We start from the raw sequence: 53,444 nt of genomic DNA, 5'->3' as shown, positions 1-53,444 counted from the left end.
AGTGTGTTTGAAAAGTAATGTAAGCCTGACAGGTGAGGGCGGTGCTGTGTGACATCGGGGGTAACAAACAGGAAATGCTTTGTAGAACAGACTGTCTTAATTCAGTTCGGCCTTTGCAGTCTATGAAGGCAGGGTCCTCCAAAGGCTACAGCCTACAGAGGCTGCAGCCCCTGAATTGAGTCACAGCCATACTCTGCCTGTTCACACTGTGACACAAACAGTTTCTGAGATCAGGCTTCAAAATATGGAAGAGCATCCAATCACAGTTGAAACTCTTACAGATGACCCCCTACATCAGGGGTCTGCAGCCCATGAAGTGGTTCCCTCTGGCCTTGACAGTAAAGGAAAAAAATAAAATCATTGAGATAAAAAAATAGTTATTTCTCAATGTTATTAACATTTATTCGATTTTGCTTTTTTTGATGCAGAGTTATCTTGGAGATCAAGGTGATACCTTTTTGTCATGCCTTTTTTTATAAGTTGTAATTTGTCAAATGAAGTATGCTTAATGATATGTCATGAGAAATTAGCAAACAACAAAAATGTAATGTTGAGAGACATTACCAGAACAAGCACAAAGCATTTTGCTGAGAAGTACCAAACTGAAGAGGAACAGAGGGGCGATTCGTGAACTGCTGTGGAAAAATGAGATCAGTCACGTCTTACAGCCCTGATAGAGAAGATCACAGCACACTGAAATGGACTGTAGTCACTAATCATCCTATTTTTCCTGTTTACTTTTTATTAAGCTGCTAAACTGCAGCTGTATACTTTATACATTAAAGTGGGGTCATAGTTATTCTATTAATTTTTTTTTTTACAAATATAGAAAGGACTGAAACAGGCCCACATATTTGAATGTTAAATTCATTTCAAAGTAGGCCTATGCACACTACACTTCTGGTTAGAGTTTTCTTATGTTATAAATAGAAGTAAAAGACATGTCATGGACTTATTTCTCAGTGGATGTACAACTAGCATGGTTCCGGCCTGAAGCCAGGTCTGTTTATGGCCTGAAGAGCTAAGAATGTGTCCATGGACAGACATATTTTTACTCACATTGTTAAACACTGGAGGTTCAGCCTGCACTGTCTTATTTAGTGTGTAAAATTTAAGAAGTTTTCTTAAAAAAAAAACAAAAAAAGATACAATCAGAGAACAAGATCTGCAAAAATAAAGGTCTGCATAATCCAGTGAAGCTCGGGGAACACGCCTGTACCTAATAAGGTTAATAATATAGGCGCTCTGACAGGTCTGACACATCCGTTTTGCCTCTGTGGCATCCTCTCTGGGCTGAGATGACCTTTGAAAAGACAAAAAATAACCTCAGAACAAGTTGTTTACAGCTGTTTGAATGTCATGCAGCATGCTACTGGGCTTTCCCCCCGCTCACTGCTGTTAAAGCTTCCTCCTCAAGCATGTATAGGTGAACAATCTGAGGTTGTTGATGCTGAAAATGACTTCGAAGCTGGGTTTACACAGAAAAATACCAGGAAATCATTTCCACGAGGTGTCTAAAACAAAAACAAGACGTTTAGTACAGAAAAGCAACAAAGACAAGGTTCTCTGCAGCAAGCTTCAAAACTCAGATCAGACTGGACTCCGAGCGTGGAGAGGCAGAGCTTTTAATGATGTGGGAGAAATGTGAAGCCCTAAGGTGTCGAGATTTGACTTACTGTAACCGACGAACCAGTCTGTAAACCGAAAGCTGGGCTTGGAATTTACATAAGACAAAATTTAAGCAATGAGAGGAAAGTGAGCAGTGGATGACGAGAAACAGAAGAGAGGCCGTCTGTATTCGCTGGTTTTAAAGGATGGAGGTTGAACTTGCATCAAGTTCTGTTTGTCCTCACAGTGACTACAAACGACACATGTACAGAAGGATTCTTCATTTAGTCTTAGGAATTTTCCAAATTAACCAGTCTCTTTTTAATGAGTACTGGGAATCATTTTCTTTTTATATGAAGTTCATATTGTAGTTTGAAAGTCTTCTGCATAAAGGATTGTATCCTCTGCATAGTGATTGATCGTAATCCCCTTTTTCTGAAATTCTCCTTTAAAAACAGATTCAGCCTCATCTGGACGTTTTTATCCTGGTGAGGGAAGGTAGCTGCTCTTTTAAGACCCTCCATATTAATTCCTTTTTTTTTTCTTTTTATAGCAGAGGCAGACGGTTTTTGCTGACTTTAAACACAACATTAACAGAGCAGACATTGAGCAGCCTCATTTTTACCAGAGCAGAACCAAACTGCTGCTATTGTGGGACTCATTTTCAGAGCTTCTTTAGTTGAAGACAGTATAAGCAGAGAGTTTGAAGACAGACTTAATAGTCTGTGGATTCAGGTTTTGATAGCTGTTGGTGCCAAAAACATTGTGAGTCAACACAGACCCTGATTCTGAAGCCCCATTTCCACCAAGTGGTTCAGTTTGGTTACGTCAGCAGGGCACACATTTTACAGTGTTTCCACTGACCAATCCTGAGACAGACCCCCAAATAACCCAGACCAGCCATCCCACTTTTTGGGACCCTTGTGTAGGGGGGCCAGACTAAACCGACTGATGCCTGAAGGTGAAGCTAGAAACACTGCAGACTGTTGATTGGTGAAAAGAATTGTCACTTCCTGTGTGACAGCGGCTGCTGTATTTCTCCTGGCGGCTCACAGACTTCTCTGAAACAAAGCTTGATTGTTCTTTGTATCAAAGAGCTACATGCCAATCACAAAGAAGACGAAATGCTGCATGTCTTCCATTGTTCCTCTTTGTTTACTGTGTCAGGTTTTTCTTCTTTATTGGATCTATTTGTGGGATACACTGTGACGCACTGCTATGGCATCACAATATTATTATTATATTATTATATTATGTTATTATTTAACAGATGCAGCTATCGGCATTTGGCTTTCACGCTCCCTACCACGGGAGGGCATGATTGGATGTGGAAAAACAAACAGGACTTTATTAATCCAACCTGTACCAAACTGTACTGATCTAAACCTGACTGTTGGTGGAAATGAGGCTTAAGTATGAGGTTAATGTGTGCCATTAGAAACTGAATTTGAATTGAAATATTGAATTTGAAAAAGCATGATGCATAATGGAATTTAATGTTTTGAAATTGAATTAATTTTTTTATTTGAATTTGAAATTGTATTTTACCTATGAAAAGTCAACTTTTTTATGCTTTCAATTAAAAAACACAGAAAAATTCAACTCTGTTTATATTTTAAATTTGAAAACACAGAGTTCAATTTTAATTTACAAAAAGCAGATTCAGTTTTACAATTCAATTTCAATTCAGAGTGGCACGACCATTATGTCATGTTGTGCCCGTTGGGGAGACTAATCGAGCAGATTCACGGACACCCTCTACATGTCCGCTAACTGTGCCAACATACCAGAACTGTTGTGTTAGCTGTTGTTAGCACGCCCTGCGTTTAGTTCACAAATAGCACACGAGGGATGAAAATAACACTGAGGTAGCATTTCCACAAATATACGTTGAACAATACTATGTATACGGCTGATTTAGTGTTACAAACATTTGTCAGAAGTGCTTATGAACTGATTATTACAGGAGCTTGATAACTGTTTAGAATGTGAGGCAGCAATCTTCAATTGTCAACTCGGGGGTGGTGAGGGGCGTGTATGAGGTTTCATTCATTTCTATGCCAGCTATCCCTTCCGGGGTTGCGGGGCGGCTGCAGGAGCCTATCCCAGCTGTCACTGGGTGAGAGGCAGTACCGGTTGCCAGTCAATCGCAGGGTAACATAGTAAACAGACAACCAAGTGTTAGGTGATTTCAAACTTGATTATTCAACCACTGATCTTCAGCCATTGTTGAATTCACGATCGTCCCGCTCAGGGGAGGAGGAGTACAGCTAGACACAACACAGGAGAGTCCGGGGATGTGTAGAGGGTGTCTGTGAATCTGTGCTCGATTGTCCCCAACGGGCACAAGATGACATAATGATCATGCCACTTTGAATTGAAATTGAATTTTAAACCTGAATCTGCTTTTTGTGAATTGATATTGAATTCTGTGTTTTTGAATTTTAAGTAAAAAAAAAGTTGAATTAAAGTATAAAAAGAGTTGAATTTTCATAGGCAAAATACAAATTCAACTTCAATTAAAAAATTAATTCAATTTCAAAACATTAAATTCCATTAAACATCATGCTTTTTGAATTCTATATTTTAATTCAAATTCATTTTGTGATGGCACAAATGTAACCCCATACTTAGAGGGTATAGAGGGGACCACATGTGGTGATGTAAAAATGGCCTCTGTCCTTTTTGTGACCCATGCTACCATTTTAGAGTACGAGTTGAGTCTCTGTTGAAGATGCAATGCACGCAACTTCAACATTCCTTCCTGTCAATGTGCACTTCCATGATGACTTTCAGACCTTTAGGTTAAGACAGTTAGTGACCCCTGCCGTCTTGATCCAGTTGATGTTGCTTCAGACTTTACTCCTCTCAGTGCTGTGTGAAAGGTCATTTGCAAATTTCCCATCCAATTATCAAAACTAACATTTTTATTATCTATTTTTTTCCCTCATAGATCTCCAAACTCAGATTTAAAACCTTCATCTGAGATGAGATTTAGCAGTCTGAAAGCAGAAGAAGAGCAGATCCCTGACTGTGTTCATGCACTTTTAGAGTAACACCACACACTTATAAAACCTGATACCCGGTTTAAAGCACAGATGTGAAACGTGTGTATTGAAAAAGCTGACAGAAAGCATTTTCTTTCAAATCCCGCGTTCAGGACTTTCACCGTAACATGATGTTTTCTCTGCTAAGATTCCATCCTTCACATAAACTACTCTCTAATCTCTGAATGTGCTGAGTAAGCCTCGCGAGGGGAAGTGTGAATCATTTGGCACGCTGTCAATATGAATTTCACTCTGAATCACACACACACACACATTCTACAACCTTCACAGTGCACATGGGACGTCCCAGACCTCTGTCAGCAGGAAACAAAACAGGATCATGTCTCAGCATCGGCAGCATCTGTGCGTGAAACATGCAGAACGTGAGATCAAAAAAAAAGAAAAGAAAAGGTTTTTGCACACTGTTGATAATTCCCACGAGAACACGCACTCAGAGGTGTGTATGTGTGTGTGTGTGTGTGTGTGTGTGTGTGTATGTATATGTGTGTGTGTGTGTGAGCAGTAAAATCAAAGAAATAGAATAATGTTCATCAGCGCATTCTGATCTCTGCCTGAGACTTTCATATCCACATAGAAGCAGGTCTCCTTCCATAGAGGCCACGTGCCGCCAGCCAGCTCGTGCCGCCAGCCAGCCAGCTCGTGCCGCCAGCCAGCCAGCTCGTGCCGCCAGCCAGCTCGTGCCGCCAGCTAGCTCGTGCCGCCAGCCAGTTCGTGCCGCCAGCCAGCTCGTGCCGCCAGCTAGCTCGTGCCGCCAGCCAGCTCGTGCCGCCAGCCAGCTCGTGCCGCCACGTTCCCACAGAAGAGAAGAGGGAACAAAGTAGGAACATTTGTGTTTCTGTATTTAGTGTTTGCTGGAAGATAAAGCAGGTGGTTGTTTTGACCAGTGGAAGATCATACGCAATTATGTATCACAGGAGCTTCTTGTCCCCAGCGAGGCAGTTTTTCAGAGCGGAATCTTTCACACACACTGCCTTAAAGATACAGTAAATACTGTTTTTGACCTGGGAGTTCATTTAAATGTTGAATGCATGGGTGAAAATGATGTTTCCAGCACATATCAGTGTTGACCTACATCTGCCAACCGACAAAACAACCGAAACAGCCAAAACAGCCAAAGAGTTCACTTCATGTAAGGGCCCTTACATAACTGCTTTGTCTCTAGGCGGTGTTTACGGTTTGTCAGATCGTTCAGGAATCGAAGCAAAACAGCCTGAATTTCAGTTTGACGAATGAGAATGTTTGATATGAGCAACCTCTACTCAAAGACTCATAATTCTTCTTTTCAGATTGACTTTCTCCATTTGTCAGACTCTTTCATGTTTCAGACTTTACAATTCATCGTCTCCTCATCCCAGTTTACAGCCCAATCTAAGTAACTTTCTCCCACCAGTGAGAGGAAATCCAAGCCTGAACAATGAGTTTTGTCACCTTGCTACTAAAAAATGACACTTCTGTCACATTCATTACAAAGACTATCAAACAGGTTGTTGAAATAAATATGAACCCCATAACTCCCATTTCAGCATTCTGCGAGGCGTTCAGAGCCACCTGTAGGGCTGGATTATCAGTTACACGTCATATTTGAATACAGACAGACTGAGGAGGACACTGAAATTTAATCTAAGCTCAAAGAACTCAAGTTGAAACATATGAGAGACCCACTGAACACTTTATTCAACCAGGAACTACTTCTAACAAGAGCTGAGGCACAAACAATGGAACATGAGGAGTCTGTCTCATCATCATCATCATCATACAAACTGAGAAGGTCACACTATGAGGACGAAGGAAAGGCAGGGGGGGTGCTTACCAAGTGAACATCATGAACAATTATGCTCCATCACTTTGTTAAGGGACAGTTAAAGGTAGTAGATATTAGGGGGCTGTCAATGACAAGTTATTTTCCAACCTTGCATAGTAGTTTTTTCAGTTGGACTATAGGCCCAATCTAGGGATTTTTGTTATAACAAGGCCAAACATCAAGATTTAAATCATTTCTACAATATCTGAACTTTGACAAAGCTGATGGAGGAAATTACAGAAAAAACTGGAGGCACCTATTACAGAGGAAGAGATTTGAAACACAATAAAATCTGTACACAGCAAACCCCTGGTGTTAAACTTCCAGTGTTAGGTCAGTTTAGAGTTAAGTGTTTAATTCTTGGTGTTGTTTTGAAGTATCTAACTGTGCTGGGAGTTACTTTGCAGTGTTCATGGAAAAAATGCCACACAGAGTTACTTAGAGTTTCATTTAAAATTATAAGTGGGCTCTTTAAAACTTTTAATTCAATCAAAATGAAGCTGAAGTTTTTTGCCATGAACTGCACTGTTTTAAAATCAAGGTGATTTCAATCAAATGATTTGAGTCATGATGAACTTAATAAAGGTTTAAGTAGGTTCAACTTCAGCGCTAAAAGAAGTGACTTAAACTACACTGCACTGTAAAAACAAACTGTTGGTCAACTGAATAAATCTGTTTTAATTTGTAACACACAAACATTTTCTCCAAACAACTGTTTTATGTTGGATTTGCATCATTGGTTTGAGTTTCATGTGCTTCATGATTTGATTCATTTCAATCATCACCTTGTTTCAATTAAACTCAAAACAAGCAAAGCTAAATTTCCATACTTCTCAATTCAATATTCTCTGTAACCAAACTTCAAAAAACTGCTCCTTCACATTTAAAGACTGGTTTAAGAGGAGTCATAGTAAGTGAGAGAGGAGGGACCTCAGTTGATATGAGACCCTGCTGAACACAAGGGCACAAACTGTGTGTGCTCAATGCATTAGACTGCTTGTCTGCGCTCCATAGCACAGGTTGTCTGTGTTCTGCGCATTGAGGACCTAGCACATCATGGACTGGCTGTTTGTGTGCTCCATGCCACACAGTGTCTGTCCACACTAGATGGGCTTCTGGTGTCCCACTCAATACTGTCTCAGTAATGTTGATTCAGTGTTAACTGAAAAGGCTTCACAGTGACATACAGTGCTCAGACTGCTAGTCCACTTCATGGAGCACAGATATCTGGTCTGTGCCATGTAGAGCACAGACAGACATTCTATACCATGTAGAGCACAGACAGCCTTTGCCCCAGATGACCACCTAATGTACAGCAGGATCTTATATGCATTGTGTTCCCCCTCACTCAGTGTTACAACAGAAACAGAACAACACAACTTAGTGTGAAAAATAAACATTTTTGTGATAAAATAACATGGTGCGTGTTAGAATTTTAGCACTTTGAGTCAGTTAAATTATTTAGACTTTCCAAAGTGTAAATTTAACTCTGAGCCTGTGGGAATTATATTAACTCAGGGAAAGTGTTAAATTAAAAAAAAAAAAAAAAAAAAATATATATATATATATATATATATATATATATATATATATATATATATAGATAGATAGATAGATAGATAGATAGATAGATAGATAGATAGATAGATAGATAGATAGATAGATAGATAGATAGATATAGATATAGATACAGATATATAATTATATGATAAAAAAAAAGTATATGAGCAACTTGCCATCCACAGGTCAGTCAGAATCCCACAGGTGTAAAGACCTCTGCTTCAATTTAAGACACAGCTGGTATCATAGTCACATGTAGAAACATCAGTCATAAGACTTGACTTTTGCAAAGCTTCAACTTTTGCTCTGTTGTTTCATGCATGTCAGTGTTTTCTTTCACAGGTCGGAACCTTCTGTTTCTACTCTGCTTGATCGCTGACTCTCTCTTCACAGTCTGCTCTCTCTGTGCTGCTTTATCTCAGAGTCAGTCTATTAGTGAACTGGACGCTTTAGGAGCAGATATGTCTCTTACTACCTTAGTATGTCCTCTTTACTGACAGGCTAGAAACATTTCAGATTGATTCAAACGAAACATGTTATAGAAAATCTAAATGTCAACTTTGAATCTGTAAATTATATTAAATTAGAACGACATTTAAGTTGAATTTTTCACGAAATTTATGGATTATCTCCTCATCAAAGCTGTGTCATTATACAGTGATTAAAACACAGAATCAAGTATGCAGTCTGAGAATTAGCAATAGTTTCTACATTTGAAAGAAGAGAAAAGCTTCTGAATATTCTGACAGTAAAGTGTGATGATGGTCAAACCTGACACACAGAGAAAATATGAGATCTGCTTCAGTTAGCTCTTTAGATCAGCTCATTCAAAGAGTTTCCTCTGCACACAGACTAATGAGTGATCAGCTACCCACAGCAACCTGCTCTCTTCTGCAGGACTCACTCCTCACACTCTTCTTGTTCATGTTGGTGGATCGTCTCAGGAACTGAGAAGAAACAGGCCAGGCGAGCAGAGAGTTCCTAAAGTGAGCTAACTGAACACGGGCTGTGCAGACAGGCTCTTCACTGGACACACAAACCTCTTGATGGTCTCAAACAGTTCTGCTGCAGTCACCACAGAAAATGAGCTGATTTCAGGGATTTAGACTAAAAAGAGTCAAATCAGAAAATCAGAAAACGCTGCATCCGCAGTTAGATCCAGTCTCTGAACAGGTAAGGCTGGTCCAAAGTGTCTACTGGAGGATTTGAGTCCAAAAGTAGTAAATACTGATGAGGAGAGGCCTCATGGATGGAGGTAGCAAAGTCCAAAAACTAGAGGACACATGTGAATATGAAATCATTAAAACACAAGCTCATTGTCATGTGAAGTGTTTTATTTAAACCTGGCTCAAGAGTTTCTCCCGGTCTTTGTGTGACGCCAGGTTTTAAATGCTGAATCAACTTCTTCTTAAAGTTTTATGTTAGACTTTTTCCGGACTTCAAACAGAGCTAACTCTTTTTCTTTGCCGGCATCTGAACTTGTCGTCAGGCTAAAGAAAGGTGTTATTTCTGTTGAACAAAATAACATCTTTCAGCGTGGCGACTTGTTTTTCACTGGCTCATTTTCCAACAAACACATTTTCTCAGAATGTCAGAGCGCTGTTTGGAAAGTGCAGAAGTTTTCATCAGGCGCCTTTTTGTGTTGTGATTTGCTTAAAACAGAAGCTGAAACTTTGCTCCGTCTCCTGGTGAGGATATAAATACTGAGTGGATATCTGTCTGCTTTAACGCTCCTCTTCCTCTCAACTGCTGCGAGGTGAGTTCATTTATTCTCCTGTCAGTACCAACATCAGGTGTGCTTCTCTGAAGCAGAAGAAATAATTAAATAGTTCAACATTTTTACATCTGATGCATTTTTCTTTAAACAAACCAAGTTCAAAGGTTCATTCAAAGAAAGTTTTCCAATATATATATATTTTTAATGTAATTATGAAAACTTTTTTGAGACACTTTTTCTTACATTTCCAACCAAAGTGATGTAGACGTCTCAACACATCACACTGTCTGTCTGTCATCCTTTCTCTTAAAGGTTAAAACCATATTTCCTGTGGAATAGAAAGTGGCTCCCTCGAAGAACCCGAGAAAAGGAAGACAGAGACGAGCAGGAGACTCTGAGCGGAGGAACACGGTAAGTAGAAATCTTCACATTTCACATCAGAACTTGAAATGGTCTTCACAGGGAAAGAGGCAGAAGGGCTTTTATGTCTCACTACAGACTTGTGCTCAGTACCTGCTCTGAGCTCTGGGTCCGAGTCCAGAGACTTCACGTGCAGCAGCAGCAGCGTCAGGCATGTCAGCTCTCAGAGTAAAATCAGCGGCCTTCACATTTGGATGAGTTCTTTATGGTGATGATAATCCTTATCTTTTATCCTCGTCTTAGAAAGGCTGAACAACAGTTCCTCTTTAAAATGTCTCCAAAGATCTCACGTTCAAACAAACTGAGGACTGTACTCACCTCAGTCTGAGTGACCGTCCTGGGCAGAGTGACTGCAGACTATAGACCCAGCTCTGGTGATCTGATCCTAAAAACCTTCTTTAGAGACTCCAGTTTCAAACATTAAGAGTCAGGCTTTGAGGTCTTATTCGTATGCATGAAACTGCAGAAAACACAGGAAACAGAAAATGACACTTTTTCGCTTTTTAATGCACCAAGAGAAACGCTCTGCTTTCTAGGCTTGAATAAAACACTCACAAATTGTTGTCACAACAATAAAAAAAGAATTAAATGAAAAGAGGAAAGGACTTTTGTGTTTGTAGGTAGTCCTGTTTTTAGTAAAAGTCTAGAAACCAAATGAAAAAGGACTCAGAGGAATGTGAGGGTCATGGGATGGAGACGTAATGACCATGTTTTGTCTCATCATCAGTGAGGTCAAAAGATTAAATTCAGTCCAATTTGAAATTTATCCCATTTGCACATTCATAGATATTTATAGACATATTTATATATTAACTTAACCCTCTTAGCGTGACATAAAAAGCTTGCTAACATGTAGATGGGTGCAATTTGTACTTTCAGGCTGCCACCTGTAAGAGTAAAAAACGTAGCAATATTCACAGCAAACCCCCCCGTGTTACACTTCCAGTGTTGGGCCAGTTCAATGAAATGTTGAAAGCTTGGTGTTGTTTAGAAGTATTTAACTATATGCTGGGAGTAACTTTGCAGTGTTCATGGAAAATAATGCCACACAGTTTTACTTTAGACACTTTTCACTAATTGTTGCAATAATTGTGTATTTTACAATAACCTGTCCTTCGATCTGACTGTTAACACAGAAGTTGTTTGTAAGCAAACCTTCTCAGTAGAGTTTCATTAAATATTATAAGCGGGCTGAAGTTTTTGACGAGAACTGCACTGTTTTAAAATTGAGGCAAGCGATTGTCAGTTGCCTGTGTACTGCTTGGCACAGATTGTCTGTCTGTGTGCAGCACATCATGGACTGGCTGTTTGTGTGCTCCATGCCACACAGTGTCTGTGCTCCACGCTAGATGGGCTTCTGGTGTCCCACTCAATACTGTCTCAGTAATGTTGATTCAGTGTTAACTGAAAAGGATTCACAGTGACATACAGTGTTCAGACTGCCAGTTCACTTCATGGAGCACAGACATCTGGTCTGTGCCATGTAGAGCACAGACAGCATATGCCCCCAGATGACCACCCAATGTACAGCAGGGTCCTATATCCACTGTGTTCCCTCCTCACTCATGGTTTCACCCGAAAAAGAACAACATAATTTAGTGTAAAAAAATAAACATTTTTTAAATAAATAAATAAATAAATAAATAAATTAATTAATTAATTAATAAATAAATAAATAAATTAATTAATTAATAACACTGATGGTGATAGAATTTAACACTACAAGAGAGTTAGATATTAACATTTTCCAACTTGTATTCCAATTCAACTTTGAGTCTATGAGGACTAGATGAACTCAGGGAAGGGAAAGTGTTAAATTTAACACTATAGGAGTTGAAATAACACTTTTGACTTTGCAGTGTTCATGAAAAACTAACCCTGCACACTTTTAAAGTCTGAAAATGTGCAGCACATCAGATTTACTGAGACTTTAAGCATTTGGTGCGAGTGGGATGAACTGTTTTAGAGCCGGTGTCCATTCTTGGAAAGATGCTTTAACCGCTTTTAAAGGTGTTTACAAAAACAACAGCAAGGCATCACAAGGGTTTTCCTGTGCGCACACTTCAACGCCTCATAAATCTGTAAAAGCTGCAAACAGCAGACATCAGGAAGTGGTTCTGCAGGGCTGAGGCGCAGATGTTTGTGAAACATTTAGAATTCACCAAACTTTGGTGAAAACACCCAGAAAATGATGTTTACCGTGGCACACTGTGACCTTTGCTCTTGATGTCATTTGACCAGAATCAGTCTCTTCTGCTCTAAAAACCTGTTTTGAAGTGACATCGATCAGCTGGCCCACGGATCCATGTGTGAACAGGGATTATAAAGGAGAATTGGGCTTCTTAATTCAGGCAACACACTGTCCTCTGAAAGTACCCAGAGTCCATATCTTAGGGTTAGAGAATGAGCCACAGAGTTCTATCTGATTCATATTCATTCAGAGACACTAACTGATACCATGTTAGCATGATTTGATCTGGTCACATGCAGATGAGGTGATGTTTTATTTATGCGCTCCATAGAAGGCTGTGATCGTGTATGTCAGAGACACAAACCAAAGACAGATGTTTGAGTGAATCCAGTGAGTACTTTATATCATTGAACACATCATCATTCAATATGGCACAATCAATCAACCTTTATTTATAACGCACACAAAAATCACAATCAATGTGAGCTGAAGATGATGAACAAATAGAGCATGTACAGACCTGCTAGTACTGCAAAACAACACACAACAACATCACACAACTGTCCCCTGGGAGATACCGTACAATGAGGAGCAACACAAAAAGATAAACCTGGGTTAAGATACACCTGTTTATAGCATTAATAAATAACATTCAACATTTAGATATAACATTTATCATTTAGAAGAAACATTCAACATTTATACATAATATTTGACATATTTCACAAATATTTCTCTAAATCTGCAGAATAAGTGATGTTTTAGAGCTAAATGTGGAGAAATGTTATTTGCAGTGTGTGAAACTTTACAATCAACACCCCATATGAAAGAGCTTTCCCAATAGGCAGCCACTTGGGCAGTGCCCAGCAACAAATACAATTATTAATAATATAATTTTTCACCAAATTTAATTTATTTATGTACATGATGTTAACAATATTAAAATATTATTATTAATACTGTATTTGATATACAGAATGGGTAGGTATGATCAACCATACTCTGTGGCAGGACTGATGAATGTTTGAATGTAATTCTCTGCAGTATGAAAAACTTTATCCCCCTTAGAGAAAAAACTTTGACGGGCTGAAGTGCTGCCTGTTGTTAGTGACCAGAAACAACAAAGGCAAAAAAGACAAGTTGGCAAAACTCAGAACAGTGAGGCAACAAACCTCAGCAGAATTTTGATTTTGTTAAACTTACAATTTTAATTTGTGTTTGCTCAACTGGAAGTTTCACTAACCTATATTTTCATATTTTAACAGCTTCAGACCTTAACTTCCTGTAACTGACAGTTAGATTCCATTATGTGTAATTTTACACTTCTGTCAAATGACTGAAAGTTCCAACTTAAGAAAATCACATTATGATATTTTTAAATCATTACTGTGATTTACTAACTGTTAGTCACAATAATTTATAATTCCACATTTAAAAAACATGAAGCTTTTATATGTCAAGAGTAGTAAAGTGTATCAATTCTGTAAATGCAGCCTGAACTAAATTAATTCAAATTAATAGAAAAGACTAATGATTATCTGATAAAGCACTGACAAGTCAAAGTTATTCTCTAGGGCAGATACATTCTCAACAAATAGATAAAAAAAGACAGATTCAAAGTGTAAAACATTAGTCTTCTTTTAAGTGTCCAGCTCAAACAGGGCTGTTGGCAGGTCAGGAAGATCTGGAACAGGGATCTGCAACCTGGAGCCTCATGTGGCTCTTTGACCCCCTTAGAGTAGCTCCTTGTAGAGGTTGACAATATTGATTCTAATTAAAATATACTTCATTCAATTCAGGTATTGTTTTTGTAGTTCTACATTTTCATAAATCTAAAAAAATCTTCTTTAGATGGATATTCAATATATTTCAACTATATATACAGTTTAATACAGTTTAATACATCATATAGTCTTTGTTGTGGAGGTAAAGTAAATTTTGTGGCTCTGGAATGACTCTGATCCAGATAAGATGAGGCAAACGGCTCCTTTGATAGTAAAGGTTGCACACCTCGATCTGGAAGGACAATGGCTTCTTCTACCACAGAAATATTCAGACACTCTAATGAGCTGCAGGATTCTCATCCTCAGAGAGGACACCCACCCTGTGTGAATTACCCTGAAAGTCAAAAATACCCCAAACATTTTTATTTTTTAATGAATTAGTTAAAAGGCCTGAAGAACCTTCCCTGTGTGGGTTCCAGCTCTGGGAACCCTGAGGCGGGGCACTGAGCTTAGATCTTTGTGGTACAAATACCAACTTTCCCAGTTTCCCAGTGCTTACCAGTATTTTCCAACAATTCAACACAAGTTGACAGAACTGATGCTTGTTGTGATGAACTGTAACTTAAAAAAATTGAAGTTTCATTAAAGATGCTATGAGGAGGATCTGTTTCAATTGCACTCCCTCGCCACCTTCTGGCCTCTGGTCTCTGCTCACTGTCATAAATTACTTTAAGCCAGTGGTGTGTTTGTTTTGGAATAAAATGGAGATTGATTGAAACAAATTTTCTCTGACAACTTTTTACTGGATACAACGCGCCGAGATAAGGTATTTATTAGTACAGTTACATAGCGCCACAGTTTAAAAAGTTACATCAAACAAACGTTGTGGTACCATTAGCGACATCGCAGCCCGGTGCCCCTATGGATTTGTAGGCTAATGTGTCAACAAGTAAACACTGTCAGTTTGTATGTAGTTTAGCAGCCGTTTATATTAAGCTCAGCTGACAGTCTGGTGCTCTGAGACATGTCTGTAATGTGTAACGTCGGTGAATCCTGGTTATGTCCTGCTAGCTATCTACCAAGCAGAGCTAACGTAACCTCACTCTTCATTTTATTGATAGACTAGCAAAAACAGCTTAGCCCCTGTGTTATAGACTGATACTGCCTGAGCTAAAGGCTAGTTAGCTTCTTCTGCTCTTCTGTCTTTTTTCTGTCTAACAGTTAGGCTCCTGTGTCCATCATAACCACAAAATCAGTTACAGAAATTGTTCAGCAGAGAAAAACATAGATTCATGTGTTTTATGTGTTCTCACTACTAAACTTTGTCAGCAGGTGTGGTGTTGTCATAGAATCTGTGAACCCTAAAGTTCAAATTACTCCATTTGATTTAGCTATGAAAACTTACAATTTGTAAGTTCAATTTACTCAAATGTCTGAGTTTTCAGTGTTGAAGATGATGATTTCCGAGTAGATTTAAGTTGTGTTACTGTTTTAGTAAGCACAACTTAAAACCATTTGTTTGTGACTGCGTTTGTAACCGTGAGTGAGGAGGCGCTGTCTTTGCTCCTTGTTGCATTGATCAGCTGTCAGTGCTCTATGTGGTGCGGACTGACTGCGTCATAAACAAATAAATAAATAGATATATCTTTTTACATTTTCAAAATTGGCCAAAATAGCATGAAACTTACTTACAAATTGTGAGTTTTCATAGCTCAATCCAATGGAGTAACTTGAACTTTGGGGTTTACAGTGTGGTCAGTCTGTGTCTCGTTTGTGCTGTGTGCAGTTCTATAGCAGCTGAGTATACTCTCTCTGTTCCTACAGATCTGGTTTTTGAACCCTGGTAGAGATCAGTTTGTCAAAGCACTGACTCTGGTTTGTGTCAAGTAATGACGCACATACATGGGACAATAACCTGCTGAGGCTCTGTTCACTCCATCAGTCTGCTCTTTATCTCTGTCTCACCTTGGCTCTCCATCTCTCTCTCTCTCTCTCTCTCTCTCTCTCTCTGTGTGTGTGTGTGTGTGTGTGTGTGTGTGTGTGTGTGTGTGTGTGTGTGTGTGTGTGTGTGTGTGTGTGTATGTGTGTGTGATAGAAAATTGACTTCAACTAAGACTCAACTCTCTCTAAATGATTCCACAGTATTTCATCACTAATATCTGAAAAATGCTGAGAGGTGCTGGATCTCTGGTGATTTTCTAAAGAAAGCTGAAGGTGGCGTGATGATGATGATGATGATGATGATGATGATGATGATGATGATGATGATGATGATGATGATGATGATAATGGTGATGAAGATGTTCTGTGTGGGCTGCTTTCAGAGGAAAGAGAGCCCACACAGGATGAGAGGGGCCACAACCTGCTGTGACACTGTGACACCTCTAAGTCTCTACATCAGGGGATCAACCTGAACAAAGATATGCTCCACATAGATCAGTCTGCAAAAAGGTCATTCTGCACGTAGATCAGCCTGTGAATCGATAATCCTGGACAAAGATCAGACTTGCACTCAGATCAGCCAAAACAAAGATTAGACTGCAAATTAATCAGTCAGCACAAAGATCAGCCTAAACAAAGATCAGCCTGTACATAGATCAACCTGATGTAGATCAGCCTGCAAATAAATGATCTTGCACATAGAACAGCCTGCACATTGATGGGCCTGCACATAGATCAGCTCCACATAGACCTGCCTGCAATTAAATCAACCTGCACAAAAAACATAGGTCAACCTGCACATAGATCACCCTGAAAATAGATTCACTTCATAAATATCAGCCTGTACATAGATTAGCCTGCACATAGATTACCTTCATAAATATCAGCCTGCACATAGCTCAGCCTGTACATAGCTCAGCCTGCACATAGATTACCTTCATAAAGATCAGCCGGCACATAGATCAGCCTGCACATAGATCAACCTGCACATAGATCAGCCTGCACATACATCAGCCTGCATATAGATCAGCCTGCACATAGATCACCTTCATATAGATCAGCCTGCACATAGATGAGCCTGATCATAGATCACCTTAACAAAGATCAGCTGGTTTTGTGTTGATAACCTTTGACTCTCTTGTTCACAGCTGCTGTGTCAGTGCTGCCAGGAAGACCTGAATGAACAGGTGTGAAGAGCTGATCCAGTTAATGAGACAAATGTGATAACTTTGATTTTCTTATTCAGCTGCGTCATAGGTCACATACCCAGAACTCCCTGGCACAGATGAATTCTCTGCGTTTGTTTTAGTGACTCACCTTTCTTCAGACAGTGGGCACTGATGCTTTCTTATGCTATAATGAATCTTTATTTTCATTTTAAGCTACAAAGCAAACAGCTCTCAGATGCTCAATTATCAGTTACAGCACGTTACAGCAAATAAATGTACTTAAATACATTTGTCTTAGAAATGAGATAGTAGGCAGATAAACTTCTCTTTTTGAAATCCAATGAAAATTGAAATATTTGAATATCACAGCTCAGCCCTGGTTATGTGTGAGAAGTTTCCTGTTTTTCAGATTATTCTGAATCCAGCACTCACACAGACCGCACACTGATTCTCTGTTTTCCCCACAAACACAAAATTAACATTTCTTATAATCTTTAGTAAAGACAGTATTTAGATTTATCTGAGTGGAGGGATCCTCCCCATTCTGGGATTTAACTTGGGCAAGATTTAGAACCCTACCCAGGAGTTTCAAGTTCTCTAAGGGAGGAAGCGCCAACTGACTGATTCCTGAACAGAGAGGACTGTGGTGAGGAGGGAGACAGGAAATCAAAGTGTGAACGACACGAAATGTTTGCAGATATTACACGCTCATATTCATTTCACAAGGCAGATATTCAGATCTCTGGTTCACCCGTGGATTCAGAGAACACATGAGCTAAATTCAAATTTCCCTCTTTGCACGCACATCTGCCCACGTTCCTTTTTTCTGCAGCTCCAAATCCGGAGAAAGAGAAACTAACACTGTAAAAGCTGAATATGAAGTTAGATTTCTCTGCTCGTCAGGCCTGATGAAGATGGATTATTTGATGTGAGCTGATTGTGAGTTTCTCGAGTCAAACTACATCAGATGTGATGCTGAGATAAATGTCTATTCTTATCCGATATCTAAACTCTCCTACATACTCATCTGTGAGTCTCAGTGTGATTGCAGGTACGGGAGTGTGTGAGTAATAAACACATAGTGGCTGTACAACCACAATGAGACATCTTTCCACACTGTTTGTGGCCGATGATGAGATCCAAACAGGAAATACAGCTTCAAACTCTCTGTGGCCGACAGGTTGAGTCAGAGAAACACCAACAAATATCAAACATCATCTTCAATCTGTGAGTGTCAGTGTGTGTGTGTGTGTGTGTGTGTGTGTGTGTGTGTGTGTGTGTGTGTGTGTGTATGTGTGTGTGTGTGTGTGTGTGTGTGTGTGTGTGTGTGTGTGTGTGTGTGCTGAGAGGGAGGCTCTCCTCTCTCTCACACAGACAGGATGATGGGCTCCTGCAGGAGCTGATGAAGTCACGAGAGCAGCCACAGACGTGCTGTGTGCTCTGACTGGATTCCTGTGTGGGTGTGTGTTTGCTCAGAACATATTGTCTTGGCTGGTTGATTGTGTAGATGCTGGCTTCCCTTCAGCCTTAAAAAAGGCTCTGATGTGGCAGAGAGATGAGGGTGAGATGAAGCCTTTCTCACCCCTTAAACCAAGGCTGATTTACATGATGGCAGTAATCACACGCTCTGAAGCAAATGTCTTATATCAAAATGTATGAATTAGATGCTTTATGTAATAACCAAAGATAGAAAAACACATTCAACCATCAGAACCAAACTGAGCAGCAGTAAATATGAGTTATTTTTAAAACTATGGATGTTTGATCAGACAAATGTAACTCACAGAGAAGTAAATTCACAGGGAGTGTGTTTGAAGGCTCACAGAGACAGAAACTGCTCTGAGTGTTAGTGTTACCAACATTAATAGTTCACTGAATTGTCAGCATTATAACTCAATAAATTGTAATTTTGTTACATAGTTACATAATGGGGCATCATAACTACATAGACTTTTCTCCTGATATAAATCTTTTACCATTTTTGGGGTGCTGATTTAATATAAACTACAATTCTTTGATATTTCTGATTTTTGTGATTTTTAGCCATATTTTCCCAAAAAATGCACATCACATATGAGTCAGAGAAAAAGGTTCACTTTCTGCAGAACAGCAGTAACTTTTGTCCAACCCAGCTTATAAACAAAGACTTAAATGAAAGATTGAAATGAAAGATTTACATTTTTTCTCAAAAAAAAAAAAAAAAAAAAAAATCGAACCCAAGATCCTGATTTAAGATTTGTAAAACAAAGAACCTAACAATTACACAGCAGCAGCTCGTCGCGGTGAAGAGGAGCTGCTGAAGTTCAAACAGCATCAGAAAGAAAAAGACAGGAGATTAAAGAGAGTCTGAACGTGGTTCACACACAACCATCTCAGGGTTCGCAGAAAGGGTCCCCAAGAAAGCAAGCAGCCAGAGAGCAGCAGGTCTCAGGGACTGAACGCCTGGTTAACGCCAGAGGTCCAGCGGGCTAACTCTCCATGTCTCAAAGCTCAGATCGGCTCAAGCTACTTTATGAACATGATGATAAGTTCCCTGGAGTCCACTGGTCTCCACAGTCACTAGATCCCAGTCCATCGAAGCTCCTCTGACATGCTGTCGTGTCGTTGACTGTTTCCAGCTCCATGTTGAATCATGGTGCTCTGACATTGAAAGACTAACTGCTCATAGAAACATCTGTCTACACTCTGAGGTGTGCTCAGGTTACAGAGACAGAGCAGGAAGCGGTGACACCAATTAATCACTGTACTTTTTGATCATTATTTTATCATCAGAAATAAGCAATAGAAAAACTTTCAGAAGAGTTAAATTTTCAGTGCTGCTGCAGGGTAAAATGCTGGATTCATGTAGCACTTCAGCCTCAAAGTTCTGTGATTAGAGGAGAATTACTGCTTTGTTTTCATCTATCTGCATCCTCTGAACAAACTTTCCATTCTTCCAGATCATGCAGATCAATGGATTTTGTAGAGGGCGTTCAGAGGAAGTTTCTGTGGAGAGTCAAGATCAACATTAAACACATCAGATAAGGTTCATGAAGCTGACCTCAGTCTGTGAGCTGCGTGGAAAAGACAAACCGACCTTTGAAAAGTGTGAGGGGGCTCTGCTTTCTCTACTTCAAAGATAGAAAGTCACAGCTTCAAGCATCAGCTCATGAAGTCAGATTCCAGGAAAGAAACCACCCAGGCATCTGTGACAAACAGCCGTCAGTCCCTGCGGTTTGAGCTGACATCTCTGTGAGCTGCAGCTTCATCTCCCACTCCTTCTGGAGACTTCTGTGCTGATGCTATCTCTCTCTCTCTCTCTCTCTCTCTCTCTCTCTCTCTTGCTCGCTCTCTCTCTCTCTCCCTCTTACTGTGTGTGTGTTTGTGTGTTTGTGTGTGTGTGTGTGTGTGTGTGTGTGTGTGTGTGTGTGTGTGTGTGTGTGTGTGTGTGTGTGTGTGAATGTGTGTGGTGCACCTGCAGCTCTCTGCTCTCTGACTTCTTGCAGGAAACATTTTGAACCTCTGGTTTTGAACCTCTGCTGACTGATGCAGTGAGAGCTGGCTGCTGATTGGCTGGCTATGTCTGTTTTCTCTGCTCTCTTTGTTTTAACTCAGACACACGTTGATACACAGTGACTCCCCAGCTATCCCTAACACACACTTTTCTCCTCTTTGGTGACTTTAAAGCCCTTTGTTCAGACTGAATTTTTACTGAGCCACAAAAGAAAAACAATATGTAAGTAATGTTGATGTCAGTTATTCGTTGGGATGCAGAGAAACATTCAAGAGAGCTCAAGTACACTGCAAAAATGTGAATAAATGAAACACTAAATTAATGTGAAAATGTCTAAAAACTTGTGAAATGATCTGTCCATGCAACAAAGAAAAAAATGCTTGACCAGGTGTTAAAAAAGAAGAAAAAGTTCATTTTTAGATCAAATACTTAATAACAAACTTCCTGAAGCACAGTTATCAGAGAAATACACTGAAGATGAGAAAAAAAAAAACTCATGTTGAATCTTTTTTGTTCTTTTTTTTTTTTTAGCCCATGAATACCTGAGGACAATAAAACATCCACTAATTCAAAGGTATAATTGGTAGTTTGATTTAGATACATTTTTCTTATACTGGTTAAAATGATCCATATGTCAGAATGGCAAGCAATACATGATGTAGTCTTAAATGAGAGTGAACAATAACTGCTAGCCACATCAGGAGAAACCCCAGGAAAACATCAGCCAATCACATCGATTAGGATCCAATCTGTTAAACCAATCAAATCCCATTCTACTGCGAGTTTAGTGGTGCACAGGTTCGCACTCAGCAGCAGAATGCCAGAGAAAATACCCATACCCCATTTACTAGTAACCACTCCTCCGGCTAAACAGAGCAAGAAAAGAAAGATGGAGGCTTTCTTTTCTTGATCTGTTCCTCTGCCTCTAACGACTGCCCCTCTCGCTCCACCTCGGGCCAGTCCCCTCTGACCTGATGAAGTACTTGGTTCTGGGCTGTAGTCTGGATCAGTCTAATAAACTCTCACCACAGGGGCTCTGACAAGCAAAATAAAAAGTGATATTTAGTAAGTCCTAGAGAAAATATATAAGTACTATTTGTATTAAAGCTTCACACCTGATATCGTGTCACAGGTAAAAGTGGATAATGCTAGCATGACAGTTGCAAGTACTAACAAAAATCACGTTTGTTTATTTGTTTTTTAATCTGGTCTACAAGAGAACACTTTATTTAACATTTTAACTCAAGTCTAAGATCCACTGGCTGACTGAGAATAAATAAATAAATAAATAAATAAATAAATAGATAAATAAATAAATAAACAAATAAGACCTGTTCATGCTCCATTTATGATCACACATCATCATAGCTGTACTTAAAGCCCGTCCCACTTTCAGTATGGCTGCGATAGCTGATTTGCTTTAAATCTGTTTCACAAACAGACAGGCGATGTCAGGGAGACTACGTCCATTAATTATTCAGTCTATGGTTTGCACCAGCTGATCGTTACTCCTCGTCGAGCTCCTACAGGAGTCACTTTTCTGCTCTTTTTGGGACAGAAGTTGCAGTTTGTCAGTCTTTCCTCTCATCTTTTAAGAATCAACAGAGGAGTTTTCCTCCAGCTTTTGTTGAACAAACCTTAAAGCCTGTTTGCTTCCATACCACTGTGACCACTGTTACTATGTGCCTCTGTACAGGGGCATGTCCAGACTTTCAGAATGGGGTGTCACTATGAGGGCAGTGACATAAGTAGGGGTCTTTAAAAGAAATTAACTTCTTTAACTTCAGTCTGCTTTAATAACTAGAAGTAAATATGATTGTTAAACCATTATATTCCAGTATATGATTTTAGTATAAAATGTAGTAATGCATCAGCCAGTCTAATAAATTTAAAGTAGTTTTTAATTTAAAAAAAAATATATATATCACTTGTACATCGGATTACTACAATGGCGACCAGGGCCAGAGCAGAAGCTGCTGCTGTATCATTTGTCATTACATTTGGTCATCAAAACTTCAAACAGGACGGCACCAACAAAAGTTCTGACTGCAAAGTCTGCAGTATCTGGGTTAAAGATACTGGATCCACCACATCAGATTTTATCAGGCACCTGAAAACTCACCTGGATAGGATCATATAACAAACAACTAATCAGTACTGATGCTGTACGCTAGTAGGTAGGAGTAATAACAACACAGTAAATGCTCTGAGTGCTTTTCATAGATATAGCTGTGCAGTATTCTGAGTAGACTGGATAGTAGCAGGTGACGAAAGCTCATAAGACATCATTATTTCAGCAATTTATTAGATTTAAAGAAAATGTGCAAAATGCATCAGAACAAAATTAGACAGGTGCAAAAATTTGGGTGCTCCAACAGAAAATCACATCAATGTTTAGTCAAGCCTTCTTTTGCAAAAATAACAGCCTCTTGATGCTTTCTAAAGCTTACAATGAGTGTATGAATTCTAGACAAAGTTTATTTTGGACCATTTCTCCTTACAAAACATTTCCAGTTCACTTAGGTTTGATGGTTGCCAAGCATGGACAGCATGCCTTAAATCATCCCACAGATTTTCATAATATTCTTGGGACCGGAATGGCCAACTTGTTCCTCTGCATGAATCCTGAGTAGATTTTGAGCAGTATTTTGGGTCGTTGTCTTGTTGAAATATTTAGCCCTGGCGTAGCTCAAAATTTGTGACTGACTCTTGAACATTATTCTCAAGAATCTGCTGATATCGAGTGGAATCCATGCCAGACTCAACTTTAACAGGATTCCCAACACCAGCACTGGCCACACAGCCCCACAGCATGATGGGACCTCCACCCAGGGGCATAGCCACAATTAGGCAAACACAGGCAGTTGCCTGGGGCCCCAAGATTCCCAGGGGCCCCCAAACCATCTCTTAAAACTGATTTTTGAAGTTCTCTTCAATTGAAAGCATTTCTTTTTTCTAAATCTTACTTCACATGCTTCAAAATACATCAAAAGGCTTAATCTTTAATGATGGTTTTGGGTACTCCCCCTCCCTTCTTATTCAATGGGCTATTCCATGTTACAACACATCTGAAAATTTGATTCAGGAAGAAAGTGGTAAAAAACACTTTTTTCCCCATTTTTTTCTTATTTTCAACCAAGACGGAAATAAAAACAATGTTGCTCTGAGATCTGAGATAAACACATCAGACTTTTAGGATTTTAAGGACTTTATCTAGCAGGATCATTTTCTCTAAATCAAACTTTTTGAGTTGGTGATAAACATTATTGTACAAAATCTCTTTTTTGGATACATAACTCACTGGACAGGGGGTCAAATAAAAATACATGAACTTTGAAATACTAGTACCAAAAAGTATGGTAACTGTAAATATCACCTCTTTCAGTACATTTTTTTTCCAGTTTTATGTTGTGCTTGATATTTACACATTTTTTCTTTACTTAATTATTTTTTTCAATATTAACCTTTTGTAATGTTTTTCACTTCATACTTTCTTGTTTGTTACTGTTACTCTGTAAATTCCCCACTGTGGGACAAATAAGCTGTCAATTGACCATAAAAGATTTCAGATCCAGGACAAAGTGGACTAAATTATGGATTCACTTTTTTTTTTTTAATCAAACTAAAGAACAGAACTTGAGGAAATGCGTTTAGTTGTGTTAAGTTACCATGTACAAGATCAGCACTGTCTCATGCCTTGATTCTGGGAAAGAGACAGTGGACCCAGGGAAGGCCAGTCTAGCTCTGAGGAAGATGAGTTACAAGGACATGGAGGGCTCCATTGACTGGGTTTGCCTTGGGCCCCAAAACGACTAAATATGCCCCTGCTTCCTCCAAATGTTACTGTGGGTAGCAGGCATTTTTCTCTGAATGCTGTGTTCTTTTGCCACCATGCATAATGCCTCGTGTTATGAACAAATAACTCAATCTTTGTTTCATCATGTGCTGAGTTGTTGAGTGATGCACAGTGACACCATCTGCAGCTAGATGATGTTGTAGGTCTTTGGAGTTGGTCTGTGGGTTGTCTTTGACCATTCTCACCATCCTTTGCCTTTGCCCCTCCCATATTTTTCTTGGCCTTCCACTTCCAGCCTTGACAGGAACCATGCCGGTGGTCTTCCATTTCATCACTATGTTCCTCACTTGGAAACTGAAGGCTGAAATCTTCGAGATAGCTTTTTGTAGCCTTCCCCTGAACCATGATGTTGAACAGTCTTTGTTTTCAGGTCATTTGAAAGTTGTTTTCAGGCCCCCATGTTGCCACTCTTCAGAGGAGAGTCAAAGAGAAGTACAATTTGAAATTGGCCACCGCAAATATATTTCCTCATGCGTGGATGCACCTGGCTATAAAGTTCAAGGCTTAATGATCTCACCAAACCTAATTTGTGTTCCAGCTGATCAGTTCTAAGTCCTTACAGGTGTTCAAATCAGCACAGAGACAAGGGTGCCCAAATTTTTACACAGCTTGTTTTTCATGTCTAATTTAAATTCATACAACTTAATATTGCTACACTAAAAACCTTTGTCAGGAAAATGCCCCAGTTCTCAGCTTTTATTCAAAAATGAATAGCATGTCAATGTGATCACTTTCTGTGAAGACAAAGGAAATCATTACACAGCCTCGGAGGAGGGCAGACTTGTTCATACCCCTGTATATATAGCGGTACAAAGTGTTGGCCTGTGTTCCTGATGAGCACGTGTGGGAGTTTTGGTTTTTATAAACAGTTTCCTCTTTCACCATGACTGAAACTCTGAGCTCACAGAAAGAAAAAATCTGATGAAGCGATGTGAAGAAGAGGATATTACTATTTTTCTCCATTTGGTTGGCTCATTTATTAAAACAGAAATTACACTCTCAAAATAACACAGACAAACCTCTGAACCAATCAGCAAATTTTCACAAAATAACTTCTGATCTAAGAGGTTTGAAAATGTAATTTCTGTTTTACAAATTGAGCCAAACCAGAAAAGAAAAAGAAAAAAAAAAAGAAAGAAAAACAGCAGGTTGGAGCACTGTCTGTCTGACTAACTGACTGAATGACTGACAGACAGACTGACTGCCTGTCTGACTGATTGCCTGTTTGAATGACTGACTGCATAACTTACTGTGTGTATGACTGACAAGCTGACTGACATCCTGACTAAATGATTGACTGACTGACTGACTGACTGACTGACACTGACTCACTGACTGACTGACTGACTGGTTATCCAGCTTTAACTGTCTAGATGGTTTTGCAGAGATGCCTGAAACCTGTGGGGAGATGCCGCGAGTTGGACACAGGGGCAAACACCTGGAGAAGCCATGCCCTCCTTCTCAGACTCCCCCCCATCATCAGGAGAGATATGTGACCCCGCCCTCTTCAGGAAGTCAGGTGTCCAACACAGAGTCATCAGATTGTCACGATGAAGATTTTTTATGTTGTTGCATGGAAGCTTTTCTCTGTCTGACTGAGTTCTGTGTGTGTGTGTGTGTGTGTGTGTGTGTGTGTGTGTGTGTGTGTGTGTGTGTGTGTGTGTGTGTGTGTGTGTGTGTGTGTGTGTGTGTGTGTGTGTGTGTGTGTGTGTTTATCCATCTGATATGAGAAGGTACCCAAGCTAAATTTAACTCCCCTCCATTTATTTCTATGGCTGGTCATTTATGACCAGACACACGCGTGAGAAGAAAGAACAGAACACAAACAGAATCCAAGCCAGTGAAAGAATTGTTGTGTCGTTGAAACCTTTATTTGGACTAAAGAATGAAGCCTTACGTCATTCTGAACAAATTAACTCAGTCAAATTTGACTGGAACACAACATTCGGGCTAAAACCAAGCTAATCAGAATATTTGAAGAGTACAAAAATGTAGAGATTAACTAATGAATTCAAAATGATTTTTAAGATGTTACCCTGAGCTGAGAGAATAGAGGGGCTGAACTCGCTCACAGAAATGATGATGTCCACTTCCTTAAAGTTGCTTCTGGTGTGTGACCTGTGTGTCCTCAGACTGCCAGTCCTGCGGGAGTCATCGGGCAGAAGCAGCAGAGACCGTCTGTGCTGCGTCAGCTTCCCCCAACAGCTCCCAGACGACACCACGGTGACTACTTTCACCTGATCAGCACTAGCTGTTTGACCTGGGGTTCAGCATACAGTATTTATTAACAGATCACATGTTCATGAATGCTCTCTGCTCACAGCTCCTCCAGGAAACTCTGCAGCTGTCTCTGTATGTAAAGAAGAGGTGGACGCCGGCCGTCTGTCACACTCCTCCTCCTCCTCCTCCTCCTCCTCTGCTCCTGGGCAGAGCCATCACTTCTTCTCGAGGAGAGATAGGCCAAAGCAGGGCTCTCCTGATGCCAGGCTTCATGACGGGTAAGGAACATGTCCCGAGGTGCCACAAGAGACCAGGAGCATTCAGTGTCTGCAGTGAAGAAGTAACTGTTAACTTCTAGCTGAAAATAAAGTCCAGACGGACTGATGAAGATGTTCTTCACTTTAAATAGACAAACAGCTCCTAGTTTGGCTTTTGATTCTGTGTCTGATTTCATGCAAAGACTCTCATCATGAAACAAACCACCTGAAGCTGATTAGTCAGAGGACTATGAGATGGAGCTCTCTCCCGCCCAAGGCTTAGTTCGTCACATTGTCTGAAGAGGGTCCCTTGATCTCAGATATTACCTTTCAGGTGTCATTCTTCTAGGTTAAACCTTTTTTGATCTCTTCTTTGCAGCATCCCTGAGGCAGCTAGTGCTCTGTACGTCAGCGGCTACTGTCGCTGGCCTGGCTGTGACGCAGTGACTGAAGATTTCAACAGTTTCCTGAAGTAAGCAGAGTACTGTAGATGAGAGTAACTCTCCAATGACGCTCAGTTATGGTTGATTAATGCTTGACGTGTCTGCGGGGTCCACACAGCTTCTCTTTAGCCTCAGAAACAAACAAGAGCACCAGCAACAGGATGGACAGTTTCTATAATCTTTGTCCCTTGAGAGTGCTTGAGGGGCTCAAGTGTTAGGTGAATAATAATAATAATAATAATAATGATTATACATTTTATTTATAAAGCCCCTTTCAGCAGATGATGTCAAAGTGCTACAGCTTGATAAAAACAGAAAATTAAAAACTAAAAATATAAAAGAGGGCAATAAAAGAAAAAAAAAATTAAAAACAATTAAAGCTATGGTGTACGATTTGGAAGCTTTGTACATCTTATTAACACAGTTTATAGGGCTGTTATGGTCCTATGGTCCATTCTACACAATATAAAGACCAAAAAGGACAAAAAAAATCCATTCAGTGTATCTGCTGCAAAACTGCTTAATAATTGACCAATCTGAACCGCCGTTTCCCTCATTTTGGATTTGTGCGTTAGTCCATCCAATCCCCTGTCTCCCTCGCTTCACACCGTACTGCCCATGGTCCCACCTAGTCCTTCCCCACCACCCCTTTCACGTCAGCTAGCTGCTCAGCTACTGAAGCTTCATGGAGCCTGAGAAGACCGAATCCAGGAAGCTGTTACTGTTACCCTCCACAGGGAAGGGAAGAAAACGAAAAAGTTTCAAGGAAAAGGCTGAAGCAAGGGAGAATTATGAGCGATACAGGTGCCAACAGAGACTGAACATTGGAGAAATGTACGACCGGTAGAAAAAGCTAAAGAGGGATTTGGGGCTGAAGACAGACGCTGAGAGTTTCTGTTGAACAGGTAATAGCATTGTTTACCACAGTGGGAGATATCAGCTGAATAACTCTGGTTAGTCTGTGCCTGTACTGGCTAATGACTGAACGCTCCTGGTCGGAAGGGATCGGCTCTGTCAACAGATTTTAAGTTAGCCACACATCTTTAGCATTGTAAGCTGAGCTGGTGAAGACACGCAGAGAAAGGTAAAGCCCCGCCCACAGTCGGCTCTGCTCTGATCAGCTGGCATTGGCAACGCCAGACCTGCTTCGCCGGCTAATTCGTGGCTTTGATTGCGCCGGTCTAATTGAAAAAGCTACCACTGTGTGTTACAAGGAGGATGACTGTCTTATTTGTTACATTTTCTGCCGGTCGGCTTCTTGCTCTGTTGGAGGGGGCGTGATGTTAGGAGGCAAAGAAGGGCGATACGAGCTGGGGGGTGGGATCTTGGAACATGGAGGAGAGGGGTGAGTAGGGCTGCGTTTTTCAAATGTGTCGATCGTAGACCATAGCGTTAACACATCCATTAGGTGGACAATCTTTAGAAGCCTCAAAGTGGCTAAAAGCTTTGCAAAAAAGAAAGAAATTTCTTAAGCCCCTTTTTAAAACAGTCAATAGATGTGTTGCTCTTAAGGTGTCTGGGAAGGCATTTCACAAACATGGGTCAGCAGCACAGAGGGCCCTATCTCACATAGTCCTGAGTCTGGTTCTGGGTGTATGGAGGAAGTTAGACTGAGTGGAGCAGAAGAAAAGTGTTGGGTTCAGTAGATTTAGGAGTTCTTTGAGGTAGGAGGGGACACGTCCATGGATGAACTGGTGTGGGAAGGGAAACCTGGGGAATGGGGGTCATGTGGTAGTGTTGCTATGCTCTCTCCTTGCTGCAGAGTTCTGGATGTATTGGAGCCTATGCAGGCTCTTGCTAGGGAACCTGAGTAGAAGTGTGTTATAGTAGTCAAATCTGGGGGAGATGAAGGCATGGACCAGTTTTTCAGCATCAGAGAGGAACAGAATGGGGCAGGGTTTGGCACTGTTGCAGAAGTGGTAGAAGGAGGTCTTGCAGAGATAGTCGATGTGCGATTCAAAGGTAAGTTGGAGGTCCATTTTTTGTGACTGATGATGAAAGCAGGACATTGTAGCCGGATAAGAAGATGCTGGTTACGGATGCTGATTTAGTGTGGTGAGGGGTGCCAATCAGGATGGCTTTGGTCTTGAAGCTGTTGATTTGGAGGAAATTGTGCTCCATTCGTGCCTTTCTCTCCACCAGACAGGTGGTGAGTTTAGATGAGGATGAAGGTGATGATGAGGGTGGGGTTGCAGCAGTGGTGTTTACACAGAGCTGGGTGTCATTAGCATAGCAATGGAATGAAATTCCATGGTGGCTGATGACTTGGGCTTAGGGAATGAGATGTAGAATGAAGAGGATGGGACCAAGGACTGACCCCTGGGCGACACTGCAGGTAACAGTATGTGGATTAGATTTTGAGTAACCTATGGAGATGTTCTCTGGGGAGACCGCTGGAAGCAGAGAAAGAGTCATTACATCCTCAGCAGCTGATGTTCAGGGTGGAGCTACAGAGCAGGTTCAGAGATCTATCAGAAGATACTAGCTGAGCATGAGTAGGACCAGACTTCACACTGACTGCAAGAAGGCTCCCTCTTCACATCCAATGATTCACACAGGACAGGTTCAACCTTTGATAATAGCTCTGCAGATGTCACTGCTTCAGGAGCAATCAGCAGCTGTGAGAGGTCTGTTTTAACTAACTCTCTCTGATCTTTTAAGGCACCTGTACTCCGAACACAGCCACAGTGACAGGAGCATTGCTCAGTGGAAGGTGCAGCAGGACATTGTTCAGCGCATGGAGGGCCAGGTGAGGGCTGCAGAGCCAACCAGCTCCACAGCTGCCTTTAACATGTAAAAACCAGGTGGAGTCTGTCCCCTAAACCTAAGATCTGTGGGACTCTGAACCCTCAGTCCGTCAGTTTCTACCCTTCAGAGAAGATGCAGTGAAAAAATAAGCCTTCAAAGAGAGAGAAACATAATTTCAGGCATGAAGTCGTGTTTTAATCAGCGCTACATCTCCTGTCTCATTCTGACAGACTGTTCCCTCAGCATTAACCACCTGTAACAAACAGCATGTACAGGCAGGACATAACTGATGCCGTTGATCCTGACCCTAACACTGCTAATGTTAACTCATGATGAACAAACTGCTCTGCAGGTCTGCAGCTGATTACAACCACTTTGATATAAGGTCACTCACTGCTACTCTGTTTTTTCCAGCTCATTCTGGAGAAACAGAAACTTCTGGCGATGCAGTTACACCTGCACCTCTCTGAGAACAAACCCACTGAACTGGTATCTGAACTTACACCTTTCCTGCTTTGAATAGTGTGACTAGGTCATGATTTATTTAATTTTTCAGCTTTTAAAGGATGTGAATGTTTTAAAACACTCCTCTCATGTTTACATCCACCTCTATTACCGCGTGCAGAAGGCGCCCTCTGATTGGCCGTACAGCCGCCCCCTGTACCTGCCCCAGCCTCTGGTGACAGATGGAGATGCGGTGCAGCAGTGGGCCCTGAAACACCTGGAGGAGATGTCCCTGTATGGAAGCAGAGCTGCTGCTACGGCACACTTTCTGCCTGGTAATGGAGACTCAGTGAGAGTTTAACCTGGAGATAATGAAAACATGACTTTCCAGAGTTTCAATCAGAAAAACACACTTTTGAGTTAATTTCACTGCCGTACTAACCACTGGTTTGCATTAATTATCTAATGATCTGAGTGTCGGCAGAGATGTCCCTATACAGGTCAGCTCCATAAAACCTGATCATACCTGTGTCTCTGATCTTCTCCTGCTGTTTTACAGATCTGGTCCCCAGCATTGACTGTTACAAGTACAACAACATCAGGCCTCCATACACCTACGCCTACCTGATAAGATGGGTAGGTCCCCATCACCTGCCAGTGTGCAGGATGCAGTTCTTTGGAGGTCTTCATGACAGACTGTGTCTTTGTATTTCATAGATATAACAGGATTAAAATGGAGAACTTTGAGTTAGCTTTGAGTGTTCATGTCTCATTTTTAGTAAAAGCCGCCTGTTTAGACTCATTATGAGACACTTTACCTCACAGGTCCAGAAATGATATGTCTTTGTCGAGGTAGAAAAAGACAGAAAAGAGGCCTGAACTTTTTAAAAAGTATACAAAAATCTGGAAAGCAACAAAAATGAACTTGTTTAGAATAATATCCTGTAATACTTATTACAATAAATTCAGGCATCATTTTTGTCTTTTGATATCTCTAAACTAGACTTTTCCTGGACTTTTTTTAAAGATGAAACAGACACTTGTTTAGATGTCAGGTTTTGTGGTGCAGACTGTTGCAGAGCAGAAAACCAAATGTTGATGTTTGATCTGAACAGTGAAGGGCAGGGTCACAACTAAAAACTGTAGGACCTGGATCACTGAGTCTGAATCATCCTGACCTCTGCATGGATCAGGCCTTTAGTCCTGATGGAGTAGACCCTAAAAACCCTACTGCACAGAGGGAGTTCATTACTCAGCCCTCTAGACAACACTGTATAATCATTATTATGTCTGTCTGTCTGTCTGTCTGTCTGCCTGTGTCCTCAGTCCATCCTAGAGTCTCCCAACAAGGAGCGAACCCTGAATGAGATCTATAACTGGTTCACCACCATGTTCTACTACTTCAGACACAATACAGCAACCTGGAAGGTCGGAACACTCCCCAATCCTTCTCCCCAGTGTTTCTCCTGATGTTTTTTTTTTTTTTTTAATCCCAGATATTTCTCCTGATGTTTCTCCTGATGTTTCTCCTAATCTTTTTCCTGATGTTTCTCCTGATCTTTTTTCTGATCTTTCTCCTGCTGTTCTTCTTCTTTTTTTTTATCCCTAATCTGTCTCCTGATGTTTGACCTGATGTGTATTCCTGATGTTTCTTTCTGATATTTCTTCCTTTTCTCCGAATCATTCATGGAACCAAAGAGATGTAACAAGCAGTGATTTGACTTTATTATAACTCTCCCAGTTTAGGGCCCAGTCTGAACCAGCCACAGAACATTTTCAGATCACTTCAGACGATATTCAGAATATTTATTCAGAATCTTCAGAGTTCAGTTTTGAAACCTTTGATCCTTTATAGGATACACGCCTTTGATCATGTGATCATTAGTCGTTAGACAGGGTTTGTAGATCTGATTGTTATAATGCATCTAGAAGCAGAGAGGATCATGGGAAATGCAGTCATTATTTTCACCATGTAGCAGATGTATAAGCTAAAGGATGACTTTTTTCTTTTACCCAGAATGCAGTGCGTCACAACCTCAGCCTCCACAAGTGTTTTGTGCGAGTGGAGGGAGGGAAGGGAGCAGTGTGGACCGTGGACGAGACGGAGTACCAGAGGAGGAAAGGACAGAAGTATCACAGGTATTAACCTGAGGATGAATAAAATAACACAGACATGTTCCCTGAAAACTTTATAGCTCCCCCTGCTGGCTGGCTGCAGTCCTACAGATATTTTAGTCATTGAAGTTAGTTCTTATCAAGCTGAATTGTGACATCATGTCAAAGGTTCATTTGAATTAGGGATCTGATATCACAGAGATGATTGATTGACAGCTCTGTGGACCAACAAGGCTCCTGTTGAGCTGTGCTGTGTGCACCTGTTATAGAAAGTACAAACAGCAAAAACTGAAATTGAATAATAGACCTAAGCTGAGGTACAGTCACCTGATAAGCTCAGAAATGTCTGATTTCAAGACATTAAAAGACACCTGAATTTATTGTAAAGAGAAAAAACAATCTGCCGTGGGGAAAAAAAAACGTTTAGTTTCTTGTATTGTAACATTATTTTGACTTAACGAAACTAAACAAGTACATTACTCTGACTCTAATACTTAGAGTGTTAGTAGCCCCACTGGCAGATGATTTTACTCATCACAGGTCTCTGTAGAGGTGATCTGTGAGCTTCTTGTCTCACACTGGGCTGATGTTGTCTTTTATATATACAGCCAATTTCATACATGAAAATATGAATGGAAAGAGATGTGTACTAACCCTGTGTGTGTGTGTGTGTGTGTGTGTGTGTGTGTGTGTGTGTGTGTGTGTGTGCGTGCGTGCGTGCGTGCGTGCGTGCGTGCGTGCGTGCGTGCGTGCGTGCGTGCGTGCGTGTGTGTGTGTGTGTGTGTGTGTGTGTGTGTGTTTTAGGGACTGTCCTGTCAAATGGCTGAAGCCCTACTCTCACTGATGTCCAGAGGAGCCATGAACACCAGCAGGTGGCAGCACTGAGCTGCTCTCTCACTTCAGCAGCAGGCGGCAGGTGACAGGTTGATAAAAATGAAGTCCTGTCCAGAGAAACTGATCTGAGTAACACAGGGTGACAAAAAACAGGAGGACACAGCTTCATGCTCTCTGTTCCTCATCCTCTCATTTCACCGACTGTTTAAACAACCACAGACTGCTGAGTATTATTTTCACACCATTGGTGAAACTTTGCTGCACTGTTTGTTAGACGACCTGAAGCATTGTACATATACCTGCAGATTTTGCTTCCTCCTCCTCTATGAAAATTTAATAAATGACTTTGTGGGTGTTTCATGTCAGCCTGATTTAACCTCTTAATAATCCTCCCTCAGACAGTGGGTCAGAGGTTAGTCATCTCTTTGTACTGAAAGGAAACCTCCTCCTACACTTGGCCAACATCTGTGATCTAAACTTTCATAAAACAATTTCAAAATGTGTCATGTGTCTCCCTCGCACACACAGTGAGACAGACGGGCTATAAAAAGAAAACTTCCTCAGAGGACATTTCTCAATAACACGATTACTGAGAGTGAAACACAGCCCTGGTGTCCCGACGATAACATTCAGTGAATACAGATGAATCATACAGGACGTACAGAATCCTTATTCTAATGTGTCATTCTTGTAATACCGAGTGTCTTTCTTATAGTTAAACAAAATCAATCTGAGTGAACTGAATTAAGAGAGCATCCAGATGAGACAAACAACATGTCAGACAAGAGCTTCAAGTCTGATGGGTCAAGTGCCAACAGGTCGAGTTCAGGGTTTCTGTTTGTTTTTCAGTCTTCGTCATTAAAATCATCATGAGCCCTGTTTAACATTACGCTGTTACAGGAGTGATGAATCTCAGGTTTCTGTGCAGAGATGTGGCTTTCGTTTAAAAGAGATCTGGACACAGGTAGTTTTATGTGTTTCATTATGTTATTTTGTTGTTATAAGCACAATGAGACACTAGAAATGCATCAAATATATTTGTTTTTAAAATTAAGTGAAATTATTTGTATAAATACTTTGATAGAACAAGATAGACTCATGGTACCTCTTCTAATTCCTCTCCCTCACATGTTAAACACGGTCTGTGCTAATTGGCTGACAATTATGAGTTACATTCCTATTTTTTTTTTTCCTATTTTTAGATAAACTATTGTCTTTTCTTATCTTCCTTTTTCATATTTTGATGCCTTATCAATATTTTGTCCCCCTTTATCTCTTTAATGGGAAACCTGTTCTCCTTTTTTATAATAAAGGTTTGAACTGTAGTATCTTTTTCTGCTCGTCTGTTCTTACAAAGGTCTCTACACTGCAGCAGAGTGCGAAAAAGTGTCAAATAATACTTACTCAATAAAAACTTTTATGGATCTGATATTATCTCTGCTAAAGCAGTGTAACTAGTAGGCTGATTCATAATATATATATATATATATATATATATATATATATATATATATATATATATATATATATATATATATATATATATATATATATATATATATATATATAATAAAATTAAGGATAACAAACACTGTTTTGCGTTTAGGTATGATGAATGAGATAAAATAAGGGTCAGAACTGTTTTAAATAATTAGTAATAATAATTAGAAAATAAAAAAATAATTAGTTTATTTGTTAATCCATGCAAAATAACGACTTTCAAATTTCAATAGACTTTACTATATCCAGTCATTTATCTTTCTAATTATAATCAGAGGTAAAACGTGTATGTTGAATGATATAATTTGTATTGACGCTTGGTCGCAGTTGGACCTCCTGTGCGGCAGGTGGCGGCAGTGATGTAGTGACGCTCTGTTTGCGTTGACCCTGCCTTCCTGGTGCCTGACTGACTGCTGGCAACGGAAGAAGAACAGTGAAGCGTCACAGGGTGTCTGTTTTGTTATTGTTTATTTTAATGCAGCTTATAATCCATGTTTCTGACTGATAACAGCCAAACTCAACCGTTGGTCATGTCTAAAGTTTAAGTGATCCAGCAGTTGGAGGAGCGATAGCTAGCATCTAGCATTTAGCTGCTGTTATTAGAGTCCCAGGGTGTTAAAAGAAGGAGAGGGAGACCAAGAGGAAGAGGAAGAATGGCAGAAGAAGCTTTATTTCAGTTTCTGCATCATGAGTTGGTTCAGTACATTTACAAGACGTCAGAAAACGGAGATGTGGTAAGGACCTGTTCACTAACACGTTTCCTGTTTATAAGTGGTAACAGCGGAGTGTCTAACTAAATAACTTCCGTCTGTCATTCATTCAGGAAAATGGGAGAAACATCACCAAACTGGAGAACCTGGGCTTCAGAGTGGGACAAGGACTCATAGAGAGGTAACTGTATAAGTCGTGGTCTGTTAAAGGCTCACAGGTAAAGGTGTTCAGAGTCAGTCTGTCTGAATATACTGACTGTACGGTACAGGCTCAGGTGTCTCCACACACTGTCCGAAGTTTAGTAAACACAGAGATTCATCTGGACAAACCGGCACCAACAGCATTCACACATCTGAGGTCTATGTCAGTACACAGCTGGGCTCATCACTTTACACACCCTCACAGAATAAGTGAGATATTACCCATTATTATCTTATTATTATTACCCATGATGATTGTGCTATTTTGTGATGCATTGTTGTTTCATTTGATGACCATTAATAATAAGATAAGGCCTATTTTCTGTGAAAAATGTTTCTGGTCTTACTAAATCTGCTGGTGTATGTAAACTTATGGCACACCTTTAAGTTTGTAACACATTTCATGAGCAGGATAACTCAAATTGTGTCGGTCAACATCGAAGTGAGGCCAAAGCAGAAGAGGCAGATTACAAAAGGACATGTTTAAACCCTTAAACATACAGTGAGAATATTAAAAGAAGAGAACAGGAAAGGAGCAGAAACAGAAGCTAAAATATGATAAGGAAATTTTGAAATATAACCCTGAAAGTTAAAATAGTATTATATGACTAAATAAGTATTACTCAGTTCCAGATCGAAATCAACAGATCAAATGTTGAAACTGAACACTATTATTGGTTTGTGAAAAACATAAACTCATGTTCTGAAACATGTTTAGAAAAAAGTTGCTACAGAGACATATTTACCGTTGTGACTTTGTAAACGTTTGGGAACATTTTATCATCACACAGTCTGTTAGGAGCCACAGATGAGTTTCAAAGACATCCTTGACAGAGAAGCTGGTGCTCTGGTCTTTTTTCCCAGACTGACTAAAGACACGGCGAGGTTCAAAGACGAGCTGGATGTCATGAAATTCATCTGCAAAGACTTCTGGACCTGTGTGTTCAAGAAGCAAATCGACAACCTGCGAACCAATCACCAGGTAGCTCTTTTTTCTCACCTTCCTCTCACCTCTTACACATTCAGCTGTCTGTCTGTGTTCATATCATGATGTTGGGTGCTTTAGGGAATCTACGTTCTGCAGGACAACAAGTTCAGATTACTGAGTCAGCTGTCGGCGGGGAAACAGTATCTGGATCTAGCCCCAAAGGTACCCACCTCTGGATAGATACAAAATAAAACAAATAAATATCAAGGTTTTCTTGTTGCACGATCAGCATTTGAATGAGTCCATAACAGGATGATTAGGTTTCTGGAGGCTTACAGTCACACTTCTCACTGTCTCTGCAGTACCTGGCCTTCACCTGTGGTCTGGTGAGAGGCGGTCTGTCCAACCTGGGAGTGAAGAGTATTGTGACAGCTGAGGTCTCCGTCATGCCTGCATGTAAGAAACTGATAAAGATGAAAACCCACCCAGAGAGTGTCCCAGCTGGGCTTTGAGTCTGCTGGGTCCCAGATGGGAGGTGGACTCTCCTGCTCCTCTGCAGTTTTCAGGACACGTTTTAAATTCATTCGGATGTGTTGTTTATTGTTGTTTGTTTCCTCTCTACAGGTAAATTTCAGGTCATGATCCAGAAAATGTAGCAGCTCTCAGAGGTCGTCTTCACCCTGCACTAATGTTTGCCTTCATGAATCTCTGACTTCTCGTCCTTAAAGAGACATGCGTCTCCGTCGCCAGTAACGCACCTGTTTCTGCTCTCTGAAGATCATCACTAAAAACTGACCATGATCCTTACTAATGTTGGTCAGATTTAACCTTAGATTAACCATAGAGCAGTGTTTCTCAATTCCGGTCCTGGGGCCCCCCTGCCCTGCATGTTTTAGATGTTACCCCACTCCAACACACCTGATTCAAATGATCAGCTCGTCATCAAGCTCTGCTGGAGCCTGATAACAAGCCATTCATTGAATCAGGTGTGCTAGAGAGGGGTAACATCTGAAACATGCAGGGCAGGGGGGCCCCAGGACCGGAATTGAGAAACACTGCCATAGAGTAACCTTAATGTTTCTGAATGATTGTGTGACAGAGGATTGTTTGTAAGGAAATACTTCAGCTCCCCCTGGTGGCACAAACTGCACAATGTCAGCCAGACGTCTGAGGGGATAAGAGGGGTTGATCTTTAAAAGAGATATTATATATATTAGTGTTGTAAATGAGAACACTCTAAGTGCTTCAAATCCAAATGAAGAGTTTTGTTAGAGCAACATATTTAGATACCAAATACATCTAGAAAAGCTAATATTTAATCTCTAAAACAAAGAGGTTGAGCCCAGTTTAGCAGCTTAGAGAAAGTCTGCAGAGGCAGAGAAGCTTACTGAGTAATCTACTCCTCACACCTGTTTATAATGGGTATGATTAAGAAAAGACCTTCACCTGTGATCAGAGAGCTCCTTGCAGACTGAAGATACTAACCGTAGCACTGATGATGTTCAGCAATACTCCCAAAGCATGAGAGCTCTACAAACACTCTTTAAAATGGATTTTGTTTTAAATAAAGATGTTTTATTGAACCCTTCAGGCTGATTCCTGTCTGCTAACTGTCTGCTGTTCCATTGAGAGAGCCCATAGAAGTCTTTAAAAAGTCTGAATGCAAAGGTTTAAAGAGTGTACAGTTGGCCTGATCCAGCCTTGTGTCGCTCGGTGGAGGCTGCCACAGTGTCTGACACCCACTCAGAGTGCACCTCTGATGGGAGCAGGCATCAGTCACACACCTGGAGTCATCAGGTCAGGACCTCAAACCAGGTCCAGGACTGTTTGTTCCTGAACTCAGACTCTTTACAGCCTGGACCAATGACTTTTCTTTTAGGAATGAAGAAGATAGTTTTATTGGGATTTTATCAAAAGAAATTTTTTCTCTGCTGGCCTTTAAAGTCCAGTTTGTTTCTCAAACATGGCACCATATGCCATTCCTGGTTGGATCAGATTCGATGCGTCTACAGTCCTGCAGCATCAATATTCTGAAAAAGCACAAGCTTCTAAGCTGGGAAAACTTGGTTATACGCATAAATGCATGCCTTGTCTATAAAATCATACATGGTATGGCTCCCACACCACTTCTGGATTTTGTCAGCATTAGAACAAGTTCCCATCACACAAGAAGAGTCACTAGAGGAGACTGCATTGTCCCTCTTCGAAAAAGTACTTTTAGTGAGTCTTCTCTGTCCAAACCTCTCAAGAATGGAATAACATACCACACTTTGTCACAGAGCTCAACACACATCAGTCATTCAGGTCTTATTTAAAACAGTGGTTCATAAAAAATCAAATCTGTCAGCACTACAACCATTCCCCCTGTTCCTGCCACCTCGTGTCTGCCTTCTGTGAATTTGCCTTGTGTTGTATAAACAACTGGTGCATACGAGAGCTCACTGTATATGATGCTCCTGCGCTATGATACATTCTATTTGTTTTTTTGTTTTTATTTTTCTTTCCTTTACTATACTAGTTGCATGAGAACTACATGATTGTATTATGTCCTATCTAATGCTGCTCAACCCCTGCATGCATGCTTTATTTTATTTATCATATGCTTTGGTATAGATCTGTCCAGTGTCCTCTATTAACAATACCTTGCTGTGCCTTGAATCTAACTTGCATGGCTTTGTACTTTGTGTTTTTCTGTTCTTTCTCTTTATCCTTTGCATTATTTGAAAACTTACTCAATGCACTTTCCCTGTTGTCTTGCATGCGTCTTGTATCTATGGTTATTTACCCTTATGTGTTATAGTTTTCTTCCTTTTGTTTTCTCTCTATCAGATCCTAGTAATGTTTAAAATTAGGGCCTATCCCCGCTGTCATTGAGCAGAGGTGGGGTACACCCTGGACTGGTTGCCTGTCAATCACAGGGCTGACACAGAGACAGATAACAAATCAATGGTCTGCTGTGACAGTCCAAGTCTACATGCATGATATTACTGCATTACTACATAGCACCACAAGGTGGAGGCTTCTTTCTGTGTTGTTCAAGTGAGAGTCCCTGTTCTTATGCTCAAACCACAGAAAGAGGGTAAGCCAGACCAACCCTGACCCTGAGCCTTGCTGCTCAGGGAAATAAAAAGGTGGAAGATAAGTCTTTATATTCACAAATAAAATAACCCATCAATCACAATTAACTCTCTTTTTTCATTAATAATAATACAGGGTAGTTCTTTGAGAGCATTGAATTTTATGTTTGAGACACTATCCAAACTTGATGTTTGAAGGGTTTGTGGAATAAGGATTTGCCCTAGCTTGGCTGAAGCTCACCACACTCAGCTTGACTGACAAGGTCATAGCAAGACACACCACAGTGTGTCCCACAGCAAGGTGAATCTAAGCTTTCAGGGTCGAAGGAATTTCTCCAGCGAACAGATGAAAAGGTGTCTTTAATAGGCCTGAGATGTCTCTGCCATCAGAATAAATGGCAGGTTGAACCAGAGGACTGTTTACATCAGAGGGGACCAGGACACGGGACCAGAGAGTGTACACGTCTATACATTAAGCACAAAAGAAGGCGCCGCCCTGTTGGCTATAGCTGCCTTTTGCAGCAGCTCTCTCTTCTTTGTCCGTTTCTTGTATATTTTTGCCAAACTTATCATGGCGTCTGCGATATTTTTACTACTTTTTCTCCTGTGTTTGTCTGGAGATCCTACATGTAACGATGGCCACTTGTTTACATGTGAACTCGGCTGCTAGCAGTCTGTAGCGTGTCAATGCTAACTGGAGTAAGGCCTGATCTCTTGGAGAGAGAAGGAGGTGAGGATGACGTGCTGGTTCTCAGGTGTGAGCTAAGAAGTGACGAACTGGACCTGTCCTTCCATCCATCGTTACTGGGAACGTAAGATCTATCTCCAATAAGATGTACGAGCTAGCCGTGCTAACCCAGCAACAGAGGGAATACCAGAGGGCAGAGTAGCATCATGCTATTCACAGGCATGGCTACAGGAGCTAACACCAGACACCAACGCCACATTGGAGGAGCTTCACATGCTGTGAGCAGACAGGATCCAGGAGACAGAGACTGAACAGACTGCTGAAGAAGCTCAGTCCTGGACCCTGTGGAGGTGGAGACTGGCTGAACTGGACAATGATTGACAAGCTGTCGTCATCTATTTTCTTATGGACCTTTCTGCATTTTCTATACACTTTCTTACTTTTGTTTTCTTGATTGCTGCTGTGACTTCAATTTTGTTGTACTTGTTACAATGACATAAAAGTTCTATTCTATTCTGAAAAAAAATCATCATTTATTTATTATTGTTCCTTATCTGTTTTTATTTTGCTCTGTAGAGCATGGAATGCTGTTTTTACAACAACATCCAAATGTAAAAAGTCTCCAACAGAAGAGCTGGGTAGAGACCGTACAGCAGCATGGCAGAGAGGGGGGTTTGTATACGCGCCCCCTAGTGGATGTATTGTTAAGACATACTTTGGAGTAGGTAGTTCAAGGCATACTCACCCATTTTCCCTCTTAAAGCAGGAATAAACACACCTTCAAAGACACTTTTTAAACAACACAAGCTTTATTCAGCACAGATTCTTCAGAATAAACATCGTGATCCGCCCTCAAGATGGATAAAAGTCTTAAAAAGTCGATCTTAACATGTGTCAACACTTTGTTCTTCTCGGTCACACTGTAGGCACTTAGAGGCTGGAGGAATCACTGCTACACATCCATCAACCAACCAGGTCTCAGCAAACATGGGTAAACATTTGTACCAGCTGTGCTTTGTTGGTGCTCATTGTTCTGCAGGGAAAGCTTCAGGAAAGGTCTCTAAAAATGTATGAGGCTAAAGAGAAGATGGAGCCGGGAGCGGAGGAGAGCGTGATGATGTTAGAAAAAGAGGATAAATTAATCCAGGATGATCACATCACGCTGAGCATCAGTCAGAAAGCTATCCCGTGACAAGACAAGACAAGATTCGCCAGAGACATGGGAGTCAGTGTTCATGAAGGGAAGTAGGGTCTGCCTCCGATCCTGGTCACCTTATACGTGTTAAGTCCTGGAGAATCGAAGCCTGGGGAGATTCCTCTCCTGTTGAAAACATAAAAGTTAAAGAGCTGTCGGTCCTGTGCCTCCAGGGACACAGAGGAGCTGTGGACCTTCAGCTTGCAAGGGTATGGCTTCTCGAACACCACCCTGAACACCCTCTCCTGCAGGTAGTCCAGACGGATAGTCCTGTACTTGGACGGCACAGTCGTGTCCACCTGTGGTCCAAACTGCTGCATGAGCAGGACCCCGTCTGAGTCCACCTTAATCTGATAGAAAGTCATGTTCCTGTAGGTATAGAAGCCCACATATGGGTATGGGTTTGGTGGCGGTCTGAGAGTCGGTTTGGCTTCCCTGAAGGCACCCTCCATTGCAGGGATGAGGAAGCCATAGGCCTGATTCAGGAGGTCCCGGTCTGCAGGGCGAACCCCTGACATCAGGATCACCATTCCCAGCTTGAGCTTTGGCACCAGGGAAAGGGTGGCAGCGTAACCATCCAGGTCTCCATCTTTCCTCACCACATCGTAGCCAAACATCTCGTTAATCTCCCACGGCGTACCTGTTGAGTTGGCGAAGTAGCTGCTGTGGCATTTATAGAGTGGCGTCATCATGGTGTTCAGAGTGTCCTGACGAAGAGGCCTCCCACTGTAAGCGCCCAGAAGACCCATCATCAGCTTGGCCATGTCAGCGGCTGTGGAGTACATCTGACCCGCAGGTCGGTACCAGCCCAGGTTGTAGAGAGGAGCTGGCTGCCCGTTGCTGTAAACACCCACAGCCATGCGCTTCTGGACGTCAGGGGTTATGGTGAAGCCGGTGTCCTCCATGCTGAGCTGCTTCAGGATGTTCTCTGACAACCAGCTCTCAAAGTCAGAGCCAGCCACCTTCTGGGCCAGGACGTTAGCCAGCAAGGAGAACGCAACGTTGCTGTAGTGACACCTGGCCAAAAGACAGAGAGGCTACTTAATGAATCAAAGACCTGGAGCTCAGTTTGTATTGGGACAATGTTTGTGTGCTGTCCTAAAAATTCAAAATCTAAATAGAACAACCATCGATCAGGATCATGTCTGCAAATTCATCACAAACTTCAGAAATATGGGGGTAATTTTGGGATGTGAAACACCAAACGGATCCAAAAATAGATCACTACCACTCCCACATCATTAAACTGATTACCCAAAGTCATCAGAGTCAAAAATAGATCAATGCAGGACGGAATCAGAGTCTTACTTTGTGCCTGGATCCGCCACCAGGACATCATCCTGTAACAAATTAAGGGCTCCTTCTGTGTCACCACTCCAAAGGAGATTAGTGGACCTTAATCTTCTGGGTAACCCTGTGAGAAAATAGAAAGCCTCAGTGAGCAAAGAACAGGAGACATCTGTCCATTGTTGGTAACCATTCACAAAAACTTCCCCTAGATGGGACAGAAGTAAACCCAGCACTTCAGGGGACCTGTGTTTTGATGGCCTAGTCCCGACCCCGGACAAGCCCCTCTGTGCAGAGGAATGTCTGAAAGCAGTGCTGGACTGTCGTCTTCATGAAGCAGATCATCTGCAGGATTGCCCCAAGTGTTGATGAAAACCCAAACTCCTTTGAGCAAGCTGAAGAAAACATCGATATGAGAGAAAGAGGTGATATGCACCAGCTGAAATCAGCTCCATTTGCACCTCCAGCAGCTCTGGGGTGGTTGTAAACAACGAGTGAAGCCAGATGAGCTGGTGTTGACTTGGACACCTGCCCAGATGCCCAGAAGGGCTGGCCGTGGTCCCAATGGGCTAAATAATTCTCAGAAGATTTAAAAGCTTGTTGGCTCCATGATTGGTTGGCTTTTGGATAAGTTGGTGCAGAACAACAACCAATCACGAGAGGCTTTGGCTTCCCACTAGTGTCCCTTTTAGTGTCCCAACAGGGGACACGAAATGAATTTTGCAATACTGTCATTACCACGGTAAAGCACTTGTAACCCGCTGGTTGTCAAGGCAGCCCCGCGACGGTAGGGGGCACTGTGATTTCCTGTTGGTTGCGTGGGGTAAATTTCCCTGCGTAGCTCTTCTCTCTCTCTTTATGCTTCCGAGGTAGGGGCAGGTAAAAGCTGTGCTGCTGATCACGTTGTGGTAGCTAAATTTTGATTTATTAACTAAAAAAAAATGTTTTAATCCCAGGACCGTGTTTGTGTGTGTGGCTGTGTGGTTCGGCACGTTTGAAGTGACAGTGATACGTCGAGTGATGACCGACGGAGTGTCGTGCTGTGATTGTGGACAGCCGAGGTAACTAAATGATTGTAGCATCCAGCACACTGTGAATGCTAAACTGGTGTTTTCAGCAGTGGCTAATATGTTGTGTTTGTGTTACAGTTTGCCACTGCTGCCTTGTCTTTTGCTTTGTTTTTTCCTTTGTTTCTTCCTCTGTCCCTTTTCTTGTGTTTTGTTTTTCTTGGTTGAGATCATTAGCTTAAGGTTGCCTTGGTTGAGCTTACGTTCCCTGTGGGTTTAGTCGAGTTCTGCTTTGTCTACGTTGCATTAGGGTTCCTTTTTGGCTTTCTGTTTTGGGTTAAGTTTCTTTCTTTTCTTTTACCTCAGTTTGCAGAAAGACACCGCTCAGTAACAGTCTGTAGAAAGACGCCGCTCAGTAACAGTCTACAGAAAGACACTGTTCAGTAGAAGTCTGTAGAAAGACGCCGCTCAGTAACAGTCTACAGAAAGACACTGTTCAGTAGAAGTCTGTAGAAAGACACCGCTCAGTAACAGTCTGTAGAAAGACGCCGCTTAGTAACAGTCTACAGAAAGACACTGTTCAGTAGAAGTCTGTAGAAAGACACCGCTCAGTAACAGTCTGTAGAAAGACGCCGCTTAGTAACAGTCTACAGAAGGACCCCGCTCAGTAACAGTTTGCAGCCAGACACAGTTTATAGACGCACAGTTTATAGACATGCTTAAACAACAGTGGACTGTAGGAGTCCGGCACTTTTTATAGTCAGGCATTTTATTTTGTTTTGTTTACTTCTGTGTGATTTAAGGCACTTTTCAATTTGCCATTAAAGGTGTTGTTCTTTTTTTTTTGCTTGACTTGACAAGTCCTTCGGGCACCGTTCGGTGTCTCTTGTCTAGGGTGTACCCTGAGTGTTGCTGCAGTTGCCTATTTATTGTTGTTGTAATTTATTATAAATATAAAATTTTAAAATAACTATTTTTCTATTGTGAAATAAAAATAAAGTTTGTATTTATATTTTTCTAACAATCTACTTGCCATTGTATTCATTTGTGGAACTTAACTGTGTCATAAAGGGGAAACCCTCTGTTGGAGGGTCAGTAAAAAGAAAGGATATCTGTTGTAAATCTTTGGGTGAGAATCCCAAGGTGGCGTTGTTGGGCAAAAGAAAAAACTTGTGGCACTAGAATTCCCTCCTAGTCCTTGCTATGTCACACACTATTACACATAATTTAGCCCAAGTAGTGGTTAATCTATGGGGAGATTTATTTATCCCGTTGTGAGAAGACGTTTCTGCCACAGCCATTCTGAAAATACACCTTTAAGTCCAGTAGCACTGAGTCAGTGACGTGATGAGGTAAACATTTACCACGTGCAGAAAGCAAAACAGCTGATGTGTGTGATGATGGCTACCCTGTTTTGGACACAGGCTGTCTTTCGCTATAGCTAAGTGTCTATGGTCAAACCTCTAAACCTAAAATGTGATACAACCATTTTTTAACAAAAGTAGTGGCATCAAAATAAACATTTCGAAGCAAACTGGAACCGCAGTTTGCGGACCATGAGCCGCTACATTTTTCACATGCTTAAACAACAGTGCACCCAAATCACGAAATTTTATGGTCTAACGAGCTTCAGAGCCTCATAGCATCAAAACTATTAAATTCCTCGGTTATTTTTGTTATCATTAAAATAAGTGCCAACGAAAAACATGAGCTTTGCCGAGCTTTGACGGAGTTTAGGCACATCCACGCTGCTGATGGCTGCAGTGATTTCCTTGCAGACAACCCACGCAAGATTGATAAATGAGGGCCACTGTGTTTAAAGACACATACTGCAGTCCAACAGAAGTGATGCAACATTAAACAACAAACAGAGCATGGATAATCCAGATCTGTCGACTTCATCAAACGTGAACTATGAGTCAAGTTTCACTCTGCAGTTCTTTTGCTCATCCTCAGAGGTATTACGTCATCAGCGTACAAAGACAGCCCAGGTTTTGTGCAGTATTTTGGTCAGGTGTGATAAACCCTTCCATCATTAGGAACCCCCCCTTCCCGCCCCATGCAGCAGCAGCTGGTCTCATGTTGAGAGTCTGTGTCCGTAAATAGACATCAGATGGACTCCAACAGGGCTTCCCCCACCGCTAATCCCTCCTCTTCGCTCTGAGCTGATTAGCTCTATCTCTGGACGCGGCTCAGCGGTCAGCATGTGGGTGCACTCTCTCTGTTCATGGAGCTCAGGTGAGCTCAGGTGCTGTAGTAGGAGGAATAGATGTGACCTTAAGAGCAATCACAGGGTTCAGTGTGAGGGTCTGGACCTACATTTCTGAGTTAGCTGATCGTGATGTAACAGGGTGACAGGAAGTGGAACGACCATTTATGTACACAGTGACTCAGCTTGGTTTTGGACCTTTCCCTCTAATGGGATATGGATCCAGGGTATCAGAACAAGAGGAGCTCCCTGCTTAGATCCCTCAAGCCTGTACTGTTACTCTGATCACATACAGACCTGATCAAAACCTTAAGACCATTTGAAAATTATTAGAATTTACCTTTTGCATATTTTGGATCTTAATGAGGTTTTAAGTAGAGCTACAATATGCAAAAGCAAGAAGGGGGAGTGTGACAAAAAGCACTTTGAAAAAGTAATTTATTGAAAACAAGGAAGCTGAAATAGGCTGTTTATCAGCTGATCAATAGTTTAAGATCATCGCTCAAAAAATTACAAAAAGCTCTACAAACCAGAAAAAAAATCTCAGTAGGACTCAGTAATGAGTAGCTCCACTGTTCTTGTTAATCAGTTCAAAAATGGGTCTGGGCATGCTTGATGGGAGTCTTTCCAGGAAGCTTTTGGGAACATTGCTCCAAGAGGTGAAGATGGCTTCACAAAGGGCATCAACTGTCTGGAACTGATGGCTATTTTTATAAACTTCCCTTGCCACCTATCCCCAAATGTTCTCTATTGGATTTAAATCAGGGGAACATGGAGAATGGTCCAAACAATGATGTTATTCTCCCTGAAGAAGTCCTTCATCAAGCCAGCATTGTGACCTGCAGGCACACAGACCAGGGCCCTCAGTCATGAAGGATGCCCACTGCAACATCTGCACGTAACCAGCTGCTGTTTGACCACCCTGCACCACCTGAAGCTCCAGTGTTCACTGAATGATAAAGCTCCAGATCATGAAGGACCCCCTCCACTGTGCCGGGTAGAAAACATCTCAGGTGGGATCTCTTGTCATGCCAGGTTCAATTTTTTCTCATCAGAGAATCAAACTTTTTCCACCTGTCAATGTCCCATGATGCTCCCTGGCAAAGTCTAAACAGGCAGTTTTGTGGCGATGAAAGAGACGAGGTCTTTGAATTTGTTTTTTGTTTTTGAAACCCTTTTCCTGCAGATGTCGTCTGATGGTTATTGTGCTGCAGTCGGCACCGGTAAGGGCCTTATTTGGGTCGAGGACCGCCCTGTGTCTTGACAGACAGCCAATCAGATCCTCTGGCTCGGCGCAGGTGTAATTTTTTTGGGTCTACCACTTGATGTTTTGTTCTACCCTTCTTGATTTGCATATTGTAGCTTTTCTTAAAACCTCATTTCAGGTCCAAATGTGAAAAATGCATATTTTCGCAATTTTTCAACTGGTCTTAAGATTTTGATCAGGTCTGTATAACTGAAGTAAAGGCAGCAGTCTGCAGATCCACTTCAGTAAAGAAAGAAGTCCCTGCTTCAATATCTCCTCAAAGTCCTGAGCTCTTATCTTTGACTCAGGGGGTGTGGAGATGTCAGTCAAAGCATCTCTCCCTGTGCTGATGAGGTCTGACCAACAGGAGAGCTTTCATGTGACAACAAACCATGTTTAGGTTTAAGCTCCTGAATGTCTAAGTTTGTATTTTGCACTTTGTTTATGCTCACTACATCTGGTGGGGTGTCCTGATTGCAGGACGGCTTGTTATGATCAGGATCAGGTTTAGACTCACATCTAACCTGACTGTAGTTGGAGAGAGGGGTCAGCTCTATCAGATCTACGTTCCTCTGATACCCCATTAAAGCTTGCGTTGTGTTGTCATAGAGACTTAAGACATGCTGTGAATCAATCTGATCCTGCTCGACCTGATCAGGAGGCTAAGAAGTAGCATTTTGAAATAGCCTGGCAAGGATGACTTTTTCAAGATCATTAAGAAACTCCTCACAGGGACTTTTACACTGTTTAAACACTGAAAAAGAAAGATTTTAGCAAGATCATCCTCATCAAACTCTAAAATCAGACTGTTTACAAGTAAAGCAAACCCATAGTGCCAGAGATCAACAGTGATAACACATCAGTAAGTGAGGGGCAGCCTGTTGGAGTAACTCCTGTTTCAGCTGACCTCCTTCACATCCTGACTCTTCACAGATTCTCTGCTCAGTGTTCAGAGGTCTGTTCCTGTTTAACTGCCTGACTCTTCATCTCACACTTCACGTCCTGTGTAGCTCTCAGAGCAAACAGAAGGTTAGTGGGTGCGACCTATCTGAGCTGCAGACATTTCAGACTGACAGGTTTTTAGACTCATAATGAGAGGGGGAGGGAGAGCACTCTTTGAGTTCCCCTTTCACCTTTCCTTTACAGGTTTTTTGTTTTTACTAAAGATGGCTCCCCCCTGCACTGAAAGTCCCTTTCTGATTGCAGTCCAAGGCAACAAATGAAGGTTGCTTGGGGGTCCTGACTTGGATTTGACAGATTACAGTTGTGTATGTTTCCTGTTAGGATTTTGAGTGAATGTATCTAAAAGGACACTCATCCAGGCTCCTTCATCACCCAGACCTGTCTGGACTCCTGAGCAGTGAGGAAGCTTCACGCTGTGATCACTGACTGATGTAGACTCACAGATATGGAGGTCATTTTCTACAAACAGGGTTCATGTTTACCGGAGAGCTGGCTGGCCATCCTGCGCAGGGTCAGAGCCGGAGACTTGGTACCAGCCGTCCTGACTGCTGAGGAGCCCGGCTTTCCCCCCTTCCCCAACGGGTTCTTGATGCTGAAGTTGTCTGCATACTTCTCCAAAGGGTCGTCCAGAGAGCCCACCAGGCCGTCCTCCCACATCTTGTATAGCATCAGCGTGGGGAAGATCTTTGAGAGGCTGGCAATCCTGCAATCCCAGAGATTAGAGAGAGCGACACATGCTCAGTCCTCTGATTTAATGACTGTTTCCTGCTTTAATAAGACAAAGCATGGCCCCGCTGCTGGATCAGATTTAAGCTCGTAATTTAGTGAGTGGTTCAGGCCCATTGATCTCAGATGCTGGATGTTGTTTACAGACCACACAAAGGTCTAATCCTGACCCTGTGCACCTAATTCTGGCTCTAAGCTTCAGATCAAATCTGATACCCAACAGAGGGATAAGTCTGCAGGTTTCATCACATGTGTAGATGTATGATGGAGACCAGGCCAGGAGCTGTACCACAGGTCACAGTCTTCACACTGACCCACCTGTACACCGTGTACTCATTGGGAGCAGCAGACGTAGGGTCACTGATGTTCTTCTTCCCAAAGTTCCCGTTCCACAGGACCGAGTCATTTAAAACCACGATGGCTGAGATGGCCGGCAGCTTGGTCTTAAAGACGGTGGTCCTGAGGAGGAGATCAACCTGTGAGGGAACACTGCGTTCAGTAAAACTTTACACAATAAAATGTTTAGATCTGGGTCAGGAGAGTGATGGACAGACATCGACCTTCTCTAGAGCCACTCTCAGCGACGTGATTGGATGTTGGAGCGGGACAGGCTCTGGGAAGCGTGGACACATCTCCTCAACCACCACTTTCTTCTCCGGCAGAACTGCGAAGACAATCGATCACAGCAAGTTTGACGCGTGCAAAGAAGCAGAGACAGTACTGAGATCAAACTAACAGGTGAGTGAGACACACTAGAGAAACACTCAGGAGGATTCTCCAGAGGAGGAGGAGAGGCTCAGTGCAGGGCGCTTCTGAGCTCAGAGCAGAGCAGCTCACCTGCTGGGTCAGGTAGGTTGCCTGCCCTGCTGAACGCCAAAGTTTATTACCCACTCTCTCTAATACTCAGGAGCTAAAGCTGAACGAGCGTCTTCAGGGGAAGTTTGCAGCTCACACTGATTTAACTGGACCCATGATCCTCTCCTCGTTGACCTGATCTACACTCTGAATCAGATGATGGAGGGAGACAGAGCTCAGGTAACAGACTCCATCCCACCAGGTTAAGACTGTGCTGCTTCAAACAATTCAAACTGAGCTGAAAAACATGGAAATAGTTATTGAACCAGAGCAGATCCCAGGGGTGAGGGTGACTCATGCATCATAGACCTGAGCAGCTCATCAGGCGCTGCAGATGGACAAACACGGTGTTCAAATGAAGAGATCTACCTGTCAATTTCTGAACCCAGCAAACACTGAAAGAAACACTGATGGACTTTTTTACCATTGGATCATGTGACCCCGCCTCCAGCCATACACTGCTCTCTGGATGGTTTCTCAACAAACGGTCTGAACTGAGCGTGTCTGCAGCAGAACCACAGTCAGTGTAACAAATACCTCACAGGGCCACCTTTAAAACCTCTTTACAATAACTTTAACATGAGAATTACATTTGAAGTTTGGAAAGTAAGCTTCATCTGTGGAGCATCTTTACTTCATCAAAGCTTCCTGGAGGAGTTTCTGAAACAAACTGAAACTAACACTGATGTGTGTTTGAGCTGCAGCAGCAAATAAGACCATCAGTTCAACAACCAATGATTTTTTTATTGTTTTACAGCACATTGACAAACACTGACAGTTTCACTGTTCAAAGAGTTTTCTATCAATAAAAACTGTCAATGAAACAATTAGTGAAGAGATATTATGGACCTGTTTGTCCACAGGGGGCGCTAGAGTCCACATAAACTAAAGTGTCCTGCAGGAGCTCTATGCACAGATGCTTTAAATCAGGGGTGGGCAGCTCATTTTTACAACACGAGAAACCTGAAGTGTGTCAGAGCAGGCTGCACAAACACTAACATGAATTTCACCATGAACTTTTTCCAGTTATAAAATGAACTTAATGAAGTGGCATTTCTTGTCTGTGTCAAGGCCACTAAAAAACTGCAGGCTTGATAACTTAGTTCCCATGCAAATGAAAAGAGATGTATCTGGGTTTAATCAAAAAAAAAGTTTCTTTTACATCACACGTCAGTCACGCGGTAGAAAAACCATATGCTCCCAAGCCACGTCAGTTCTGAGCCACTCTGCTGTGTATGAGGCATCACACATCCGTATAAAGGGGCAGGCCAAAGGGGAGGAGCTCAAACTTAACTCCTGAATGATTTTTAATATCTAACAGCACAGGCATCAATTAAATTTATAATAAAAAACAAAAATATAGATTTTTTTAACTTAGTGTTATATTTTAAATGAACTTCAATTATTACTCTATGGCTCTTGCACTTAATTCTATATTTGATTAGCTGCTCCTGGTACCCAGAAGGATATTCTGTAGGTACGTGAAACTGATGTGGAGGTCAAATAGGAAAACACTCCTAGAACAGAATTAACTGTAAAATCAAAAGCATTCATAGCATTTTATCTGTAACAAGTTAGTGTCCACAAATACTGAAGAACTAAAACAACTTTGTGCAAAATAAAGGAATAAATAAAACAAAATAAAATTTAAAAAAAGGTTTTTTTTTTACTTGATTTTCCCTGTGCAGTTTGAACACGCTCACTGAGATCTGGATGAAGTCCTGAGGTGGCTGTGAAAGACAGCTGAGAGGGGATCATCACTGAGAAAGGATCTGTGTTTGGATTTGTTTCATTCGGAAGCAATCAATGTTTTTCAAAATAAAAGCAGCACAGCTGTATTGGCTGTGTTGCATAATTTTTGTTTTTTTCTAACTTATGATTAACCTCATGTGGGCTGGTCAGGGATGACCAAAGGGCCAGAAGAGGCCTGTAGGCCAGATTTTGTCATGTCTGGTTTAAAGTGTCAAAAAACAGGTTTGTATGGTGGCTCCCAAAGATAAGAGTTGGTGCTCAAAGAAAGAAAGCAGCATGCTCACATGGTCACAAGTCCATCAGATGTGTCATCTGTGTGGTGGAATTTTCATATTGTTTAATGCCTTTCCTTAATTAATTCTCTAAACTGCCTCTATATGTGTCACAGTAATACCTGTATTTGCCTTAAAGTTATCTGAACGTTGATGAGTACAGACGTCAGCTGCTCTCATGTCCACTCTGTATGTCATGGTCTGAGCCTCCAGGTACTGCATGTTAGGAACCAAAGCAGCTACAGACAAACACTGCCGTCATTTCATGCAGCACCACCCAGGCTCCCCTTCCTCCTCCTTCTCCTCCTCCTGTCACTCAGCAGGAGTTTAAGTCCCACTCTAATCCTCCTGCGACTATTTCCATCTTTGTGTAATCCTGCCGCAGGTCTTACAAACAAGCAATTACACCTAAGAGGCTAAGGAAAACCCAGGTCTAAAAGGAGCTGCAGGTTGAGAAGTCAAAGTGCGCGTCTAAAAATGTGTGTGTGTGTGTCTGCGTGTGTGTGTGTGTGTGGGTGTGGGAGGTGGTCTGAGCAGAAAAAGCTCTAACTGTGGTGGCTAGACTCTGCGACCTCACCTGTCTTCTGTTTGGGTATCCTGTACTGCCAGATGAAGCCACAGGTCATGATGACAGAGAGCAGGAAGAAGACCACCATCCCCAGCATGGTCCACTTCACCTGCATCTTGCAGAGCGCTCGTCTTGCAGCAGAATCACTCTGAGAGGTGGAAGAAGGGAAAGTTTGGAGGAGGATATTTTGTTCATAATGTTTCAGGAAAACATCTTTATCTGACTCTTTAGTTTCAACATAAGCATGCACAAAGTTGACTTTAAAAGTTCACTTCTGACTTCTACAGCAGCAGCAGCAGCAGGAGGAGCAGGAGCAGGAGGAGGAGTGATCGATGAGCCTCTACCAGAACTTACCACAGAAAGAAAAGCAATCCTCAGTCCTCTCTCATCATCCTTCTGTCAGTCTTCCTCCTCAGACCATTTAAAGAATCCTCATTTCCATTTTCTGCCAGCTCCTCCAGGACAGAAATCCAGCACAGCCTGCCTGAGCTGGGCTCCACTGCTCCTGAGCAGTCGGTGTCCACAGACCACCACCTACATGCACTTAATCCTAGCAGTGATCCCTGGCTTCAGATGCAGAGCCGATGCTATTCCCACTCCAGCGTGACATCATAATCTGCGGGCAGATTCAGCCGCAGACCTGGATGGAAG

General features: G+C 41.6%; 3 protein-coding genes across 3 annotated transcripts; 2 read left to right on the top strand and 1 right to left on the bottom strand.

The window, feature by feature from the left end:
- The first annotated feature begins 25,935 nt into the window (after positions 1-25,935).
- On the top strand, positions 25,936-33,875 carry foxp3b (forkhead box P3b). Its single transcript, XM_074681001.1, has 11 exons — positions 25,936-26,067; positions 26,681-26,771; positions 26,881-27,046; positions 27,405-27,497; positions 30,130-30,217; positions 30,631-30,705; positions 30,842-30,995; positions 31,220-31,296; positions 31,987-32,088; positions 32,678-32,799; positions 33,580-33,875. Exons 1-11 carry the CDS (start codon positions 25,936-25,938, stop codon positions 33,617-33,619), a joined length of 1,140 nt encoding a protein of 379 aa, XP_074537102.1. The 3' UTR covers positions 33,620-33,875.
- A 1,619-nt stretch (positions 33,876-35,494) lies between these two features.
- On the top strand, positions 35,495-37,836 carry trappc6b (trafficking protein particle complex subunit 6B). The gene is made up of 6 exons (XM_074681687.1): positions 35,495-35,843; positions 35,933-36,000; positions 36,885-37,002; positions 37,087-37,170; positions 37,311-37,404; positions 37,573-37,836. Exons 1-6 carry the CDS (start codon positions 35,763-35,765, stop codon positions 37,602-37,604), a joined length of 477 nt encoding a protein of 158 aa, XP_074537788.1. The 5' UTR covers positions 35,495-35,762; the 3' UTR covers positions 37,605-37,836.
- A 4,110-nt stretch (positions 37,837-41,946) lies between these two features.
- On the bottom strand, positions 41,947-52,908 carry LOC141799887 (putative beta-lactamase-like 1). Its single transcript, XM_074682291.1, has 6 exons — positions 52,803-52,908; positions 49,907-50,010; positions 49,665-49,822; positions 49,103-49,323; positions 43,217-43,322; positions 41,947-42,925 (listed from the first exon to the last, which is right to left on the bottom strand). Exons 1-6 carry the CDS (start codon positions 52,906-52,908, stop codon positions 41,947-41,949), a joined length of 1,674 nt encoding a protein of 557 aa, XP_074538392.1.
- Between the last annotated feature and the right edge of the window lie 536 nt (positions 52,909-53,444).

Source organism: Halichoeres trimaculatus, unplaced genomic scaffold (genome assembly GCF_033239565.1).
Source record: "Halichoeres trimaculatus isolate MK-OKI-2021-1 unplaced genomic scaffold, fHalTri1.1 fHalTri1_scaffold_11, whole genome shotgun sequence".
Taxonomy (NCBI): Eukaryota; Metazoa; Chordata; class Actinopteri; order Labriformes; family Labridae; genus Halichoeres; species Halichoeres trimaculatus.
This window is presented reverse-complemented; position numbering and strand designations above follow the sequence as displayed.

Excerpts from the sequence above, each read along its gene's own strand:
- foxp3b (XM_074681001.1), top strand. The coding sequence starts at position 25,936 with ATGCCTGAAACCTGTGGGGAGATGCCGCGAGTTGGACACAGGGGCAAA. Across the intron at positions 26,068-26,680 it reads CGCCCTCTTCAGGAAGTCAG|ACTGCCAGTCCTGCGGGAGT; the intron begins GTGTCCAACACA and ends GTGTGTCCTCAG. Across the intron at positions 27,498-30,129 it reads GATTTCAACAGTTTCCTGAA|GCACCTGTACTCCGAACACA; the intron begins GTAAGCAGAGTA and ends TGATCTTTTAAG.
- trappc6b (XM_074681687.1), top strand. The coding sequence starts at position 35,763 with ATGGCAGAAGAAGCTTTATTTCAGTTTCTGCATCATGAGTTGGTTCAG. Across the intron at positions 35,844-35,932 it reads CGTCAGAAAACGGAGATGTG|GAAAATGGGAGAAACATCAC; the intron begins GTAAGGACCTGT and ends TCATTCATTCAG. Across the intron at positions 36,001-36,884 it reads GGACAAGGACTCATAGAGAG|ACTGACTAAAGACACGGCGA; the intron begins GTAACTGTATAA and ends CTTTTTTCCCAG.
- LOC141799887 (XM_074682291.1), bottom strand. The coding sequence starts at position 52,908 with ATGCAGGTGAAGTGGACCATGCTGGGGATGGTGGTCTTCTTCCTGCTC. Across the intron at positions 49,823-49,906 it reads TGAGAGTGGCTCTAGAGAAG|GTTGATCTCCTCCTCAGGAC; the intron begins GTCGATGTCTGT and ends GTTCCCTCACAG. Across the intron at positions 42,926-43,216 it reads GTGGCGGATCCAGGCACAAA|GTGTCACTACAGCAACGTTG; the intron begins GTAAGACTCTGA and ends TCTTTTGGCCAG.